Source organism: Eucalyptus grandis, chromosome 3 (assembly GCF_016545825.1).
Source record: "Eucalyptus grandis isolate ANBG69807.140 chromosome 3, ASM1654582v1, whole genome shotgun sequence".
Classification (NCBI taxonomy): Eukaryota; Viridiplantae; Streptophyta; class Magnoliopsida; order Myrtales; family Myrtaceae; genus Eucalyptus; species Eucalyptus grandis.
Genome location: NC_052614.1, coordinates 4,485,933 through 4,537,178, shown reverse-complemented (window position 1 = coordinate 4,537,178; position 51,246 = coordinate 4,485,933). Strand labels below are relative to the sequence as shown.

General features: G+C 41.3%; 8 protein-coding genes and 1 non-coding gene across 9 annotated transcripts; 7 read left to right on the top strand and 2 right to left on the bottom strand.

Moving 5' to 3' along the window:
- Positions 1–5,820: 5,820 nt before the first annotated feature.
- On the bottom strand, positions 5,821–9,675 carry LOC104438884 (G-type lectin S-receptor-like serine/threonine-protein kinase At4g27290). The gene is made up of 2 exons (XM_039309220.1): positions 9,595–9,675; positions 5,821–7,758 (listed from the first exon to the last, which is right to left on the bottom strand). The coding sequence occupies exon 2, from the start codon at positions 7,144–7,146 to the stop codon at positions 5,821–5,823; it is 1,326 nt and encodes a 441-aa protein (XP_039165154.1). The 5' UTR covers positions 7,147–7,758; positions 9,595–9,675.
- Positions 9,676–12,442: 2,767 nt separating this feature from the next.
- Positions 12,443–14,535, top strand: LOC104436181 (triphosphate tunnel metalloenzyme 3). The gene is given in 3 exon segments (XM_010048920.3): positions 12,443–13,067; positions 13,070–13,307; positions 14,171–14,535. Coding segments are annotated over 3 exon segments (597 nt in total). The 5' UTR covers positions 12,443–12,712; the 3' UTR covers positions 14,175–14,535.
- Positions 14,536–15,059: 524 nt separating this feature from the next.
- Positions 15,060–21,005, top strand: LOC104438883 (protein S-acyltransferase 24). The gene is made up of 13 exons (XM_039308279.1): positions 15,060–15,570; positions 16,135–16,275; positions 16,550–16,662; positions 17,309–17,388; positions 17,495–17,655; positions 18,253–18,391; positions 18,521–18,620; positions 19,007–19,064; positions 19,284–19,361; positions 19,443–19,541; positions 19,847–19,925; positions 20,012–20,160; positions 20,360–21,005. The coding sequence occupies exons 1-13, from the start codon at positions 15,310–15,312 to the stop codon at positions 20,591–20,593; spliced, it is 1,692 nt and encodes a 563-aa protein (XP_039164213.1). The 5' UTR covers positions 15,060–15,309; the 3' UTR covers positions 20,594–21,005.
- Positions 21,006–22,781: 1,776 nt separating this feature from the next.
- LOC104436178 (protein S-acyltransferase 24-like) lies at positions 22,782–23,547 on the top strand. Its single transcript, XM_018869662.2, has 3 exons — positions 22,782–22,866; positions 22,987–23,135; positions 23,320–23,547. The coding sequence occupies exons 1-3, from the start codon at positions 22,782–22,784 to the stop codon at positions 23,545–23,547; spliced, it is 462 nt and encodes a 153-aa protein (XP_018725207.2).
- A 2,111-nt stretch (positions 23,548–25,658) lies between these two features.
- LOC104436179 (cytochrome P450 CYP736A12) lies at positions 25,659–27,705 on the top strand. Its single transcript, XM_010048915.3, has 2 exons — positions 25,659–26,438; positions 26,631–27,705. The coding sequence occupies exons 1-2, from the start codon at positions 25,668–25,670 to the stop codon at positions 27,456–27,458; spliced, it is 1,599 nt and encodes a 532-aa protein (XP_010047217.2). The 5' UTR covers positions 25,659–25,667; the 3' UTR covers positions 27,459–27,705.
- A 7,126-nt stretch (positions 27,706–34,831) lies between these two features.
- LOC120291212 (cytochrome P450 CYP736A12-like) lies at positions 34,832–36,788 on the top strand. Its single transcript, XM_039308281.1, has 2 exons — positions 34,832–35,605; positions 35,765–36,788. The coding sequence occupies exons 1-2, from the start codon at positions 34,838–34,840 to the stop codon at positions 36,593–36,595; spliced, it is 1,599 nt and encodes a 532-aa protein (XP_039164215.1). The 5' UTR covers positions 34,832–34,837; the 3' UTR covers positions 36,596–36,788.
- Positions 36,789–37,800: 1,012 nt separating this feature from the next.
- On the bottom strand, positions 37,801–42,719 carry LOC104438816. The gene is made up of 4 exons (XR_005549709.1): positions 41,222–42,719; positions 41,051–41,138; positions 39,898–40,038; positions 37,801–38,404 (listed from the first exon to the last, which is right to left on the bottom strand). It is a non-coding gene; the product is annotated as a protein PHOX1 (transcript).
- Positions 42,720–42,878: 159 nt separating this feature from the next.
- LOC104438817 (protein S-acyltransferase 24-like) lies at positions 42,879–43,983 on the top strand. Its single transcript, XM_010051989.3, has 4 exons — positions 42,879–42,963; positions 43,047–43,195; positions 43,397–43,466; positions 43,800–43,983. The coding sequence occupies exons 1-4, from the start codon at positions 42,879–42,881 to the stop codon at positions 43,961–43,963; spliced, it is 468 nt and encodes a 155-aa protein (XP_010050291.1). The 3' UTR covers positions 43,964–43,983.
- A 1,846-nt stretch (positions 43,984–45,829) lies between these two features.
- LOC104436075 (cytochrome P450 CYP736A12) lies at positions 45,830–48,045 on the top strand. Its single transcript, XM_018869953.2, has 2 exons — positions 45,830–46,633; positions 46,793–48,045. The coding sequence occupies exons 1-2, from the start codon at positions 45,866–45,868 to the stop codon at positions 47,621–47,623; spliced, it is 1,599 nt and encodes a 532-aa protein (XP_018725498.2). The 5' UTR covers positions 45,830–45,865; the 3' UTR covers positions 47,624–48,045.
- Positions 48,046–51,246: the final 3,201 nt, after the last annotated feature.

The following is a 51,246-nucleotide window of genomic DNA, read 5'->3' as shown; positions in this document are numbered from 1 at the left end:
GCCAAGAAGCAAGAAGAGACTCTACTTTCAATTAATAGAATTTTAGCTTTTCCACATGTTCTAGAGTGTAGGGAGAAGAAAAAACATGTTTAAAAACCATTACAAAACTTGAAAATCTTGATTTTCAAATTCTCTCCCATGATTTGTTTTAATGCTGGAAATAGCATATCCTTTCTCATTCTAAACCTTTTTAGCAAACTTTGAAAAAAAAAAAAAAGAGTCAAGAAGAAGATCCATGTAAATCTTGAATAATCATCTACAACCACCAAGCAATATTTCTTACCTCAAATACTTTGGGTTCTAGTTGGTCCGAAAAGATCCATATGGAAAAGCTATAAGACTCCATTAGTGGAAACATGATTTATAGATTTGAATGAACTTTTATAGAGTACATAACTTAGACTTTTGATAAGCCATTTTAGGAAAACCACGGACCAGCTTCTTGAAAGATAGTTTGGCAATTTGCTTCATGCTAATGTGTCTTAGCTTGCGGTGCCAAAGATTTGAAGGGATAAATTTTGTGGGATGCCCATTTTAGGATGTTCATATGATTTACTTGAACTATATGTGTTCTTTTAATCTTGTAAATCGACTATATATTAGCCGAGTATAAGGGAAAGGTCCACGCAAACAATCTCGCAACATTTTTGTTGACTTTTCAATTTGACCTTGTACGTGCATGCATATAGCACACGAGTATGGACCACAATGACTAAAAAAGAAGTTCACGTAATGCCACTTTGGCATCAATTAATACCTTCTTTTCATGTTACTCTTTTTTCCCCCCTTTTCGGAATCGAAATTATTTTGTTTTGTTTTGTCCGTCGGTTATTACAATTATATATATATTTTACATTAAGATTTTGGAAGGTAGTAACTCGACATGAACTATCATCAATTTGAAAGTCTAGCCATAGTCACAAGATCCATAAGACTTTTTGGACAGATTTGAATAATGGTATTGGGTGAAAAAGCCTAACAGGGCTAATTAGGCCCTAGTAAAAGCCAAGGCCCATCCGACCCCGAAGATTTGCAAAATTGTCATCAACGTTAATACCCATCTCAACATAAGCCCCTTCTTGTACAAAAAAAATACAAAAAATAAAATAAAAATAAGCCCCTTCAATGATCACCTCTAACTTGAATATGAAATTATTACGTATTTGAATGGTTTATCGATACATATAATAGACAATCATTAGGAAAATAATTGTGTAAAGTTCGATTTATTTGACTTTTCTTTGCTTTCACTTTTAATTGGCTCTTCCTATGCTTGATGTGGAAATTTTTTAAGAGAAATTATGAGACTTATATACCTATTCAAGTAACTTCGCTAGAACTACTGGGGTTTGCCCTAAGGGTGAGTGCGGTTCCCGGGTAGAACCGGAGAACCGGAGAACTGAACCGAAGGGTCCGGTGTGGTTCTCAGTTCTAAAGGGACCAGTTCTAGTTCTTGGTTCTAAAGGGGCCGCTTCCGATTCCTGATTCCCTTCTCTGGGAATTGGCAGTTCTCCTCTCTCGTTCTCTGCCTCTACCCCTTCCCCGATGCCAGCCCGTGATGCCGCCGCCAGACACCACTCGCCCTCATGCCGCCGCCGAACACCATTCGTCTTGTTGCTGGATGCTAGTTGCCCCCCACTCGCCCCGCCCTTTCCTCCCTCGACATCGTCAACCCCTCTCGCCTCGCAGCTCAGCCGTTGGACATTGCTCGCCCTTGATGCCATTGCTGGACGCAGCTCATTCCCTTGATGGATGCTGCTTGCCGCTCGCCTAGTCGCCCCCGACACCTCTCGCCGCTCGCCTTTCGTGTTGGTAATCTCCGCCGCCCCCTCTCTCTCCGTCGTTTTGCGAAGTGTTGCAAAACTGAGCAAAGCCCTTTGTTGTCCTGCAGATTTCAGTTCTATTTTAGTGTCGTTTTTTTTTTCACGGCCTATGCATTTTGTTTGGAATAGAGGAGTGTGAAGGTGGGTATGTTCGGGGGAGCATTTACGAAATTCAATAACATCAAAAAGTTTGGACAACGTAGAAATTGAAAGTGAGTTGAGACAATTCATTTGCTTATTAACAAAGAGTTGGCTTCTATTGTAGTTCATGATATGTTGTGACTTTTCGTTGATTTACTTTCTTGGAACCATTGTCTCCTGGCATATCTTGGCTCTGATCAATAGTGTCTTAGTTCCCTCTTTTTATGTTATATGGTGAATGAGTTGGAAAATATCAAAAAGTCATTCTTGGTGATTTCATCTTCAGGATGCATTCCCCGTGTCTTACAAATTTTGGGTTTGTTCTTTGTTCCAAAGTCTCCTAGATGGCTGGTAAGTTGTTAGTGGAGTAGAGGCATAGGCATTAACATTTCAGTGGCAATCCACTTTGACACACAATCGAATTGGTGTAGATTGCCATTCTAAGTATATGCTAGTTGCGTAGAATCATAGAACTCAATGATAAAGCCAAGATTATGAACTTTTCATTGTAAGAATAGCATAAAGTCATTCACAGGTAAAAGTGCACCGAGAGGAGTTTGAAGTCACATTGAAGAGGTAAAGTTTAAAGGAAAAAGAGCACTTTGATTGATTTTGCAAAATTGTAGTCTTTTAGTTGTCTCTTTGAGTTCTTTGATTATGAAATTATTTGAAAATGTTTCGCTTTGTTTCTCTTTCTCGAATTGATATTTAGTTCCATTTTTTGTAGCCATTTGGTTTATTATAATCGCATAACTACTTTTTTTTTTTTTTTTATGTGTTCTCTTATGTAGCCATCTAGTCAAGATCAATGTTATCAAGATTTTTTGGCAGAGCACTTTTTGGTGTTGCTAGAATAAAGTCTTCTACTGGGACTATTGTTGCTGCTTTTGTAGCTACATCTGGGACAAGACACAACCTTCTCAAGGCATTCTTTCAGGCAGATAGAAACCTAGAGAATGACACTCCCGATGTCTACATGCATTGGTAGTTTTACCTATTCGGGACTTAGCATTGCAGGTTAGAGACCTCTTTTATTTTTGTTGTCATTGGTTCTATAGAGCTGGATTCTTAGGATATCTACTGTATAGTGTGGATCTGCAATCCATAAACGTGAATGCCATGTCTATATTTAGTCTCTTCATAGATCGGTGTCTCTTTGTGGAAGCTTTTTAATAAGTTTTGTCACAAATTTTCAAAGTAGGCTGATGATGAGTTGGCTGATTTTAGAGAATGCCTTGATATTATTCCACATAAATGCTCTGAACTTGAGATTAGTGTTTTTGAATGTCAAATTTTTCTTAGTGCTTATTCTAGACCTTGTTGTTTTGCCATCGATGTTTAACCATTGATGATGCTACTGCTGTTTGAACTTTGATGACGAGTAGCTTGCATGTCAATGAGCTGCCATGGAAAAAAGTCCCACAATTTTATTTGTTTTGTATTCTCTCATAAATGACAAGCTTGTTTATTAATGTTGCATTCATTTTCGTTTTGTGAAAAAATAAAAAAAAGAACCTATTGGACCTTAGAACCGACCTAAAACCTGTGATAGGGTAGGTTCCAGGTTCTAGATTCCAATGGGTAGGTTCCAGGTTCCACAAAATGAGGAATTTGTACCCGAAGATAAGTTATAGGTTCTAGGCGGAACTCGTAAGGAACCCGGGAACCGCTCATCCCTCTAGTTTACTCTAGTGGCCACCCTTCCAACATGAAAGGGGAATGTGAGAGGTTCGAATCCCCACATTCTCAAGGGGTTAGGATGGAGACGATTTTGTTTCAGAAATGAGTTTCGACTCATTGCAAGGCAAAAATCTGAGAATAGCGTTAGAGTAGGAATACCGAGGACCGACAAAAAAAAAAAAAAAAAAAAAGTAACTTCGCTTGCAAAAATTTCATAAAACGTCTATTAAATTAAGCAAGGCCTATTTCCACCCAAAAAAAAAAAAAAGAAGTTAAACAACTCCCACTCTTCTTCTGGCTTAGCCATAGCATACCCGCAATGGCCCAGCTAAACCAAATATATATACAAAATCACAAAAAACCTAGTAATCTACCACATATGGCATAGAATGCCTACCGACCCTCCAGCATAGTCAAAGTGATTAAATTTTGTGTATGTGAGTCGCTTTTTGATGAAGCCCCATTAGAGTATTTTGAGTTTCTTTCTATGAAGAAACCGGGCTCTTTAGGTTTAGGCAAGACCAAACCAGAATTGAGTATCATATAAATTGTAGATGAGATAGCTGGCCTATCTTCAGGGAATTTTTGTACACACAACAATCCCACTTGGATGCACCTTTCCACTTGGGTTTTGTCAAATGAGCTGTGCAGGCATTCATCCATCATCTCCAAGGCCCTACCATCACTCCAAAGCAACCATGCCTAAAGAAAAATTGGGAACTCATCCTTGGTCATTGAGAAATCACCCTAAATGACTGTAAAAGATCAAAGAGAGATAAAACGCTAGTGCTAGTAGTGCCTTCTTACTTACATGACTAAGAAGGTTATGGTGATGGCTTGGATGGGAAAATCCTCTATTCCTTTTGCCGCTAACTATCTCCAACAAGAGCACACCAAAACTATATATGTCCGACTTCAAAGAGAATTTCCCATCCATGGCATACTCAAGAGACATGTAGCCACTACATTTCACAAAAACAAGGTTTTTAAGCTGTGGTTCTCTATAATAATGAGCTTCATGTCAAGAACCAAAGGAAAAGACATACTAAGTTCCAATGACTCTTTTTGTTCTCCTTCTTTTTCATTAGCTCCAAAGATTCTTGCCAAGCCAAAGTCGGATATTTTAGGGTTTAGGTCGCCATCTAGTAATATGTTGCTTGCTTTAAGATCTCGGTGGATTACTTGAAGTTTGGAATCCTGATGGAGATAGAGAAGTCCTCTTGCAATACCGATAATAATGTCAAACCGTCTTTGCCAAGTTAGCAACAAGCTTTTTTCCTGATCTATGGATAGTACAAAATTTGCATGGTCAATCTCAACAATAACTGACCAAAAGTGCTAGCTTAGATTATATTACTATGAAAGAATATCATTGTTCAGTAGGGAATTAAAAAATGAAATTGTCTTACCAAATATTAAGTAATTCAAGCTCTTGTTTTCCATGTACTCATAAAGCAAGATTCTCTCCTCTCCCTCGATGCAACAGCCTAGAAGTCCAACAAGATTTCTGTGTTGAAGTTGTGCAATCAAGAGTACTTCATTCTTGAACTCTTCAAGACCTTGCATTGAACATTTTGATAGCCTCTTGACTGCTACTAACTGTCCCGTCGAAAGATTTCCATACAAAATGGCAACATAGTTGTTATATGCATCATTAGTTTAGTGCACAACGATATATACAAAACTCTATACCTTATAAACAGCACCGAAGCCGCCAAGCCCAATCATGTTGCCAATAGAGAAATTGCTCGTAGCACTTTTAATGGTGGCCAAATCATACAATGGTAAATCGATGTCTTCTTTTGTGATTTCAAGACCTAGCAAAGTAGTATGCATTGATTTGCATTAGCATAGGACAACGGCAACGAACTAGCGTGCCTATAACCAATTAAAGCAAGGCTACTTTGAATTTTTAACGAAATTTGACTTGATTGAAGACCAGGCTTACCTCCAATCCTGATTCTCCTTTTCTTATGCTTTATACTCCACCGTGTAGCTCCGACAAAAAGCAATCCACCAATGATAGAACTCAATATGGCAGCTACTAATATTATATTCCTCCCGGTGTGGTCCCGAGTGGCATCTAGAGTAAAGAAAAAGAATCTCGAAGGTTAACTATTCCAAACTTTTCTTGCCCAGACAACAAGCATTTTAATAATTTATAGAAAAAACAAAGTCAATTAGCATTAGTATGAATACCTAGTTCGGATGCTGATAGGCGTACGTATAGACTTTGCACGCGGTTCCATCCTTCGAGCGCTTTCATGTCAATCAAGTCCCCGAACCACATGAGGCAGCCACTACCTCCTCCCCTGACATCTGAATTAGCATAAGCCACGCACGAACAATTCTTCGAGCACACGTCCTTGCATTCCTTGAGGTTCATTCTCCTATCTAGCGTTACCTCCAACAGGTCGGGCAGCTTAACTACTTCAATTTTCCAGAACCCTTCTCCTTTGGAACAATTCGTGGGTATTGTCCTATGGCATCCACTGGAAAAATCACCGACCGCCCATTTGTCAGGTGACTTAGGCATGAACCCTTTCACACATTCACACAAGCTACAGCGACAGATGGCATTAGCACCACACCTTCCATAGAAATCGCACGGATCACTAGGAAACTCGAGCTTGACATTCAATGTGGCTGTTCTCGATCTATTCACAAGCAGTTGCAGCACTCCCAGAGAGTTTAATTTTATTCTCGAGAAAAGTTGTTTGTCATGAACCTCAAACATGAAGGAGATCTCAGTTTCACTCTGCACAAACAGGGGCACTCCAGCTGGACTTGACAAATTGGGAATGCCGACAAATGTGACTCCATTCCATTGCCCTGTTCGAAATATTTTTCTATGCACATTCAGTTGGACTGTTTCAAACTGAGGTAGACCCTGATTGTAGTTTAACCTATGGACATAATCTCCCGGAGAAGGGTCGTCCATGCTTTTCCATGCAGTGAGACATCGTTCAAGACCCGTTTTTGGGTTCAACAACAGCTTCATGCCTGCTAAAAGCGTGTCGGACGGGTAATCAAAGCTTTGCCACGAATAGGTTTCATCAGAACTCAAAACGAAGTCATCCCAAAGAACAAGATTTCCCGAATCCAAGAGCTGCGCAATTGGATTTTGGAGGATCCTGGATGACTTTGAAGACCAAACCACACCATTCAACCGGTTGAGAATAACTAGATTGCCGGCATTGTTGAATGTGAGAACACCTTTATGATCCGCCAGCGGGTTGTTTCTATTAGCAACCCACACAACTGTGTCAGGACTAAACTTGTACCATATACCCAAGTAACTCATATTAGAGTTGCCAAGAGTAAAGAATCCTAGCTCAAAAGTTTGGTCTGAAGAAACCAATGTTTCTCCATGACTGATGGAACTGTTCATGCCCAAAAAATCAGCTGCGAATGACAAACCAATTTTGGGGATGATGATGAAAATGGAGAATGTGATCTTTACCATCATTTGGAAATGTCCTCTTTTAAGTTCTAACCCCATCTTTATGAGCAAATCATTCTAAACTTACCCACATTGTGAACACTATTCATACGGTCCTCAAGATCCAAACATTCTTATTGCTTTCCGCTTGAAGATTTTCCAGTTCTTTGTAATGCTTTGCTCGCGTATTCCCCTGGTTAGGTTCTTAACTCTGACTTCTTATAATTTTCCCTCTCCAAGTCTTCGCGTTCCTCATTATCCACTTGATCTATAGCAGCTTTTTCGGTTCCGGTTGGATAATTCTAAACGGCACCACTTTAACCTTGACTCACGCACCACTTTGTCGCCGCTTTGTCTATGGGTTCTCCGTTCTTAACTCTGTGACTCGCACCCCAATTTTCACTTCGGCCGTGTTCATTCCTCGTCCTACCTATTCCAGTCGAATCATTCAATGTCAAATGAAACTCAGATACTGACATCAACATAACACGTCTGTCTCTATCAAACCCATCATCCCTGATCAAGAAAGATTTGGGGTCAACCATGCCCATCTGGACTTAATGAAACACATGCGAAATTGACACTCGAGTGGCATTTGGGCGCACCTAGTGTTTAGTTTGAAACTCTCACATGGGTTGGACGGTATGACAAACAGAATTAATGGGCAACAGCCTGCCGAGGAGAAAGGAAAAACATGAAGAATTAGATAAGTGATTATATTACAGGCTTCTCACGCATATCACTCATCCAATGATAGTTTGAAACATTGATATTGATAATTATACTACAAAAACTTGACTAACCATCGAAATCAATAATCATGGATGTGGATCGTGGATTCTACGATAAATGAACTATATCAATTGTGTATTTAAAATTTCAAAAATGCAATCATAAAAGGATTTGATTGGACCAATTCGATAAATTTTAAGACTTAATGGCACTTTTTAAAAGTTTTAAGACTCACTTATGTTGTAAATTAAGTTGGATTGCAATTGATCGTAGCAGAATTCTAATTATCAGAATTGTGCAATATGCAAAACATAAATAACAGTGCATATGAGTGAAAAGAAGAACAATACCAAAAAAATTTTATGTGAAAAATTCACGGTATGCTAATCCAAGAACTCCCCACAATAATCAAAGAATTACAATTAACACTAATGGTGTTTCACTCACAATAAATTCTCACAACTATCACAAAACACATCCTCTCTTGAAAAACTCTAAAAAACTTTCGTATTTACTCACATTGTTGAAGACTCTTGTGATCTCTCTGGAATATCTCTCTGGAATATTTTACAATGTTCTTTAAAAATTTCCATCCAATCCTTATATTTATAGTGGTGACCTCCACCCAAATTAAGAATCCTACTTAATTGGTAATCACCCCTAATTAGAAACTTTCTTGATTTATTAAATTCCACTAATTTAGGCAATCACCAGTATTATATCCCGGTATTCTTCCTAAAAAACACTAATTCTTATTTAAATTTCTTCCTCTTCAGCATCCTCCCATAATAAGACTCCCTTCCAATTATGTAATATGGATGAGCAATCTTCGGGATATTTCAAATCGACTCCCGAAGATGTTGGGCTACCCTCAACAACTTGCATTTTCGTGACAAGTTTTAAAATTTAATTACATTTTTGAAAGTTTAAGCACTAGTAGCACTTACAAGTTCTAGAACTTCCAATGCACATGTCAAATATGTCACGACCTCACCTCAAAGTGCACCACGTAGGATTGATAAATAGATTACTAAGTCTAGACTTAACCCGGACTCTCTCAAGCCCATATCAATTCATAACTTGATTCAAGTTATTAACATACATATCGATTTCATTATAGAGTCATCATTAACCTATTTCTTGGTGGATCGATTCCACAGCGGCTTGGACTTGACCCAAGCTTTCTTCAAGTTGATCCAGAACACCCCGGAGCCATTGCCTTCCAAGCGCGGACATCATCATCGAGGTCAGCAACGTTGGCATGGCCATCACTAAGACCATTTTCATTGGGGACCTCGCCAACGAGTTGGCCCTCATCGACGCTAAGCCTAACGAGCTCCACGGTGAGATGTTCAACCACTAGCACACTACCTTTCTCTGCCACACTAAGATCTCAGCCTCCGTCGACTACTCCGTCGCCGGCCAATTGACAGAGGCCAAGATCTTGGTGAAGGAAGGTCGAGTTCCATAAGCACCAATCTGCAAAAGATAATCATCAAATATTCCATCCATTCAAATTTGGGAAATAAATAAACGGACATCATATCAAAAGGATTATAGACAAGATGGCCGATTTTTCCATGCGAATGGGAATCGTATCTTGGGGTTGAGATCAGATTCTCATCAATGTGCACATTGTTTAAATTAGGAAATTTTCTAATTTTACTGCATATCCCCAAAACCTTGGTATGCAATATTCAAATCCGTGAATTCAATAACAATCTCAATCGAATTAGATGACATAATATTTAATTTGATATAGAATAAGATAATTACCTGATTCAAGATATCGCACGGATAAGTTTCCAAATTCAGACACGATAAATGATGATTCAGCGAGGCTCTTCAGCAAAATCAAAACAAGTCAATGACAGAAGGGCTGCTGACAATGGAGACAACATCTTGGGGGTTCGATGATCAGCCATGAACGACATGAGAAGTTAACCCTAGAAGGACGTTGGGGTGAACTTTCTTGGGGGTTCGTTTTAACCCTTCAAATGGGTTTTGACGGTATGGCAAAAAGAATTAAAAAGCAGCAGCTGCCATTCCTGGAGGCTGTGACTATATAAAGTGATAAGATGGGACAAGAAAACATGGAAAATTATTTACAAGATTAAATTTAGTAATATGTTAACCCTTCATTTGATATATTATGGTTTAGAAAATTCACTACACACCTGTGAAAGACCGTAGACCCACTTTTATGAGACCCACATTCCTCAGCTAACGTGGAGAGCATTTTTCTGCTCCCACTCTACTACAGCTTAACATGTATATGCTGACTAGACCTGTTTAACTGATGGGTTGGGTCATAAATAGTCTAACCCAAATCAACTCATTTAATCCGTTTATAACCCATTTATTGTAATACAAAATTTTTGAACCATACATGACCCGATTCATACTTGACTCATACTCGACACATTTAATTAAATATATATATATTTAAAATTGGTATTGCTAATATAGTTTTATATGACACAAATTTAATTGATAATTAAAATAATTATTTAAAAAATCGAATTTTAATTATTTTTAAAAATATAATTTTCAATTTTTTTTTTTTTTTTTGTTCTTCTTCTTTAGCTAGCTACCGGCCATGACGACAGCCAACGACCAGCCACGGGCAAGCCTCGAGCTCGCCGGGCTCGCCGACGCCGGCAAGCTTAAGTTTCACAAGATCCGGCGAGCTCGAGGCTAAATTGAAAATTGAAAACAACTAATGTTTTCATATAAGTATTGGACTAAATTGAAAATTGAAAATTTATGAATCACATTATACATTGAGTTAAATTTCATGGACTATATTACATATTAAACAAAAATTTGGACAATATGTGTTATTATCCCTATTTGGAATGAAACTAAATGCTTTTGGGGAAAGTTCCAAAACACTCATTAGAGCGTTGCTGATGTCTTAAAGTTCCCTTCAATTTTTAACTTCATTACAAATTACCCATGAACTTGATCAAATTGATTTAATAACCCTCGAAAGAGCGCCCATCTCTCGTAGTCCTCCAAAACCTAACTTCGTTGCAAAATATCCCATAAACTTAATCCCTTTGACCCAATAACCCCTGAACTCATCGTTATTGAAGCAATAGCACACCATATATGTATTGCACCTTTTCTGAAGGCATTTTAGCTATAAAAAAAAAAAAAATTCGTGTTTCTCCTATCCTCGTCATGTGCACATAAAATTATTAAAAAGCATGAGATTTGCTTCAACAGCATCGATAAAAAAAAGAAAAAAAAGAAAGGGTTAAGGTTTCTCCACCATATTATCGAAAATCTAGATCGAGGATCATCGCAGATGCAAGAAGAAAGCTACAACGAGAACGTCTCATGATTATGCACTTTCTTGCACGCCAGAATTATAGTGTAAAGTCAATGGAGGATTTTTTTTTTTTATTTTAATTTTGATATTAACGGTTTTAAAAACCCGGTAGTTTTCAAACTAAAATGCCCTGGCGCTGATGAGCACATGTTTTCGGCCCATTATTATTTTAAATTTAATATCCTGAAAAATCCCAAATTAATATACCTATTATAAATTTATCTCAAACTAATTGTTTGATAATAAAAAAATCTCAAACCAATATATTTATGATAAATTTATTCTAAATAATAATAATAATAAATCATAAATTGATACATTTATAATAAATTTATTTCAAATTTTTTTTTATCACTTAAAACCCCAAATTGAATGTCACAAAAAACCACAAAGTAGTATAATTGTAACAAATGGAGAATAAAATCTCAAATTGGTATGATAGTCAAGTATCAAGTGCCATCCAATTCAGTATTTTGATTGTTAAATTTATTGAAAATGTAAATTTATCATAAATATATCAGTTTAGGATAAATTTATAAAATGCATATCATTATTGAAGCAATAGCATACAATGAATGTATTGTGTCTTTTCTAAACCACGTTTCTCCTATCCTCATGCACATAAAAATTATTAAAAAGCACGAGTTTTGCCTCATCTACATCGATAAAAAAAAAAAAAGAAAAAAAGAAAGGTTTAAGGTTTCTCGAGCATATTATCCAAAAACCAAAGATTGAAGATCATGGTAGATTCGAGAAGAAAGCTACAATTAGGACGTCTTATTATGATTATGCACTTTCTTGCACACCATTAAGTGTAGGATAAAGTCAATTGAGGAATTCTTTTTTTTATTTTATTTCGATATTAACGGTTTTAGAAAACTCATTTTTCTTTGGTCTATGGCATGGAGGTAGTTTTGTCCGTAAAAATAAAAATCCCTTCCAATCATTGTAGATGCGGGAAGAAAGCTGCAACCAGAACGTCTTATGATTATGCACTTTCTTGCACTCGAAAAGTATAGGATAACGTCAATTGAGGAATTTTCTTTTTTAATTTTGATATTAACGGTTTGAGGGCTACGGTAAATTTCGGACCAAAATGCCCTCGTGAAAGGTGCAAAACTCGCACGAGCACATGTTGTGCAAAAAAAGCCCACCAGATTTTTTGATCAAAATGATTAAGTTAAAAAAAAAGTGACTGAAAATTTAAATAATTAAAATTTTAAAAAATAATATTATTTTGGAATAAAAGTCAAATCTAGGAGAAAAGAAAACTCCCTCTTATTCCGATCGAATGGAGCGACGGCAGCGTCGGCACCGCGCAAAATGCTGAGGAGAAAACCCAGCAAGATCGAAGTCAAGATCGAAGACAAGGACGAGCTCGAGGAGGCCCGGAAACGCTCCACCGCCGCCGCCGCCTCCTCCGCCGCCCCGCCCCCGGCGCATCCTCCATCCTCCAGCACCTCGACCGCTCCTCCTCCAACCTCCCCTCCAAGTCCCAACGCATCGGCCTCTCCTCCTCCTGATCCCTTTCCCCCCCCCGGGAAACCCTAGAGCGCGATGGAAGTCGAGGTCAAGCTCCGCCTCCCCGGCGCCGACGCCCACCGCCGCGTCGCCTCCCTGCTCTCCCCCCACCGCCTCCGCACCGACCGCCAGGAGAACCTCTTCTTCGACGGCGCCGCCGGCGAGCTCTCCTCCCGGCGCGCCGTCCTCCGCCTCCGGTTCTACAACGGCGACGCCCGCTGCGTCGCCTCGCTCAAGGCCAGGGCCGTCCTCGTCGACGGCGTCAGCCGCGTCGAGGAGGACGAGGAGGAGCTGGACCCGGCGAGGGGCCGGGAGTGCGTCGCGGATCCGGGGAAGATGGGGTCGATGGGCTCTAGGGTTCTGAGGCGGTGCAGGGAGGAGTTCGGGGTGGGGAGTTCGTGGGGCTGGGAGGGTTTGGGAATGTGAGGGATGTGTACGAGTGGAAAGGGTTGACGTTGGAGGTCGACGAGACTAAGTACGAGTTCGGGACGTGTTATGAGATCGAGTGCGAGAGCAGCGATCCCGAGGCCGTGAAGAAGGTGATTGAGGAGTTCCTGAAGGAGAATGGGGTTGAGTATAAGTATTCGGAGGCGTCCAAGTTTGCGATTTTTCGGTCCGGGAAGTTGCCAGAGTGAGTTTTTGAGTCTTCAGCATTCGATTTTCAGTTCTCATTAGGGGCATCTGAGTTTACATTTTTGTTTAGATTGCCTGATGAATTGTTGTGGATCATGCTAAAGCAAAGAATCGGATGCGATTTGAGTGGAAAGGAATCAAAACCTTTGCATGGATGAATTTGTGAAGTGAATCATTGGATTTCTTCATTTCCCATTTAGCTAAACAGGGACCTTCAATCGATAGTTTGTCCTGGGGAATTGAAACAGTTAATTTTGTTGTCGTATCAAGTTTTATCATCAATTGAAGGAAATGACAGTCAACTCTACATCTCTGAGTTTCATTTGTCTGCTATGTTATTTGATATTTATCTTGATAGCCATCTGCTGCTGATTTTCTCTCTTTTTCTGTAGTTCAATCAAGGGGCGGTGGAATAGGTTTCATTTAGTTGGCCGAGTTTTCTTGAATACATAATGCCAGTTTTGATTCAGTTTCCTATCTTTGGAATGGCAAAAGACAGTAGTATGTCAAAAGTGTCTTTTGGCTGGATAGCTCGCCAATGTTTTACTCTCGTCGTTCCTTTGGATTTGTTTCTCTTTCCACTTGTCAAGTATGTTGTTATCTGCCACATGTGGAAAGACAGTTTCAGATTACGTGGGATCACAAGAGGTGGTAGATTCAGTATTTTATTTTGCTTGATTACATATGCTTCTTTGATGGTTGGATTGCCAGCATTTTCGCTCACTTATCATCTGCTAAGTGTGCTTTGTGCTGTATGAGGCAAAAATTGATCTGAGGATCTTTAATCAGCACGTTCAAATTTTGGTTACTTGAAGCAATAGGATTCTTGGATCTCATAGCAAGAATTATCTGCTTTTGCAGGTAGTCGTCATGGACGGGCAGCTGACGACCTTTTTCACTACGAATAATCCTTTTTTCTTGTGGCCATCGGCTCAAGTATCCATATCAATGAGTAGAGAAGTTGGAGGTTCCAAGGAATGTTGTGAACTCGCGATCGGATGAGGCTGCATGCTACTCTAATTATTCGCATATGTTGAGTGCTTGCAGCACTGTTTCTCATTAACATCTTTTCCCCTGGACCAAGTCGTTATAGAACTCATGTACTACGGTAATACATATTGGGGATGTCAACTATCTGCAAGAACCATTGTGGATAGTCAGATTGTGATCAGGGAACTCTGGCAATTTGCTTATTTTCATCTATGTTTTTTTTTTTTTTTTCCAAATTGTGCTCAACAGCCTCATCCCTCGAGTGCATCTACTCGTTTCCGTCTGGTATTCCATGCTACTCCATGCAAATTCGCAATGAAGAGATGAGTCTTTTTTTCAGTAATCCTAGTTTCTCCTTTGCAAGAAAAAGGAGCTTAAAACGCCAAACGACCTTGATTAATAAAGGTAGCAAACGAATTCATGACTACCAATCATCTTTTAGTAAGATTAGCTATAGCACCATTACCATTGGTGTCCGCATTTGACAAATCATATATTGTTCTCTTTCCTATCTCATTCAATGTGTCATCTTTCATCTCCACACGACATGCTTTCATTCCTCCCCAAATGATAACCGGTTTTCGGGACGGCAGAAGTTACGTTTTTGTTTTTTTCCCCCCTTACAAAGAGGAAGAAATACTTGTCGAGTGTAAAATGACATCACTCCAACATATGGATTTGGAATGACCCTTTTCAAGTTCTCTTAACATAAATAATTCGAAACCACAAGATTATCAATCCTAGTTCGCAGATCTGACAAGATCCACAGTTTGCAGCGTTCGGACATTGTAAGGCAAGCATGGGCTAAAGTACGTGCGAATCTCCTTGGAGACGTGTTGGGTCAGCCAAAAAGTCAAGAACTTTCACCTGAACCTTCCAAAACCCAAATATCCTACGAACAAGAAACCGCCTTTTCGTTTGATTCCTTCCTTCCGTACACGAACGGGAAACTGCTCCCTACCCTCGGCCACCCGAGCAAATATTCTCAACGACCGTCGGGGGAAATTGCGATGTCGACGGAGATCCAGGTCGTCGAGGAGGTCCGGCCGGCCGCTGCCGTCGAGTCCTGCGGCGGCGGTGGAGGAGGAGCTGGCAAGGAGTGGTTGAGGAACGATGTGTATGCGGCGGCCGCGTACGGCGACATGGAGAAGCTCAGGAGGCTAGTGGAGTTGGAGGGACGTTCGGTTTGCGAGCCGGATGGGCGTGGTTATTATGCTTTGCAATGGGCTGCTCTGAACAACAGATGTGTTGCTGCTGAATACATCATCCAGGTTCTTCTCTCCCTTTCTTCTAGTCTTTCCCTTTGGCAAGAAACAAAAAGGATTGCCTTTATGATGTGGTTGTCTAGATGATTTAGTTGTTTGAATTGGGTTCCTCTGGTTTCTGGGTTTTAAGCACTTTTCCTGTATGTATACCAAGTTTATTCTTATTCCGGGGGCTATGAGTTGGCTTTGTTGTGCTTGGCTTCTCTGAAATTCGTGCCTTTATGTGTGTTTATGCGGGTCAACACTGTTTAGAGTAAGGGTTTTTTTTTTTTTCAACAGTGAATATAGGATTCTTCAATCACTCTTCTTGATTCTGAGAATATGTGTGAAAAAGGAAATCTGAGTTTTTCTTTTTGGTGATAATAGAATTGGTCTAATCATTGAGAGCGGGGCGTCAACTCACAGGCATTAACATTTAACATCATGAGTTTTCAAAAATTAACTTGCAAGATATTGTTCTGTGGATGTGAACGATGTTAAGGTCAGAAGTTTTTGCAGGAGAGTGATCGAGTAGAATTTGATTGTGTATCAAGGATAATTGGTGTCTAATTCTTCTCTGTTCTTTTCCAGCATGGTGGAGATGTAAACACAGTCGATCACACTGGGCAGACAGCATTGCACTGGAGTGCAGCACGAGGTGCTATCAAGGTGGTAGATCTTTTACTTCGAGAGGGTGCTCGGATTAACACTGCTGACAAGTGCGGGTATCAGGTTTGTTCAAGTCTGTGTACTGTTTGATATCAATTCTCTTTACCTATTGTGGCATGTGGCCTTTTAGTTGTTGGCTCCTGGATCTGAGAGCCATAATAACTCTTGGTCCACATAACTATACATCTGCTTGAGAAACCATACTGAAGGAAGAAGTGATTTATTTACTGTGAGAAGAAACATCATAGAAAGTTGGTAGCTAGAGATGTCATTCATCTTAGTGGTTCAGAAACAGCTTTGTATTTACTGCTGAACGTCCACATTGACATGATCGCAGACAACACATGTTGCAGCTCAGCATGGTCATACTGCTTTCCTTTATCATATCATCTCAAAATGGAATGCGGATGCTGATGTTCCTGATAATGATGGAAGAAGCCCTTTGCACTGGTACCTGTGAACCTGCAGTATAATGCCTTTTTGACATCATATATATTTCGACTCTTACATTTACCTATATTTGGCTTGTGATCAGCTGCTTCATTTCTCATTCTTGAAGATACTATCATTTTACAAATGACATTTGCATGATTGTCTTGAGGATGCAAATGTGCTGCCTGCCTAGTATTGAGGATTCATTGTTAAGGTGTATCCCCCAGGAGAGCTTTTTAGTCGTGTTACTTGGCTTAAATGCTGGTGTTTCCATGTGACACCATTAATGTGCTCATTTTGATGCTCTAATGATCTCTGGAAGGGAGGCATGGGCTCATTTTCATGAAAATGATAGATTGAAATTTGCAATTGTAAGCACAGAGACATTTGAAAAAGATAACGAATGTACAAAGGCCAAAAGTTGATGAAGTTGATTTTTGTCATTCATTCTTTTGAGGTTGTTAAATGCACGAACTTCAATAGCCAGATTCTTATAGAATTTGGAGGGTTGCTCCTCTCCAAGTATTTTCTTTTGAACACGCATATTTGAGTCATTCTATTTGCCTTCTGCATTAATGTGAATTGATGCTTTCAAAAAATTTCCTTCTACTGTAATGCTTAATTTCTCCCTGATAGGACATTATTATTTGTCATTGAATTCCAGGGCTGCTTATAAAGGTTTTGCCGATTGTGTACGTCTTCTCTTATTTCTAGATGCTTGTGTTGGACGCAAGGACAAAGAGGGTGAGTTTACATGCTCCATTCTTGCAGAGCTGTCCAAATGAATGTAGTAGTGATAAGAAAATCATAGTTGCCTCTAGCTGATCACTTATTCATTTTGTTGGTTTAGGGTGTACTCCTTTGCATTGGGCCGCTATGCAAGGGAACCTGGAGGCATGTGAAGAATTAGTAAGGGTTGGCAAGGAGGAATTGATGGTGACTGATAATACTGGCCTTACACCAGTTCAGCTTGCATCTGACAGGAATTACCAACAAGTTGTGCATTTCCTTGTAGGTGCACTTCAGATGTTATCACTACACATTTTCCTGTCCTGTTGTGCATGTGATGACATACATACTCATTGCATTCCTGGCTTCCTGTGAAAGTGAAGCTGCCTGTAACATCTTTCCATGATATGATGGGAAATGTTGTAGGTAAAAGATATAGAAGCAACCTTGCGTTAGAGCTTTTCTGGGTATGTTACCCTGTCTATATTCTGGTTACATCTTTTGCATAAAAGATTAAGTATGCCTAGTCTAAAGCTATTTTTACCTTTAAGAAATTATAAAGCTGAGATTAGCACCAAAAAAGATATTCAAACCCATGAGCTGTCTTTCTAATGTGATGTGACTATTGCACTACTGTAAACATGCAAATTTTTTTAAGTGATTGATCTTTTGGAGGCTGGTTTGGGAAGCTGTTTCCTTTTTTTATGATATGGCTATCTTCACCTGGTGGCATACTGTAATTTCTGTGATGTGCTAATTTTGACATTAAAAATCAGACCATGCGTCCATTGTCAATCTCTGTCAAAGGCACTTGTTTAATCTACTGCTTAGTTCTCCAACATTTTACAATATTGAAATAATGAGATATCTGATCTGCAGGAAAATGCCCAAAAGCAGCATGATCAGAAGTTTTATTGGAATAGTGGCTTTGGGAAGTTTTTCAATCTCGGGTTTGCACCCATTCTGTGGGTCATAATTCTCTTGCTACTAGTGACCTACACAAGTTCCATCATAATGGGTATCTTCAGTCCACCCCCTCCCCCTCTTCTCTCTCTCACACCCTTGTGCGCTCATCCTTAATTTTCTTTAGATTGGTGGTTCAACCCAACAACCTTTATGGAACTTAATATAATATTACATGGTGCAGGATCAGATTTACCAAAGTTAAGATCAGGTTTTGGCTTTCTTGCATGGATGGGCTCTCTCCTAGCAAGTGCTGGACTTGTCATGCTTTACAGGTGCAGCAGGTAAACAATTGTAAGGTGTAAAGACTTTTACATGGCACCAACCCCTCAAGAAGAAAAGAAGAATATTTTGTTGCATCTACACATCATTGTATTTATGTCCTGTTATTTTACTTTATAGAGTCCTTAAGGTTTTGCATGTGCAGTAGTGATCATGATAGTTGACTTTATCTACACATGATTATGTACTTATCTTGATGTTCTTTCTCAATAACTTTGTTTTCAACAATTTTGTTTGTTTTCCCTCTTTACTCAGATACGTATGCTACATCTGCATTTATGATTATATAAGAATATGTGGTACTTTCTATGAGTAGTTTATGTTCTTATCAGGTGCCAAAATCACAATTATTTCACCTATTCAATTTGTGCCTTTTCTTCGATTGCAGCAAGGATCCAGGATACATCAGAGTGAACGCGCATGATCAAAAGATTACGACAGACAATGTGCGCTTTCACCCAGATTAATACTTCCATTGTAATCTTTTGTATTGTACTCTGTATCTCAACAGTCGTCAATCAAATTTCTAGCCCAGTGGATTTTACTCTTTCATTAACATTAACATACGCTACAATGCTTAAGTGAGGTTTTGGTTTGATATTGAGCTCTAAGCTGTTTGATAATTTTCTTTATTCTTTTCTTTCCTGGTTATATGGGATCATTAGGAACCACTATTGAAGATTGAGATAAATAATCCCGCTTTGCTTGCTGGCAAATGGTCCCGGCTCTGCACTACATGCAAGGTGGCATCAGCTAACCTTTATATCTAGCCCATACCTCATTCCTGTTTTATTGTTTTCCTGATCTTCCTTTTATAGTGTTAGATTGTGAGGCCTCTCCGCGCAAAACATTGCTCCATTTGTGACCGCTGTGTTGAGCAATTCGACCATCATTGCCCTTTGGTATCCAACTGCATTGGCAAGGTACTCTTATATGATGCTGAAAGCCAACACTTGCCTTGCTGTTTTTCTCAACACAGATTAGTTTCTTCATGGAATTTTGAGAAATTAAAAGTTTTCAAAAAGATATTTCATCAGCTCATGGTGTTAGCATAGTTTCTCATGTTACATACCTATCAGTTAATTGTTTCCAAAATGTGATTGACAATCGATTTTCAAGGTTGATGCTATCATGAAGTTCAGATTAGCTCACTTCAATAAATTACATTTCCTTCTGTCTCCCTTCTTGTTCATATATTTTAATTCACAGTTTTCCAATTGTGATGCAGAAGAACAAGTGGGATTTCTTTGTATTCCTAGTTTTAGAAGTATTGGCTATGTCAATTACCGGCGCAGTTGCTCTTACAAGTAGGTTTGATCAGTTTCACTGAAAGTTATCTTATTCTGCTTATGGCATTTTTTCCCCCTCATAACAATAGAATCTTTGCCTACAGGAGTTCGGGGTGATCCAGCTGCACCAGCCTCTTTTGGTGCTTGGTTGAAACATGCTTGGAGCCATCACACTGGTGCTATGTCATTTCTCATAGCTGAGTTTTTCCTCTTTTTGGGTGTTGCAGCATTGACGGCTTTGCAAGCATATCAGGTAACATCCATCGTAATTTATTGCACATCTTTATGTCGCAATGAAAAACGACAAAACTTTTTTTCCACTTGTTTATTGTAGTGGCACAATTGCATGTGACACTCCTATTACTGGTCTAGTTGGACTCTTCGCGCTCTCTCCCAGCGACCTTTCATGAAAGTGGCAAAATTCCTTATGTTCTCGCTTTTAATTGCGGCAGATTTCTCGTAATATTACCACGAATGAGAGGGAGAACTCTTTGCGCTATAGCTACCTCAGGGACCTGGGTGGCAGATTTCGAAACCCCTATGACCGTGGGTTTAGGAAGAATTGTGCAGAATTTTTCCTCAGTGGATACGATGAAGATGTGGAACATATTGGAGACTGGACTGATTCCGAGGGCATTGGCATGACGGTTATGGCAAGGAGATCAGATCAAGAATATGATGAGTAGATGGGAATCTGAAAAAAAATAGAAACAAGAAAAACAATGGTCACTGCTAGACTTCTGATGGACCTAGTGACATCTCAGGTTCGACAGATGGGTCCGCTCTATTGAAGCATCATATCATCGAGTTCAAAGCTGGAAGAAGCTGAAGTTGCGTCATGGCTGTGTTGTAAATACCTCTGATAAGCTCATAGAATGATTGAGTATCAAAGTGGGTGGTGCATACAGTCTGTCCCCATATGATTGTCTTGTTCTGCGGTTGAAGTTGGTTATTCTGTTCATGAAGCTTTCTGTGTGAAGCAGATGGAACTGATGGTTGTAGCGAACCTCACGAGGTGAACCGCAATGGCTCGTTGAGTGAAAATTTCGACAATGTGAAATGTATATACTTGCTTAAAAAAATATTCTTCTGGTTTCACACTTGGGTCCTGTATTCAATCCGCACAATTGATAGGAACTAACTGATGAAAATCTTTTCTGGGCATTCTCTTTCAAATTAATCTGAGAACCAACTTCGCAAGTATCTGTTAATGTGGAGAGGGCCTACCGGTGCTCAAATTTTGAGTATAACAATTGTTTGTGGAAACAAGCAGACTGATATTCACAAGATCATATGAAATATGCAGTTACGACAGATAAAAAACCACACAAGAAATCCCAAATGATTATGGCCATCAACCTGGCAAATTTGATGTGGCAGAGAATCCTACTCTCAAAAGCATCAAAATTCGTCCAGCACAAAGATAGACACTTCAATTTAACTATAACTCATGTAACCCCAATAAGTTGAACAAAGGATGAAGTTGACACTAGATTAGAAATACAAGCCAACATGACCCACTGTGACTAACACGGGACATGAATGAACCAAAGAACCACCTACAATTCAAACGACACCCCCAAATGGACCTCTCCGAGAACGACTAAAATGAATCAGAATACAGTACTACAATATAAAACACAGTACTTTCTTTTTTATTTTCTTTTAAACCAGTGTACATACTCTATCCTAAAGAGGAAAAATATGAGGCAATGAAGGTGATGAAGCTGACATCCTAAGTGGAGATCCCTGCTTCTTCTCCCCAATAAATATGTGGGAAGTCATTGCGTTGACGGTTGAAAACCCGAACTCCAACTCCGGCACAACCATTCCACGGATGAAAGGCAATGAATTGACCACAAGCAAAAACACCCTGCAGACCAGAACTCCAAAGTCAAAAGATAGAAACGATATTCCCGCCAAGGGAAATAAGCAGCTAAGAGGTTAACTGCCAGGGACTAAGGAGTCACTTTCAGATATACAAGACAAGCCATTAGCTAAGAAATTCTCATCATTAACCTTGTTGATTAATCACCTGTAGAGTAATATTCACATGCATGATATACAAAGCTGCAGAACAACCTATGCTATAGAGGTCAATGCAATATACTCAAATGATATAGTCAATCCCATCCATCATCAAGATCCTCAAATGATGACTTTTGCAGGTTCCTAATTCGAGATACAGCAATGCTACCCATGCCCCCTTATTTTTCTCAAGAAGCATAACCACGTATTATCTAGATGATTCTTCAGTAGTCACTAGGCAGTCATATAGCAGCAAGAATACAAGGTCATTGATAAGGATAGCATTATTGATTGTGAAGGTGCAAAGTAAAACCAAGTCCTATTAGCTAAAGATCCCTCACAAGCTCTCAACAAAGGTTTCTTCGCAGATGTTTATCTCACAACTTCACGAGCACCAACAATGTAAACTTGCCATAAAAAAGCACAAAGGTTTCATTTTCTTCCTCACTTGGAGAAATCATCAAGCGAAGGAAAAGATGAAAGGGCAATCAAAGAGACCCCTACAGAAAATCAAAACAGACAACACCCAGAACTGGCTTTTCCTTAATTATTCAATGTTATAATCGTGCTAGAGACTTAGAGAGAAAGCAATACAGGGGACAATTAATGACTTTTAAAACTCCAGATTCTAAGCAACAATCATTTATTTTGGCTGGAACTGCGACAGGAACCAACATTGTTTCTCATGTTACATACCTATCAGTTAATTGTTTCCAAAATGTGAATGACAATCGATTTTCAAGGTTGATGCTCTCACGAAGTTCAGATTAGCTCACTTCAATAAATTACACTTCCTTCTGTCTCCCTTCTTGTTCATATATTTTAATTCACAGTTCTCCAATTGTGATGCAGAAGAACAAGTGGGATTTCTTTGTATTCCTACTTTTAGAAGTATTGGCTATGTCAATTACTGGCGCAGTTGCTCTTACAAGTACGTTTAATCAGTTTCACTGAAAGTTATCTTATTCTGCTTATGGCATTTTTTTTTTTTTTTGATGAAAAGCTTATGGCATTTTTTTTTCCCTCATAACAATAGAATCTTTGCATACAGGAGTTCTGGGTGATCCAGCTGCACCAGCCTCTTTTGGTGCTTGGTTGAAACATGCTTGGAGCCATCACACTGGTGCTATGTCATTTCTCATAGCTGAGTTTTTCCTCTTTTCAGGCGTTGCAGCATTGACGGCTTTGCAAGCATATCAGGTAACATCCATCATAATTTATTTCCCATCTTTATGTCGCAATGAAAAACGACAACACTTTTTTTCTACTTGTTTATTGTAGGGGCACAATTGCATGTGACACTCCTATTACTCGTCTAGTTGGACTCTTCGCACTTTGATGAAAGTGGCAAAATTCCTTATGTTCTCGCTTTTAATTGTGGCAGATTTCTCGTAATATTACCACGAACGAGAGGGAGAACTCTTTGCGCTATAGCTACCTCAGGGACCCGGGTGGCAGATTTCGAAACCCCTACGACCGTGGGTTTAGGAAGAATTGTGCAGATTTTTTCCTCAATGGATACGATGAAGATGTGGAACATATTGGAGACTGGACTGATTCCGAGGGCATTGGCATGACGGTTATGGCAAGGAGATCAGGATCAAGAATATGATGAGTAGATGGGAATCTGAAATAAAAAAAAAGAAAAAGAAAAATAATGGTCAATGCTAGACTTCTGATGGACCTAGTGACATCTCAGGTTCGATGGACTGGCCCCTCTATTGAAGCATCGTATCATCGAGTTCAAAGCTGGAAGAAGCTGAAGTTGCGTCATGATTGTGTTGTTAATACCTTTGATAAGCTCATAGAATGATTGAGTATCAAAGTGGGTAGTGCATTCACTCGGTTCCTATATGATTGTTTTGTTCTGAGGTGGGAGAATTACTAAAAAAGTCATAAATCTATTGTAATTGTACCAATTCAGTCATAATTTTTTTTTAGTCAATTTAATCATAAATCTTTTATAATTGTGCTAGTTTAGTCCATTCGGTCAAAATTAGCTAGTCAACACTAGTCGTTTGACGAAAGTTGACATGACAATTTAATTTTTAATTTTTTTTTCACTTTCTCTTTCCTCTAGCTAGCTGGTGCTGACCAAAGGTGAGGCCCAGTGAGGCTGACCTCACTGGCCAATGGTGAGACCTCACCAGATCTAGCAAGACCGGCCTTGCGAGGCCCCGCCGTTTTAGGTGAGGCCTTGCTAGCCATCGACGAGGTCGACCCTTGGCAAGGAGCCTTGCCTAGCCATGGCGAGGGTCGAGGCTCCTTGCCGTCTTTTGCTCGACCTCACCATGGTTGGGCGAGATCAAGCCTCGCCAGATTTAGCGACAACAGCCTCATCGGACTGGCGAGGTCAACTGTCACCTTGGTTGGGCGAGGCTGAGCCTCGCCAGGTCTAGCAAAGCCTCACCTAGCCAAGGTGAGGCCCCTTGCCGATTTGGCGACGGCGGCCTTGCCGAGGCCGGGTGGGGCCGAGCCTTGTCAAATCTGGCGAGGCCTCGTCGGTCGGAGGAAAGAGAAAGTGAAAAAAAATTTAAAAATTCAAAAAAATACTAAAATTTTGAAAAAAAAATATTTAAAAAATTGCCATGTCAGCTTTCGCCGGATGACCGGTGTCCATGTTAGTACCGGTTGGCCAATTTTGGCCAGATGGATTCAACTAGCATAATTATAAAATGTTTAGGACTAAATTGGTCAAAAAAAATTAGGACTAAATTGAAACAATTGTAATAGGTTTAGGATTTTTTTGGTAATTTTCCCGTATTTTCAAAGTACGTCTTTGTCCGGAGACATCTTGGGCCAACAAAGCATGGTTTGATTGCCGGTGGAGATCTCCATCATTGGGCCGAAATCCATACAGAGGGTCGGGTGGGGATTGAAGGGGTTGATCTTATGAAGCCTAACTAGGCTTAGAGGCCCAACTCAGCTTTCTAACTTAAGTGAGTTTGGGAAAGAGCTTAATTATAAGCATGAGAAATTGATTGAAAGGGTGGAGTTAAAGGGAATAAACCTCTTAATTTTGATGGAGTTGTTCCCTTTTTTATTATCTTAAAGAATTATGGGATGTTCCGAAAATTACCTAGGCCTATATACTGTTAGGAGGATAGTCACGATCAAACTACATAATTCTAGGATATTCAATCTAATTTTCACATATTGATGAAGGAAATCAAGATGTGTAAGGATTAGTACATCATGTTTGTTAAAATCTGAGATGCCAACATGGCAAGGGGGCATTGGTTGAGTGCACTTTACTAGGAATAACTCTATTTTCAAGATATTGATTATGCATAATATGAGGGTAACCATTACATTGGATACCGTAAAGTTTTCTCAATTGGTTGTTTGGGCTCTTTTTAATAAAGTCCTAAAACTAGGAACCAAGAAGAAAAAAAATTAACTTAAAAAAGACAAGGCCCTAAAACTAAAATACAAGGCATTTTGGATGCCTCCCAGTGCAACAAATTAGCGAGCTCGACTAGATTTGTCAAAATTTGAGACCTAGCTCGATGAACTAGCCTACTCTCTTCATCTTTCAATCTAGCCTATTAGGTATTGAAATGCACATGCGAAGAGTATTAGGTACAAGTCTAGTCGACCGAAATATTAAATCAGGTGCAGCCAGCCAGCTGAAAGCCCAACTCACGTCGGTCGTTGAGGTGGAGGCCCACTTCATCTTGTTGCAGCCGCCAACCCTCGCCACTACCCAAAATTCCAAAAGGCAAGTTGTTCATGGACTCTCCACATCTCCGCCCGCTTCATCCTCTTCCTCTACAAAAACCTTCTGCGCCTAAACAAGAAACAGCCTACCACCTGCAAATGGAGACTTCCCCACTCCTCATTCTCTCGACCGCTCTTCTAATAACTCTCTACTTCTTCTTCCGCCACCTCCGCTGCCGGCAACCCCACAAGCTGCCACCGGGGCCGCCACCGCTGCCAGTCATCGGGAACCTCCACCAGCTGGGCAACCTTCCCCACCGCTGCCTCCACAGCCTCGCCAAGTCCTATGGCCCCATCATGTTCCTCCGCCTTGGCAACAAGCCGACGGTAGTGGTCTCATCGCCGGAGGCGGCTGAGCTGGTCCTCAAGACCTATGATGGCATCTTCTCGAGCCGCCCGAGCGTGGACGCCCTGCGCCACTTGTCTTACGGCAACAAGGGGATAGCGTTCGCGGAGAGCGGTGCATATTGGAGAGGCATGAGGAAGCTGTGCACGCTGCAGCTGCTGAGCCCGGCAAAGGTTGAGTCTTTCGCACCGATGAGGAGGGAAGAGCTGGGGAGGGTGGTCAGGAGGGTGAGGGCGGCGGCGGCGGCGGAGCACGAGGCGGTGGACGTGAGCGCGGAGGTGGGGCAGCTGATCGGGGACTTGGCATGCAGGATGATATTGGGGTGCAGCACAAGGGATAAGTTCAACTTGAAGCCTGTGATTCACGAGGCTCTGAACTTAGCCGGGGCTTTCAATTTGGCAGACTATGTGCCTCTTCTTGGAGCTCTCGATCTTCAGGTGTCAGTTTTCGGTCTAGCTTATCGTACATAGTACAGTGAAATGGAATTTATGTGTAGTATAAGAGGCTAAAACAAACAGCATGAATCTAGCTAGCTTGATCTTTTACAGATGCAAAGAATTTGCAGCTTTGAAAACATCTTTTCTGGTTTGTTGTGAAGATAATATTTTGAAAATCGAAAACCTCTACAGAGAATAACTCGGCGTGCGAAAGCTGTCAACCGAGCCGTGGATAAGGTACTGGAGGACATCATTAGAGAACACGAGGAAGACACGACCGGAAAATACGAGGGCGACTTCATAGACACGTTGCTCGCCGGCATGGGCCACCCCATAAACGGCTCACCGCAAGACGAGCCGGTTCACGTGCTGGATCGGACCAACATCAAGGCCTTGGCCCTCGACATGATCGCCGCGTCGTATGAGTCCTCGTCCACCGCGATCGAGTGGGCCATGTCCGAGCTGATCCGCCACCCGCACGCGATGAGACGCCTCCAGCGAGAGCTGGAAGCTGCCGTCGGGTTGGGGCGGACCGTCGAGGAGGCCGATCTGTCGAAGCTGAATTATATGGACATGGTGGTGAAGGAGAGCTTCAGGCTGCATCCGCCGGGCCCGCTCCTGATCCCACACGAGTCCACGGAGGGCATCGAGATGGGCGGATATTACATCCCGAAGGGGACTCGGGTCATCGTGAACGCGTGGGCACTCGGGAGAGACGCCGACGCTTGGGCGGAGGACCCGGAGGAGTTCCGCCCGGAGAGGTTTGGGAACAGCGGCGTGGACGTCAAGGGGCGGGACTTCCAGCTCATACCGTTCGGGTCGGGACGGAGGGGCTGCCCGGGGATGCACTTGGGTCTCGTCAACGTGCGCCTTGTATTGGCCCAATTAGTGCACTGTTTTGACTGGGAGCTGCCCGCGGGGACGTCGCCGAAGGAGCTGGACATGAGCGAGGACTTCGGGTTGTCGATGCCGAGAGCGAAGCACTTGATCCTAAGGCCCAGCTATCGCCTGCTCGTTTGAAGTTTTGCAAAGTTTTTTTTTTTTTGGTGGGTTCTATTTCCTCTGCACGATTGTACGCCTAGGTCAACGAAAAAAAAGAATAACAGAAAGGTCAAAGATGATGGTCAATGTCGGAATTCGAGCACTGGATGAACTCGATTTTCTTAAAGTTTGAATTGTTGAAATGGTAATGGGTCAACAATCATAAAAATGTCATCTTACTCAACACGTCTTATATAAATGTCAAGAACGTGACCTCACATTGAAATATTTTAGTCTCCATCTTCTCTACTCTTTCTAAATAAGAGAAAACGCCATTCATCTTCCTTTTTCCTCGTTCAAATGTGAAAATCTTACAAACACGGTATAAGGAACGAAAGCTCCACGACTTTCGAGATTATTATTTTTTGATGAACAACTTATGGTAAATATCTCTTTTTTTCATATTTCTTATTAATTATTTTTATGATAATGATTATAGATTTCACAACGTATAGATATTTTCTTAAGAAAAGTCAATGGGATTTGTCCAGGAACCACCCCGCTTATAGGAACACATGCGGCCTTCGTTGACTATGGCCCTATTGGAGTAATCGCCCCTCTCCTCTCTATTTCCATCTCTCTATATCTTTCGCTCAAGCCCATGACAACATGTGAATAGACAAGTGCGTTCATTTCTCATTACAAAATCCTCACACAAAATCACATGGCCCTCATTTTTATTAGTTGAAGTAACGGTTAAAAGTCTATTTCGCACTCTTCCATAACACAACTCTGCTAGCTAACATTAAAATGTATCCGGATGTTGATTTTCGAGAATTAATGCAACTAGCAAATAGGGATGAGTGGTTCCAAATTCCATATAATTCAACTTGAAACCCGGAACCTACCCCTTAAACAAGTTCCTCATTTTTTAAAATCCAGAACCTATATTGCATATCCTAGATCCCAGAACCTACTCTATCACAAGTTCTAGGGTTTATTCAGGTTCTACATATATTATTAATTGAATGATTGCAGTCATTAAAACCTTTAACGATTAACACTTACTAGTACAATTCACTTGCCATAAAGATACATAGAAAATATTACCATTAATAAAATAAAAATCTCATTTATAAAATAGAAACTCAAGTTAGTACTTCCAAATTATATACTCATTCATTTAACGATATGAAATATCGTAAAATTGTGCGCAAATAAGACCAAAAAAAAAATTAATATTTATTTCAGATACTAAGTTACAGATTACAGGTTTTAGATTCCAAGTTTCTCCAACTAAGAACCTGAAATCTCAAAACAGGTTCCTTATTTTTTGAAATTTGGAACTTACCTTACATATCTTGAAATCTAAAACCTACAGGCTCTCACCGATCTGGTTGTTAGGTTTAGATTCTACGTTGAAACCATCCTCAATCCACCAACGAAATCCGAATCCAAATAACCAAATACTTCCATGTTGTCAGTTCGTCTATATATAAGCACGTGACTTTTGGTACCTTGAAGGGATCTTATCACTTTCTTTACAATTTTCTAGTAGTCCATACCAAAGATTACTCTGATATATTTCCAACATTCCTATAGCAAAAGCAATATTAGATCAAGTGCAAATCTGAACATATATTAAGCTTTCAACGGGAGAAACATATAGAATGTTCTTCATTTGTTCCATTTCTATGGCACAAGTTCAAATTGGACCTATCACCTTTCACAATAGATGTTATACTTTATGAACAATTTTTATCTAAAATCTCTCTAAAACTTTATTGATATAGGTTTTTGGAATGATCTTAAAATTCCTCAAAATCTATCTCTATAGATCTTAATACCAATGACATAAGATGACTCACCCGTCTCTTTTATATCAAAACTCTTAGAAAGGAATTGTTTCACATCATATTCATTTTATCCAAACTTCCATAATATTTGTCAAATTTTTCTTTCATTTTCACACCCATAGCTTGAAGCTTAGGATCTGAAGCATCGACCGCATCTTTCAAATATCTATATAAAAGAACCATCATTTCAAAATAATTATTTAAAGTAATATATTAACTCTCACACATCCGATTGGTATCATAGAATACTTTTAGAAATTCTGAAAGAATAATACCATTTTCTCAATCGTCATCAATAGGAGTTTTATGATTAAGCTCACTTACAAAATATGGATCGTCTTCTTTCATCCTTTCGAAAGCTTTTCTAAACTTTATGGTGGTGTCTAACATGAGGTAAGTAGAGTTCCATCTAGTGACAACGTCAAGAACTACCAAACATTTATAAGTGATACGTTCTTTCTTAATGCAAGATTGAAATACTTGGGCTCTCGTGAAAGAACTTTTTACATAACTAACCACATTTCGGATATGTGCAATGGAATCACGTATCGTAGTCAAGCCATCTCTCATAATCAAATTTAATATATGAGTTGTACACCTCATATGCAAAACACTACCATCTAATATCAACGACATTTCTTTCGAAAGTTTTTTCCTCAAATAGCCAATTGCAACATCATTCAAGCTAACATTATCCACAGTAATTGTGGACACCTTTTTTTCTATTCTCCAATCCTCAATGCATTTCTTCACCATTTTCCCAATCTCCCTATTCCTGTGATTATGTATCACCACAAAGTTGATTATTCTTTTATGCAACTTCTAATTTTCATCAATAAAATGTGCAATGAGACACAAATAATTCAGATTTTGACTGGAACTCCATATATCAGTCGTGAGTGTGATCCTAGAATTAATCTTTGCAAAATAATTATTCAAAAAAGTTCTTTCACATAAAAACAACTTAATGTAATCTTTTGCCATTGTGAAACGTGATACATGTTTGAAGAGAGGTTGTAACTTAGTAACATATTCACAAAATCCAACACGTTTAACCAAGGAAAAATGTTGCTCATCATGGATGATGAACTGAGCAAGCATGTGCTTACAACATTCTTGATTAAATAACTAGGTCGATAAGACGTTATCAATACTAGAATCTCATACTGCCTTGCCAGTCATGTTGGCATTACGTGGTACAAAGAATTTTTGCCTCTTATTTACATTACGGGGAAACCTCTTGCATGTGGTTAAGTGCTTTCTCATTGCAGAAATACCGTTAGTAACACGGTACTTATGCATTGACCCACAATGAATGCACTTCACTTGATATATTTTTCTATCCTTATCATTGATTCTCAAATAATGATTCCAGCATTCGGATGTATATTTCTTATCATGAGGAATATCAGAACCAGATACCTTATTTGTGGCACTTATGGTAAGGGGGTGCCTTTTCTTCAATTTCATCGCCAAAAAACTCAAATTCTGTAATCGGAGTCATCTCCTCACATCCTTCCACCTCTATTGATGTGTTATTTTGATAAATTAACTTCGCACTACACAATAATAATAGAATATAATTAGAAATTTCAAAACAAAGAGCAGACTAGAAATGAAACACCACTAGAACAAGAATGTATAGCATAGAAATGCGACTCCCTTCATACTAGCAAATCAATGAAGTGTCAAGAACGAATGATCATCAAGAACAAGACATATAAGTCCCTCAGGAAGTAAAGGCTACATTATCAAGTTCAAGGCACCATGCTTGTAAGACCATCTCAGCTTATTTGCATGTCTAACAGTTATATCCTTCTAGCAGTATGGCAATTGGCTAGAAATTAGAAAGGAAGAGAAAAACACATCCATAACTAAACGGATGGATGTTTCATTTTTCCACTGTTCATTACAAAAGCATCGAACAAGTTCATATATATCAAATGAATATGATGGGCCTATCAAACTCTTTAAAACCCAAAATGGAAAAGACAATATCAAACTTGATTACAAATACATAAAGCACTGTTTTTTTTTTTTTTTGGTTCCATAAAGCACCAGTTGATTGATGCCTGAAGTTGTGAATAAGCATGACCACAAAGAGAATAGCAAATCAATGACTCTAAAGCTCACATGACAATCAGTATTTTAAACAGACACATCTCACGTCTTCCAATGGAACACATCACAAACTTGAAAATAAACTGAAGACCATAAAAAGGAACAACAAGTGCAGCAGATCATCAAATGCACCAAGGACTCCATAATCACATACGAATAAGTAAAATGCAAATGCAAAGCTATCCCCCAAGGAAGAGCTCCATCATGATATACGCATGAACACGAGCCGACATAACTCAAGAAATATGTGTCGACGCGCACAAAATTAGCTCATATACGCTCCAAAACAAGATGAATCACAAACTTCGTGCATTGATAGCTTTAAAAAGGATGAAGCATACATTTTTCAATCAAAGAGGTTATTTATATGATTTACCAAAGTTGTTTCTATTGAGATTATTGACATAGAAAGGCTTCAAGAGTTAAGAAACTTGAAGCACACAGCTGTAATCAAACAAAACTGTATTTGTTTGAAACTACCATTGCTTTAATGTCTGGTCATGCAAGTAAAATTGGGAGAAAAAAGGCAATGAAAGGCAGTATTCCAGATAAACATGTGCTTCTCGATGGGTGGCAACAAACAGCCCAATATTCATCAAAAGAAAATTCATTTCCAGTCACTAGAGTTGCAGCAATAAAAGCTAAACAATATTGTTTGTTGCAATAGCCTCCCAACTATCAATTTACACTCCAAGTTCATGCAGCATGGCAATCGGAGGACTGGAAAACAAAAGGATTTATTAAGCACACAAGGATTTAATCTTGCTTGAAGTCTAGTTTTGATGGTGTCAATTGGGCAGAGCACTACTTCAACAGCAACACCAGCAGCGGCGACAATGGAAAGTGCAGATGTTAGGGCTTGTCGATGGGGTTTCGCAGCAACAACGCTCTTGTCAGTATGGCAAGTCATCAGGATGGAGTAGCGATAGTGGGCGACGAGTGCAATGATTGGCAAAGCAGGGACGGCCTGCAGCCTAGCGGTACTCGCGGGTGAGCAGGGGCAGGGAGGTGTTCTGCTGCGTGGCGGAGCTCGTGGGTGAGAAGGATAGCCGGTGGAGCTCGGGGCTGCAGCGGGCAAAGCAGGAGCAGCGGTGTTGGGTCGTGGCTGTAGCAAGTGTTGGCGCTGGCGGAGTGATGGTGACCAGTGAGGCAGGGCATGGGAACAGCGACAGGGGTGGCACTTCGGACAGACCGCTAGCAGCACTCGCGGGTTTCGTAGGTGGAGACGTGACAGTGCAGCGCGGAGATGGCCGGTGGCTCAGGGGACGCCGGTGAAGGAGGCTATGCCAGTAAAGACCAGCAAAGGTGAGGGAATGTGCAAAGCGAGCGAGAGGTGTTCTATTCTGTTCAGGTTTTGGGGCGTCCAATTCTTTTCTTCCTTTTGGAACCCTAAGTAACCGGTTCCGGTTCCAGTTTCCAAAAAAAGGAACCGGGAACTTGAACCGGTCCCCTTAGAATCGGGAACCGAACTGGACCCTTCGCTTTAAGCAACCCGAACCACGCTCACCCCTACCGCTCGCTACTAGAAAAAGAAAAACAATGGTCACTGCTAGACTTGTGATGGACCTAGTGACATCTCAGGTTCGATCGACTAGCCCGCTCTATTGAAGCATCGTATCATCGAGTTCAAAGTTGGAAGAAGTTGAAGTTCCGTCATGGCTGTGTTGTAAATACCTCTGATAAGCTCATAGAATGATTGAGTATCAAAGTGGGTAGTGCTTACACTTGGTCCCCACATGATTGTTTTGTTCTGCGGTGGGAGAGTTACCAAAAAAGTTCTAAACCTATTGCAATTGTGTCAATTTAGTCATAAACTTTTTTTAATCAATTTAATCCTAAACCTTTTATAATCGTGTCGGTTTAGTCCATCCGGCCAAAATTGGCCGGCCAGCGCAACGTGGACACTAGCCGTCCTGATGAAAATCGACGTACATGGCAATTTTTAAATATATATTATTTTTCGAATTTTTAAATATTTTTTAAAAAATTTTAAAAAAAAATTTCGCTTTCTCTTTCCTTTGGCAAGCGAGGCCAACCTTGCCGGCTAATGGCGAGGCCTTGCCTTCTTGGCGAGGCTCCTCGTTGTCCTTCACTCAACCTCGCCATGGCTGCGAGAGGCCCTACCAGATTTGGGGTAGGCGAGGCTCCTTGCCAGATCTAGCAACGGCGGCCTCGTTGACATTGGGTGGGGCTGAGCCTCGCTAGATCTGGCAAGGCCTTGCCTAGTGACAGCAAGGCTGCCCTCACTATTGGCTGGTGAGGTCGGCCTCACCGACTAGAGGAAAGAGAAAGTGAAAAAAAAAAAAAAAAGAATTTAAAAATTCAAAAAAATATTTAAAAATTTGAAGAAAATAAATAAATAAATATATATATATATATATATATATATATATTAAAAAATTGCCATGTCGCTTTTCGCCGAACGGCCGATGTCCACGTTAGCGCCGACCGGCCAATTTTGGCCCGATGGACTAAACTGGCACAATTATAAAAGGTTTGATAGGACTAAATTGACACAATTACAATAGGTTTATGACTTTTTTGGTAATTTTCCCATATTTCCAAAGTACATCTTTGTCCAGAGAATGAAGGGGTTGATCTTGTGAAGCCTAACTAGGCTTAGAGGTCCAACTCAGCTTTCTAACTTAAGTGAGTTTGGGAAAGAGCTTAATTATAAGCACGAGAAATTGATTGAAATGGTAGAGTTAAAGGGAATAAACCTCTTAATTTTGATGGAGTTGTTCCCTTTTTATTATCTGAAAGAATTATGGGATGTTCCGAAAATTACCTAGGCCTATATACTGTTAGGAGGATAGTCACGATCAAACTATAGAATTCTAGGATATTCAATCTAATTTTCACATATTGATGAAGGAAATCAAGATATGTGTAAGGATTAGTACATCGCATTTGTTAAGATCTGAGATGCCAACATGGCAAGAAGGCACTCGTCGAGTGCACTTTATTAGGATTAACTCTATTTTCAAGATATTGATTATGCATAATATGAGGGTTGCCATTGCATTGGATATTGTAAAGTTTTCTCAATAGGTTGCTTGGGGCTCCTTTTAATAAAGTCCTAAAACTAGGAACCAAAAAGAAAAAAAAAAAACTTAAAAAAGACAAGGCCCTAAAACTAAAACACAAGGCATTTTGGATGCATTGCAATGCAACAAATTAGCGAGCTCGACTAGATTTGTCAAAATTTGAGACCTAGCTCGATGACCTAGCCTACTCTCTTCATCTTTCAATCTAGCCTATCAGGTATTGAAATACACATGCGAAGAGTGTTAGGTAAAAGTCTAGTCGACCGAAATATCAAATCAGGTGCAGCCATCTGAAAGCCCAACTCACGTTGGTCGTTGAGGTGGAGGCCCACTTCATCTTGTCGCAGTCGCCACCGCTCGCCACTATCCAAATTTCCAAAAAGGCAAGTTGTTCATGGACTGTCCACATCTCCGCCCGCTTCAACCTCTTCCTCTACAGAAACCTTCTGCGCCAAAACAAGAAACAGCCTTCCACCTGCAAATGGAGACTTCCCCACTCCTCGTTCTCTCGACCACTCTTCTAATAACTCTCTACTTCTTCTTCCGCCACCTCCGCTGCCGGCAACCCCACAAGCTGCCGCCGGGGCCACCACCGCTGCCAGTCATCGGGAACCTCCACCAGCTGGGCAACCTTCCCCACCGCTGCCTCCACAGCCTCGCCAAGTCCTATGGCCCCATCATGTTCCTCCGCCTTGGCAACAAGCCGACGGTAGTGGTCTCATCCCCGGAGGCGGCTGAGCTGGTCCTCAAGACCTATGATGGCATCTTCTCGAGCCGCCCGAGCGTGGACGCCATGCGCCACTTGTCTTACGGCAACAAGGGGATGGCGTTCGCGGAGAGCGGTGCATATTGGAGAGGCATGAGGAAGCTGTGCACGCTGCAGCTGCTGAGCCCGGCAAAGGTTGAGTCTTTCGCACCAATGAGGAGGGAAGAGCTGGGGAGGGTGGTCAGGAGGGTGAGGGCAGTGGCGACGGAGCATGAGGCGGTGGACGTGAGCGCGGAGGTGGGGCAGCTGATCGCGGACTTGGCGTGCAGGATGATATTGGGGTGCAGCACAAGGGATAAGTTCAACTTGAAGCCTGTGATTCACGAGGGTCTGAACTTAGTCGGGGCTTTCAATTTGGCAGACTACGTGCCTCTTCTTGGAGCTCTCGATCTTCAGGTGTCAGTTTTTGAATTTATGTGTAGTATAAGAGGCTAAAATAAACAGCATGAATCTAGCTAGCTTGATCTTTTACAGATGCAAAGAATTTGCAGCTTCGAGAACATCTTTTCTGGTTTGTTGTGAAGATAATATTTTGAAAATCGAAAACCTCTACAGGGAATAACTCGGCGTGCGAAAGCTGTCAATCGAGCCGTGGATAAGGTTCTGGAGGACATCATTAGAGAACACGAGGAAGACACGACAGGAAAATACGAGGGCGACTTCATAGACACGTTGCTCGCCGGCATGGGCCACCCCATGAACGGCTCGCCGCAAGACGACGAGCCGGTTCACGTGCTGGGTCGGACCAACATCAAGGCCTTGGCCCTCGACATGATCGCCGCGTCGTACGAAACCTCGTCCACCGCGATCGAGTGGGCCATGTCCGAGCTGATCCGCCACCCGCACGCGATGAAACGCCTCCAGCGAGAGCTGGAAGCTGCCGTCGGGTTGGGGCGGACCGTCGAGGAGGCGGATCTGCCGAAGCTGAATTATATGGACATGGTGGTGAAGGAGAGCTTCAGGCTGTATCCGCCGGGCCCGCTCCTGATCCCACACGAGTCCACGGAGGGCATCGAGATGGGGGGATATTACATCCCGAAGGGGACTCGGGTCATCGTGAACGCGTGGGCCGTCGGGAGAGACGCCGGCACTTGGGCGGAGGACCCGGAGGAGTTCCGCCCGGAGAGGTTTGCGGACGGCGGCGTGGACGTCAAGGGGCGGGACTTCCAGCTCATACCGTTCGGGTCGGGACGGAGGGGCTGCCCGGGGATGCACTTGGGTCTCGTAAACGTGCGCCTTGTATTGGCCCAATTAGTGCACTGTTTTGACTGGGAGCTGCCCGCGGGGACGTCGCCGAAGGAGCTGGACATGAGCGAGGACTTCGGGTTGGCGATGCCGAGAGCGAAGCACTTGATCCTAAGGCCCAGCTATCGCCTGCTCGTTTGAAGTTTTGCAAAGTTTGTGTGTGTGTGGGGGGGTGGTTCTATTTCCTCTGTATAGTTGTACGCCTAGTTCAACGAAAGAAAGAATAACAGAAACGAGAAAGATGATGGGCAATGTCGGAATTCGAGCACCGGATAAACTCGATTTTCTAAAAATTTGAATTGTTGAAATGGTAATGGGTCAATAATCATAAAAATGTCATGGCGTATTACTTAACACGTTTTATATAAATGTCAAGAACGTGACCTCACATTGAAATATTTTAGTCTCCATCTTCTCTACTCTTTCTAAATAAGAGAAAACGCCACTCATCTTCCTTTTTTCCTCATTCAAATGTGAAAATCTTACAAACACTGTATAAGGAACGAAAGCTCCACGACTTTCGAGATTTCTTTTTATTTTTATTTTTATGAACAACTTATGGTATATATCTCTTTTTCCCATATTTCTTATTAATTATTTTTATGATAATGATTACACATTTCACAACATATATAGATATTTTCTTTAAAAAGGTCAATGGGATTTGTCCCGAAACCACCCCGCTTATAAGAGCACATGCGGCCTTCGTTGACTATGGCCCTATTCGTGTAATCGCCCCTCTCCTCTCTATTTCCATCTCTCTATATCTTTCGCTCAAGCCCATGACAACATGTGAATAGACAAGTGCCTTCATTTCTCATTACAAAAGCCTCACACAAAATCACATGGCCCTCATTTTTATTAGTTGAAGTAACAGTTAAAAGTTTGTTTCGTACTCTTCCATAACACAACTCCGCCAGCTAACATTAAAATGTATTCGGATGTCGATTTTCGAGAATTAATGCAACCAGTAAATAGGGTTAAGCGGTTTCAGATTCCATATAGTTTCACTTGAAACCAGAAACCTACCCCTTAAACAAGTTCCTCATTTTCATTAGTTGAAGTAACAGTTAAACTCTGTTTTGCACACCGAGTTATTCTCTACATAGGCTTTCAATTTTCAAAATATCATCTACCCAACAAACCAGAAAAGCTGTACTAGAAACTGCAAATTTTTGCATTTGTAAAAAGATCAAAGCTGCAATTTATGCTTCACATAAATTCCAAATCACTGTACAATATGCAGCAAGCTAAACTGATAACTGATATGGTGATACCTGAAGATCGAGAGCTCCAAGAAGAGGCACATAGTCTGCCAAATTGAAAGCCCCGGCCAAGTTCAGAAACTAGCTAATCCCAGGCTTCAAGTTGAACTTATCCCTCGTGCTATACCCCAATATCATCCGGCATGCCAAGTCCCCAGTCAGCTGCCCCAACTCCGCCCTCACGTCCACCGCCTCACATACTGCCGCCGCTGCCCTCACCCTCCTGACCACCCTTCCCAGCTCCTCCCTCCTCATCGGTGCAAAAGACTCCACCTTCGCTGGGCTCAGCAGCTGCAGTGTGCACAGCTTCCTCACGCCCCGCCAGTACGTACCGCTCTCCGCCAGCATCCCCTTGTTGCCGTAAGACAAGTGGCGCAGAACGTCCACGCTTGGGCGGCTTGAGAAGATGCCGTCATAGGTCCTAAGGACCAACTCGGCCGCCTCCGGCGACGAGACTACCACCGTTGGCTTGTTGCCGAGGCGGAGGAACATGATGGGGCCGTGGGACTTGGCAAGACTGTGGAGGCGGCGGTGGGGAAGATTGCCCAGCTGGTGGAGGTTCCCGATGATGGGCAACGGCTGTGGACCCGGCGGCAGCTTGTGGGCTTGCCGGCAGCGGAGGTGGCGGAAGAAGAAGTAGAGAGTTATTAGAAAGAGTGGTCGAGAGAATGGCGAGCAGGGAAGTCTCCATTTGCAAGGGGAAGGTTGTTTCTAGCTTTGGTGCAGAGGGTTTTTGTAGAGGTAGGGGATGAGACGGAGATGGGGAGAGGCGTGAACCAATGGCCTTTTGCATAGTAGCGAGCGGCCAATGCAACAGGTGAGTTGGGCTCCTGTCGCCGAGTGCATCTAATCTAATATTTTGGGACAAGAAAGGTTGGCGCTTGATTTGATATTTGCCAGAGAAGACGGGCAAAAGATCAAGGTTGGCTACGAAAACGTATGGTGTCCCTTTAATTAAGCAAAAGCCAATTCGGCGAATAATTAGGAATAATTCATTAATCAAAGCTAGGGCCATTTGATTTTGTGTGGCTTCCGTACGGAGAAAGGAGCACTTGTCTGTTCCTATGTTCTCATGGGGTCAAGCAAATGATGAATGCATGGGCAAGTGCTTTTAAGGATGGGAAAGTTTTCCGAGTAATGTGTACGGGGAGAATTACCAAAAAAGTTCTAAATCTATTGCAATTGTGCTAATTTAGTTCTAAACTTTTTTTTTAGTCAATTTAGTCAAACATTTTATAATTGTGCCAATTTAACAATTTTTTAATTTGTTTTTTTTTTTTACTTTTTTCGAATTTTAAAATATTTTTTGTGAATTTTTTAATTCTTTTTTTCTTTTCCTTTTCACTTTCTCTTTCCTCTGGCCAGCCGATACAATTACAAAAGGTTTAGGACGAAATTAGCCAAAAAAAAATTATGACTGAATTGAAGATTATTATACTGTTCATGAAGCTTTCTGTGTGAAGCAGATGGAACTAATGGTTGTAGCGAACCTCACGAGGTGAACCACAAGGGCTCACTGAGTGAAAATTTCAACAATGTGAAATGTATGTACTTGCTTAAGAAAAGATTCTTCTGGTTTCACACTTGGGTCCTGTATTCATTCCGCACAATTGATAGGAACTAACTGATGAAAAACTTTTCTGGGCATTCTCTTTCAAATTAATCTGAGAACCAACTTCACAAGTATCTGTTAATGTGGAGAGGGCCTACCGGTGCTGAAATTTTGAGTATAACAAATGTTTGTGGAGTAACAAGCAGACTGATATTCACAAGATCATATGAAATATGCAGTTCCGACAGATAAAAGACCACACAAGAAATCGCACATGATTATGGCCATCATCCTGGCAAATTTGATGTGGCACAAAGATAGACACTTCAATTTAACCAAAACTCGTGTAACCCCAATAAGTTGAACAAAGGATGGAGTTGACACTAGATTAGAAATACAAGCAAACATGACCCACTGTGACTAACAGGGGACATGAATGAACCAAAGAACCACCTACAATTCAAACGACACCCCCAAATGGACCTCTCCGAGAACGACTAAAATGAATCAGAATACAGTGCTACAATATAAAACACAATACTTTCTTTTTTATTTTCTTTTAAACCAGTGTACATACTTTATCCTAAAGAGGAAAAATATGAGGCAATGATGGTGATGAAGCTGACATCCTAAATGGAGATCCCTGCTTCTTCTCCCCAATAAATATGTGGGAAGTCATTGCGTTGACGGTTGAAAACCCGAACTCCAACTCCGGCACAACCATTCCACGGATGAAAGGCAATGAATGGACCACAAGCAAAAACACCCTGCAGACCAGAACTCCAAAGTCAAAAGAGAGAAACGATATTCCCGCCAAGGGAAATAAGCAGCTAAGAGGTTAACTGCCAGGGACTAAGGAGTCATTTTCCGATATACAAGACAAGCCATTAGCTAAGAATTTCTCATCATTAACCTTGTTGATTATTCACCTGTAGAGTAATATTCACATGCATAATATACAAAGCTGCAGAACAACCTATGCTATAGAGGTCAATGCAATATACTCAAATGATACAGTCAATCCCATCCATCATCAAGATCCTCAAATGATGACTTTTGGAGGTTCCTAATTCCAGATACAACAACGCTACCCATGCCCCCTTATTTTTCTCAAGAAGCATAACCACGTATTATCTAGATGATTCTTCAGTAGCCACTAGGCAGTCATATAGCAGCAAGAATACAAGGTCATTGATAAGAATAGCATTATTGATCGTGAAGGTGCAAAGTAAAACCAAGTCCTATTAGCTAAAGATCCCTCACAAGCTCTCAACAAAGGTTTATTCGCAGATGTTTATCTCACAACTTCACGAGCACTAACAACGTAAATTTGCCATCAAAAAGCACAAAGGTTTCATTTTCTTCCTCACTTGGAGAAATCATCAAGCGAAGGAAAAGATGAAAGGGCAATCAAGGAGACCCCTACAGAAAATCAAAACAGACAACACCCAGAACTGGCTTTTCCTTAATTATTCAATGATATAATAGTGGTAAAGACTTAGAGAGAAAGCAATACTGGGGACAATTAATGACTATTTTAAAACTCCAGACTCTAAGCAACAATCATTTATTTTGGCCGGAACTGCAATAGGAACCAACATTGTTTTGTCATAAAAAGACATCACCACATACCTCAACAAACAGCATTATGTAACCCAAAAAGTGGAGAAAAACAAGAGTGATGTCTGTCTTGGAAAGCCTGTACAAGGTCATGGACCTTAATGTTGTTCAAGAGCATGATGAAGTCCGGATGTTCGCCGGCGGAACAATGGCTCCAACCGGAATGACGGAACACCACTCCGTAACTTTTTAGCTTCATACATCTCATTCCATGCTTGTACAATCTCATCAATTTTAAATCCTAAACCTGTCGCACAGGAGAGGATCAGCTTCTTCTCAAGATTAATAAGTCAACAAAACACAACATGACAATGAGTACATAAATGTTACCTTCTATTGCACCATTGTTTGAACAATGGTTCTTTACCATAACCGCTATATCCGTTGGAGAAGCTCCAGCAAGTTCAAACTTCTCGACCGCAACTTCCAAACATTCATGCCAGACAGGTAATGCTAATTTGAATTCTACGATGGAACACTCATACAACATGCTACCCCATAATAGATTGATCTGAGATCTCATGTTTGCAGCCTGATCAGCAGCTTCATTTGCTGTCATTTCATTGAACGATCCATCCAACCCTAATTGTTGCAACTGAACTTTACTGGTATTTGGATTTGAGAGATCCTTCAGGCGTTGCTCTTCCCATTCTTCCCACATCTGCATGCCTTTTTCCATGTTGTCCTCAGCGTAGTTATAGAGCTGGAGAATCTCAGAAGAAGGCCATGTTTCCAAGTCAGCTTTGCTGCCTAGTGCATAATACCAAGAAAGTTTAGCCCGCTCAAACTGTTGCTGCCCTAGGGCTAGATATCCTTCATAGAAATCTGGTTTAATCTTCAATGCTTATTCAAATCTCTTCCCTGCGCTTGTATACTCTTTTAATGCCCGATCATATGCAATTTTTATCTGCTCGAGCAAGGAATCCTCTGAAGCATCCTCTGGTAAGTGCACACCTTTTCTTGCCCTTGACATGTGGACATTACCCCAGTTGAACAAAGCTAGAGCTGCCATCTCTTGAAACTTCTCGGCAGCTATTGTGAAAATGCCTTGAGCCTCATCGCTAGTGATAGTTTCCTCCATTGCTTCAGAATAAAGCTTCATACCAAGTTCATGAAGATCCAAGTATTCATCAGAATCTAAGCCAACATAATTCTTGAAAAGTGGAGCAAAATTAATTATCCAGTCATCAATGCAAGTTGGCTTCTTTCCTGCTTCATCGGCTTTGAACACGTGCCCATTCTCCTGAATTCCATTGTTCTTGATAATAATGTCATGATCGTCATCCTTGTCTGAAAGTCTCGCGTGAAATGGATCCTGGTCAGGATTCACTGGGACGACGTACAGTCTGATAGAACCCTGTGGTTCTGTGGATGCCTCAGCCCACCTTAGTTCTTCATCAGTAGTAATTGTGACCGAGTCACCTTCTTGGTCTCTGTACTTTACAAGAACAGCTCTGGAGCTCGGGAAGCGATCACGTACCACTTCTCTCACCTGCAAGAGACTACGATTAACTGGCAACTGAGCCCATCTTATGTCCTCTCCATAAACCAACTTTACAGTCTTCTTAGGCTCTTCGTCCTGTATGCTCACGATTTTCTCCTCCACTACTGCCTTGTTCTCTGGCTTCTTGTCTTCAGCTCCTTCTTCATCCTTGCTCTCAAATATCTGCTCAGCCTTATTCTCCTCAACTTTATTAACATTCTCAATCTCCTTAGGTTCTTCGATTGGTTTCTTCCCCTCAATTCGGCTACCTTTCTTTTTCTGAGCTTTCTCTTTCACTCGTTTTTCCAATGATGAAGAGCTAGGAGGTTCAACATAGTTTCTCATGTTACATGCCTATCAGTTAATTGTTTCCAAAATGTGATTGACAATCGATTTTCAAGGTTGATGCTATCATGGAGTTCAGATTAGCTCACTTCAACAAATTACATTTCCTTCTGTCTCCCTTCTTGTTCATATATTTTAATTCACAGTTTTCCAATTGTGATGCAGAAGAACAAGTGGGATTTCTTTGTATTCCTAGTTTTAGAAGTATTGGCTATGTCAATTGCCGGCGCAGTTGCTCTTGCAAGTAGGTTTCATCAGTTTCACTGAATTATTTTATTCTGCTTATGGCATTTTTTCCCCTCATAACAATAGAATCTTTGCATACAGGAGTCCTGGGTGATCCAGCTGCACCGGCCTCTTTTGGTGCTTGGTTGAAACATGCTTGGAGCCATCATACTGGTGCTATGTCATTTCTCATAGCTGAGTTTTTCCTCTTTTTAGGTGTTGCAGCATTGACGGCTTTGCAAGCATATCAGGTAACATCCATCATAATTTATTGCACATCTTCATGTCGCAATGAAAAACGACAACACTTTTTTTCTACTTGTTTATTGTAGTGGCACAATTGCATGCGACACTCCTATTACTTGTCTAGTTGGACTCTTCGCCCTTTCTCTCCCAGCGACCTTTCATGAAAGTGGCGAAATTCCTTATATTCTCGCTTTTAATTGTGGCAGATTTCTCGTAATATTACCACTAACGAGAGGGAGAACTCTTCGCGCTATAGCTACCTCAGGGACCCGGGTGGCATTTTTTCCCCTCATAACTCGGGACATGAATGAACCAAAGAACCACCTACAATTCAAACGACACCCACAAATGGACCTCTCCGAGAACGACTAAAATGAATCAGAATACAGTGCTACCATATAAAACACAATACTTTCTTTTTTATTTTCTTTTAAACCAGTGTACATACTCTATCCTAAAGAGGAAAAATATGAGGCAATGATGGTGATGAAGCTGACATCCTAAATGGAGATCCCTGCTTCTTCTCCCCAATAAATATGTGGGAAGTCATTGCGTTGACGGTTGAAAACCCGAACTCCAACTCCGGCACAACCATTCCACGGATGAAAGGCAGATTTCGAAACCCCTATGACCGTGGGTTTAGGAAGAATTGTGCAGATTTTTTCCTCAAAGGATACGATGAAGATGTGGGACATATTGGAGACTGGACTGATTCCGAGGGCATTGGCATGACGGTTATGGCAAGGAGATCAGATCAAGAATATGATGAGTAGATGGGAATCTGAAAAAAAAAAAAAAATAGAAAAAAGGAAAACAATGGTCACTGCTAGACTTCTGATGGACCTAGTGACATCTCAGGTTCGATGGATTGGCCCGCTCTATTGAAGCATCGTATCATCGAGTTCAAAGCTGGAAGAAGCTGAAGTTGCGTGATGGCTGTGTTGTAAATATCTCTGATAAGCTCATAGAATGATTGAGTATCAAAGTGGGTAGTGCTTACACTTGGTCCCCATATGATTGTTTTGTTTTGCGGTGGGAGAATTACCAAAAAAGTTCTAAACCTATTGCAATTGTGCCAATTTAGTCATAAACTTTTCTTTTTAAGTCAATTTAGTTTTAAACTTTTTTTATAATTGTGCTAATTTAGTCCATCCGGCTAAAATTGGCCGGGCCGACGCTAATGTGGACACCGCCGTCTAGCGAAAGCTGACTGGCAATTTTAATTTTTTTTTCAAAATTTTTAATTTTTTTTTTTAATTTTTAATTCTTTTTTCACTTTCTCTTTCTTCTGGTCGGCCTGCATGGTTTGATCGGCCGAAATCCATATGGAGGGTCGGGTGGGGAATGAAGGGGTTGATCTTGTGAAGCCTAACTAGGCTTAGAGGCCCAACTCAGCTTTCTAACTTAAGTGAGTTTGGGAAAGAGCTTAATTATAAGCATGAGAAATTGATTGAAAAGGAAGAGTTAAAGGGAATAAACCTCTTAATTTTGATGGAGTTGTTCCCTTGTTATTATCTTAAATAATTATGGGATGTTCCGAAAATTACCTATGCCTATATATTGTTAGGAGGATAGTCACGATCAAACTACATAATTCTAGGATATTCAATCTAATTTTCACATATTGATGAAGGAAATCAAGATATGTGTAAGGATTAGTACATCACATTTATTAAGATCTGAGTTGCCAACATGGCAATGGGGCACTAGTTGAGTGCACTTTATTAGGAATAACTCTATTTTCAAGATATCAATTATGCATAATATGAGGGTAGTCATTGCATTGGATACTGTAAAATTTTCTCAATTAGTTAATTGAGGCTCTTTTTAATAAAGTCCTAAAACTAGGAACCAAAAAGAATAAAATTAACTTAAAAAAGACAAGGCCCTAAAACTAAAATACAAGGCATTTCGGATGCCTCCCAATGCAACAAATTAGCGAGCTCGACTAGATTTGTCAAAATTTGAGACCTAGCTCAATGACCTAGAGCCTACTCTCTTCATCATCCGACGTTATCATTACCCCATTTTACTGTTGGGGTTGACTCCGATAACAAGAACAATTTAAGGACATGCTCAGGTCCTATGCCTGGTTCTAATGTGTTTTACGGGGGCCAGGACTTTGCCCCCAACCATTATTTTTCCTCCCGGGAACCAAGAGTGCCCCCTTGTGCGCCGGGGGCCCGCGGAAGCGTGGGGGTGAGGCACCAACCCATGCCCAGGGGCCTTGTTATCGGGGTTGTCCCCCCCCCCACCCCGGAATGCTGCAGTTTAAGGTCTTGCCGAGGACCAATGCCTGGTTCTAGTGTGTTTTACGGCGGCCAGGACTTTGCCCCCAACCCTTATTTTTCCTCCCGGGGAATCAGGAGTACCCCCTTGTGCGCCGGGAGCCCGCGAAAGCGCAAGGGCGAGGCACCGATCCGTGCCCAAGGGCCTTGTTATCGGGGTTGTCCCCCCGGAGCGCTGCAGTTTAAGGTCATGCCGAGGACCACAATCTAGCCTATTAGGTATTGAAATACACATGCGAAGAGTGTTAGGTAAAAGTCTAGTCGACCGAAATATCAAATCAGGTGCAGCCAGCTGAAAGCCCAACTCACGTCGGTCGTTGAGGTGGAGGCCCACTTCATCTTGTCGCAGTCGCCACCGCTCGCCACCGTCCAAAAGGCAAGTCGTTCATGGACTCTCCACATCTCCGCCCGCTTCATCCTCTTCCTCTACAAAGACCTTCTGCGCCAAAACAAGAAACAGCCTTCCACCTGCAAATGGAGACTTCCCTACTCCCCATTCTCTCGACCGCTCTTCTAGTAACTCTCTACTTCTTCTTCCGCCACCTCCGCTGCCAGCAAGCCCACAAGCTGCCGCCGGGGCCGCCACCGCTGCCGGTCATCGGGAACCTCCACCAGCTGGGCAACCTTCCCCACCGCTGCCTCCACAGCCTCGCCAAGTCCTATGGCCCCATCATGTTCCTCCGCCTTGGCAACAAGCCGACGGTAGTGGTCTCATCGCCGGAGGCGGCTGAGCTGGTCCTCAAGACCTACGATGGCATCTTCTCGAGCCGCCCGAGCGTGGACGCCCTGCACCACTTGTCTTACGGCAACAAGGGGATGGGGTTTGCGGAGAGCGGTGCATATTGGAGAGGCATGAAGAAGCTGTGCACGCTGCAGCTGCTGAGCCCGGCAAAGGTTGAGTCTTTCGCACCAATGAGGAGGGAAGAGCTGGGGAAGGTGGTCAGGAGGGTGAGGGCGGCGGCGGCAGAGCATGAGGCGGTGGACGTGAGCGCAGAGGTGGGGCAGCTGATCGCGGACTTGGCGTGCAGGATGATATTGGGGTGCAGCACAAGGGATAAGTTCAACTTGGAGCCTGGGATTCACGAGGCTCTGAACTTAGCCGGGGCTTTCAATTTGGCAGACTATGTGCCTCTTCTTGGAGCTCTCGATCTTCAGGTGTCAGTTTTTGAATTTATGTGTAGTATAAGAGGCTAAAATAAACAGCATGAATCTAGCTAGCTTGATCTTTTACAGATGCAAAGAATTTGCAGCTTCTAGAACATCTTTTCTGGTTTGTTGTGAAGATAATATTTTGAAAACCGAAAACCTCTACAGGGAATAACTCGGCGTGCGAAAGCTGTTAATCGAGCCGTGGATAAGGTACTGGAGGACATCATTAGAGAACACGAGGAAGACACGACAGGAAAATACGAGGGCGACTTCATAGACACGTTGCTCGCCGGCATGGGCCACCCCATGAACGGCTCGCCGCAAGACGACGAGCCGGTTCACGTGCTGGGTCGGACCAACATCAAGGCCTTGGCCCTCGACATGATCGCCGCGTCGTACGAAACCTCGTCCACCGCGATCGAGTGGACCATGTCCGAGCTGATCCGCCACCCGCACGCGATGAAACGCCTCCAGCGAGAGCTGGAAGCTGCCGTCGGGTTGGGGCGGACCGTCGAGGAGGCGGATCTGCCAAAGCTGAATTATATGGACATGGTGGTGAAGGAGAGCTTGAGGCTGTATCCGCCGGGCCCGCTCCTGATCCCACACGAGTCCACGGAGGGCATCGAGATGGGCGGATATTACGTCCCGAAGGGGACTCGGGTCATCGTGAACGCGTGGGCACTCGGGAGAGACGCCGGCGCTTGGGCGGAGGACCCGGAGGAGTTCCGCCCGGAGAGGTTTGCGGACGGCGGCGTGGACGTCAAGGGGCGGGACTTCCAGCTCATACCGTTCGGGTCGGGGCGGCGGGGCTGCCCGGGGATGCACTTGGGTCTCGTAAACGTGCGCCTTGTTTTGGCCCAATTAGTGCACTGTTTTGACTGGGAGCTGCCCGCGGGGACGTCGCCGAAGGAGCTGGACATGAGCGAGGACTTCGGGATGTCGATGCCGAGAGCGAAGCACTTGATCCTAAAGCCCATCTATCGCCTGCTCGTTTGAAGTTTTGCAAAGTTTTTTTTGGTGGGTTCTAGTTCCTCTGTACGGTTGCACGCCTAGTTCAACGAAAAAAAAAAATAACAGAAAGGAGAAAGATGATGGGCAATGTCGGAATTCGAGCACTGGATGAACTCGATTTTCTAAAAGTTTGAATTGTTGAAATGGTAATGGGTCAATAATCATAAAAATGTCATGGCATATTACTTAGCACGTTTTATATTAATGTCAAGAACTGTTGATATAATAGTTATTTCCTTTTGCACTTGTTGCTGATTTGATTTTTCAGTTATTAGAGTTAGTGGAGTCATATATGTTGGTTATCCTAGTTTTTAGGTGTTAGTGAGGCAAGTGCTTTATGCAGAACATGGGTAGTTATGGTGTGTTTTACGTTATGTATTTTGTCTTTTGTAAAAGACTTGGTTGTTCTGTACGTAAGATGAAGTTTTAGCCTCATCTCTCCTCCTTTTAGCAATTTGACAGTGGTATCAGAGCCAGAGAGAAGCGTGAAAGTTTTTTTTTTTTAAAGAAAAAAAGAAAGAAGGTTTAGAGGTGTAAGATACTTTCATGAGAAAATTGCAACAGCAATATTTCCAACGGCCACCGACAATTTTGTTCAACCAGCAATTCCGCGCTCTGACGGTCACTATGACCATTGGAGCATGCTGATGGAGAATTTTTTACGATCAAAGGAGTATTGGTCGGTTGTCGAATCTAGAATTCAAGAGCCACCAGTAGGCATGGCTTTGACAGATCCCCAAAAAGAAGAATTGGAAGTTAGAAAGTTGAAGGACCTGAAGGCAAAAAATTATTTTTTTTCAGGCTAACGATCGTCCCATCTTGGAGACTATTTTTTGCAAAGAAACTTTCAAGTATATTTGGGATTCTATGAAGAAGAAATATCAAAGCTCTGTTAGAGTGAAGCGTGCATAGCTTCAAGCATTGAGGAAAGATTTTGAGACACTAGCGATGAAAGATGGAGAATCTGTCACTAGTTATTGTGCCAGAACAATGGAGATCAGCAACAAGATGCGATTCCATAGCGAGAAGATGGACGATGTCACCATTGTGGAGAAGATTTCGCATTCCTTGATACCAAAGTTTAATTATGTTGTCTGCTCAATTGAAAAGTCCAAAGACATAGATGCGCTCTCTCTTGATGAATTGCAAAGCTCCTTATTGGTCCATGAACAGAAGATGAACAGAAATTCAACTGTAGAAGAGTAAGCATTAAAGGCTTCTACCAATACTCATTCTAACAATTTCAGATAAAGGGGTAGAGGTAGAGGTAGAGGAAGAGGAGATCAAGGAAATAGAGATGTTGGCAGGAATTTCAAAGCCAATAATGACCAATTTCAAGGCAAAGGTGGAGGACAAGATCCTAACAAATCCAATGTAGAGTGTTTTAGATGTCATAAATTTGGTCATTATGCATCTGAATGTTATACTAGGCTGCCTAATAATAATAAAAAAAAAAAGTAAGTTCAAATTTTGTTGAAGAAAAGGAAGTAGAAACGTTGTTGATGGCTGTTCAAGATGAAAAGGAGTGTGAGTCAGATATTTGGTATATGGATACAGGTTGCAGTAACCACATGAGTGGAAGTAAGTCTTCTTTTTTTTATCTAAATGAAGATTTTCATTCCACTTTGAGTTTTGGGGATCATTCTAGTGTGAAAATGATGAGAAAATGTGATATTAAGATAAGAACCAAGAATGATTTTGTGGAAACAATCTCTAATGTGTTATATGTTCATGACTTGAAAAGTAACCTATTGAGTGCTGGCCAATTACAAGAAAAGGGTTATGTAATCACCATTCAGAGGGGTGCTTGTGAAATTTATGATTCTGTTAGAGGTCCTACTGTAGTTGTTCCTATGAGTTCAAATAGATTGTTTCCATTAAAGATTGAAAATATTCAGTCTTGTTTGATGGCTAAAAGAAAGATCCCTCATGGCTTTGGCATTTTCGCTATGGTCACTTGAGTTTTGGTGGATTGAAGACATTCCAGCAGAAAAACATGGTGACGGGTCTTTCTCAAATTACTGTTCCTTCCCAAGTCTGCGAAGAATGTGTTGTTAGTAAACAGCATCGTTCTCAATTTTCAAAAGAAAAGTCATGGAGAGCAAAGGATGTTTTGCAATTGGTGCATTCGGACATTTGCGGTCCTATAAACACATATTCTAATGAAGTAAAAGATACTTAATTACCTTCATTGATGATTTTTTCAGAAAAACCTGGGTTTATTTTTTACAGGAAAAATCAGAAGCTTTCTCCACATTTAAAAGCTTCAAAGTTCGTGTTAAAAATGAAGCATGAAAGACCATTAAGACTTTTCGAATAGATCGTGGTGGTGAATATTGCTCAAAAGAATTTGAAGTTTTTTGTGCAGAACATGGCATTCGAAAAGAGCTTACTGCTGCATATACATCACATCAGAATGGTGTATCTGAGAGGAAAAATAAAACCATTCTCAACATTGTGAGAACCTTATTGGAAAGAGGAGGAGTTCCAAAGACTTTCTGGCAAGAAGCAGTAAATTGGAGTATTCAAATTTTGAACAGAAGTCCAACTTTTGCTGTTCAGAATATGACACCTAAAGAGGCTTGGAGTGGGATAAGACCGGCTATAGATCACTTCAGAATCTTTGGATGCATCGCATATACCCATGTCCCGGATGTAAAAAGGAAGAAACTTCATGACAATGCTGAAAAATGTGTATTTCTTGGTGTAAGAGAAGCATTCAAAGTATATAAATTATTCAATCCACTAACAAAGAAGATTGTGACTAGCAAGGATGTTGTTTTCGATGAAGAGAACACTTGGGATTGGAATAGGCAACAGCCTACCCAAGTTCTTTATGACAATGATGTTGAACATGAGCAAATTTCAGCATCTTGTATGCCCCAAAATTCATCAAATACGACTTTTACAGCTGCTGGAATTTCACCAACAGGCTTTGAAGTCAATGAAGAAGAAGCACAATCTCTTCGCCGCGTTAGAAGAAAGCTTGCTTGGATGGAAGATTATGAGGTAACTGGAATTGAAGATTCAATTACTCACTTTGCCTTATTTTTAGACTATGACCCTACAACTTTTGAGAGTGCTGTCAAAGAAGAAAAATGACGAAAAACGATGAATGATGAAATTAATGCCATCGAAAGAAATGATACTTTGGAGCTATCTGATCTTCCGGATGGACAAAAAACCATTGGTGTAAAGTGGGTCTTTAAAACAAAACTGAAAGAAAATGGTGAAGTTGACAAATATAAAGCACGTTTGGTAGCCAAGGGACACAAGCAGCAATATGGGATTGACTATACAGAGGTTTTTTCTCCAGTTGCGAGACATAATGCGATCAGATTGGTGGTTGCATTGGTGGCACAAAATTCTTGGCCTATTTTCCAACTAGATGTCAAATCAGCATTCTTGCATGGGTACTTGGAGGAACAGGTATTTGTCGAGCAACCCCCTGATTATGTCAAGATTGGAAATGAGCATAAAGCTTATAGATTAAAGAAAGCTCTTTATGGGCTAAAACAAGCCCCTTGGGCTTGGTATAGTCGCATTGAAACTTATTTTCATAAAGTTGGTTTTTCAAAATGTCCTTATAAGCATATGCTTTTTGTCAA

Bases quoted from the DNA above. Each gene is read 5' to 3' on its own strand.
- LOC104438884 (XM_039309220.1), bottom strand. From the start codon at position 7,146: ATGGGGTTAGAACTTAAAAGAGGACATTTCCAAATGATGGTAAAGATC.
- LOC104438883 (XM_039308279.1), top strand. From the start codon at position 15,310: ATGTCGACGGAGATCCAGGTCGTCGAGGAGGTCCGGCCGGCCGCTGCC. The intron at 19,362-19,442 runs GTGGCATCAGCT...TTATAGTGTTAG, and splicing joins GGCTCTGCACTACATGCAAG to ATTGTGAGGCCTCTCCGCGC. The intron at 19,542-19,846 runs GTACTCTTATAT...ATTGTGATGCAG, and splicing joins TATCCAACTGCATTGGCAAG to AAGAACAAGTGGGATTTCTT.
- LOC104436178 (XM_018869662.2), top strand. From the start codon at position 22,782: ATGCAGAAGAACAAGTGGGATTTCTTTGTATTCCTACTTTTAGAAGTA. The intron at 22,867-22,986 runs GTACGTTTAATC...CTTTGCATACAG, and splicing joins TGGCGCAGTTGCTCTTACAA to GAGTTCTGGGTGATCCAGCT. The intron at 23,136-23,319 runs GTAACATCCATC...TAATTGTGGCAG, and splicing joins CGGCTTTGCAAGCATATCAG to ATTTCTCGTAATATTACCAC.
- LOC104436179 (XM_010048915.3), top strand. From the start codon at position 25,668: ATGGACTCTCCACATCTCCGCCCGCTTCATCCTCTTCCTCTACAAAAA. The intron at 26,439-26,630 runs GTGTCAGTTTTC...AAACCTCTACAG, and splicing joins TTGGAGCTCTCGATCTTCAG to AGAATAACTCGGCGTGCGAA.
- LOC120291212 (XM_039308281.1), top strand. From the start codon at position 34,838: ATGGACTGTCCACATCTCCGCCCGCTTCAACCTCTTCCTCTACAGAAA. The intron at 35,606-35,764 runs GTGTCAGTTTTT...AAACCTCTACAG, and splicing joins TTGGAGCTCTCGATCTTCAG to GGAATAACTCGGCGTGCGAA.
- LOC104438817 (XM_010051989.3), top strand. From the start codon at position 42,879: ATGCAGAAGAACAAGTGGGATTTCTTTGTATTCCTAGTTTTAGAAGTA. The intron at 42,964-43,046 runs GTAGGTTTCATC...CTTTGCATACAG, and splicing joins CGGCGCAGTTGCTCTTGCAA to GAGTCCTGGGTGATCCAGCT. The intron at 43,467-43,799 runs GCATTTTTTCCC...CACGGATGAAAG, and splicing joins CTACCTCAGGGACCCGGGTG to GCAGATTTCGAAACCCCTAT.
- LOC104436075 (XM_018869953.2), top strand. From the start codon at position 45,866: ATGGACTCTCCACATCTCCGCCCGCTTCATCCTCTTCCTCTACAAAGA. The intron at 46,634-46,792 runs GTGTCAGTTTTT...AAACCTCTACAG, and splicing joins TTGGAGCTCTCGATCTTCAG to GGAATAACTCGGCGTGCGAA.